General features: G+C 52.2%; 1 protein-coding gene across 10 annotated transcripts; it reads right to left on the bottom strand.

Moving 5' to 3' along the window:
* Window positions 1-7,736: 7,736 nt before the first annotated feature.
* Window positions 7,737-33,325, bottom strand: STX16 (syntaxin 16). 10 transcript variants are annotated; one of them, XM_047744469.1, is made up of 11 exons: window positions 32,511-33,319; window positions 24,657-24,668; window positions 18,572-18,700; window positions 18,164-18,279; window positions 17,932-18,039; window positions 17,392-17,532; window positions 16,360-16,525; window positions 15,193-15,284; window positions 14,497-14,640; window positions 13,170-13,250; window positions 7,737-10,781 (listed from the first exon to the last, which is right to left on the bottom strand). In XM_047744469.1, the coding sequence occupies exons 5-11, from the start codon at window positions 18,022-18,024 to the stop codon at window positions 10,677-10,679; spliced, it is 822 nt and encodes a 273-aa protein (XP_047600425.1). In that variant the 5' UTR covers window positions 18,025-18,039; window positions 18,164-18,279; window positions 18,572-18,700; window positions 24,657-24,668; window positions 32,511-33,319; the 3' UTR covers window positions 7,737-10,676. The 10 variants fall into 10 exon arrangements, with proteins under 10 accessions (XP_047600425.1, XP_047600422.1, XP_047600426.1 ...); XM_047744466.1 differs by lacking the exon at window positions 18,572-18,700; XM_047744470.1 differs by lacking the exon at window positions 18,572-18,700 and having other exon boundaries at window positions 32,460-32,579.
* Window positions 33,326-64,638: the final 31,313 nt, after the last annotated feature.

Below are 64,638 nucleotides of genomic sequence, written 5' to 3'. Positions count from 1 at the left end.
AAGAAAGAAAATTCAAAACAACTTACCAGATCTTTCCTGCAACCCAAGAAGTCACTTCTGGTTTTGATGAGGTGCGACTCATTCCGCATTCAACCGGGCGTTCAGACTTAGCGTTTGAGGAACGCGGCTTTAAAAACTGGGAGGAATCCGCACGACGTCCCCAGGACTTATTAGAAAGCTTCTGGTACAGTTCACGTTCTAGAACACACTTCCGAGCTCATGTCGTGTAAGATGGCCCTGGGTGTATGAAACGTGTATGTATCTATTAATTTCCTGCCGGGAGAAACATCTCCTCTACTGTCTGCGCACACTGATTGCCTCGAGATTCTCGGGCCCATGATTCTGATGTGAGAAACACTCATTCCCTTGGAGCCCTTGCGGCTGCTTCCTGGTATTTTCACTCGTTCCTTTATTCGGGATCTGTTTGTTGAATATCCATTTCTAAGAGCTCCAGGCCAGGTCAGGCTTTTGGGGATACAATGGCCGCGGGAGCAAAGACGGCAAAAAACCTCAGCAAGCCAGTCCCGGGGAGAAGACGGAGCTTGGATTGAGCTATCCGAGGACAAGTCCCGGGGTCCAGGGCAGTCTGATCCCTGACAAGGGAGTGGTCCACAGTTCTAAAGGGCATCATGCGTTTGGACCAGTCACACGCTCACGTGCATGAGAAGGACGCTGAGCCTCGGAGTTCGAACTTAACCTTATGGGCAACAAAGCCAGTGGAGGTGCCTCTTCACGACTAACGGGAGATCACGGTAGGGTTCGTTCCCAGTGGACCGTGATCTGCCGCTGCACCTGCCCAGAGGGGGCGGAGGCGGGGTCTGCTCCACGAGCTCTCCCTGCCCCCTTCCGTGGAGCAGCTGGCCTGGAGGTGAGCCCCCAGCGGACGGGAAGACGAGACACTTGCACAAGCTCCTGGGACGAGGCCTGTGCTGGGGAGGTCCGCGGCTTCCCTCGCCACATCGGGGGTACACCTCGGCTGTAATTTGTGAATTGCGTCTGGCCCGCCACCCAGAAGAGTCATGCTAAATGCTCCCTGGACAGTTGGAAAGGAACCCATTGCCATGAGAAGCACATTTCTCTAGAAACTTTTTTGAAAAATGCATTAACTTACGGAAACGCTGAAAAACCACTACAACGAACTCTTGTATACCCTTTACTGAGATCAGGTGTGTCTGTGTCTGTGTGTGTGTGTGTACATATATTTTTTCCTGCAGTTTAAACTTAGTTACATACACGCTAACCTTAAATACCTCAGCGTGTATCTATCTCTTAGGAACACGGACACCAGCCCACACAGAATCACATACCCCGATCATACCCGAAGAAAATTAACATCCAAACAATACGATTATCGAATACAAAGTCCACATTGCAATTTGTTTGACTGTCCCCAAAGTGTCCTTCATGGCCTTTTGAAAACCCAGAATCTAAATAAGGACCAGGCGTTCCGCTTGGCTGTCATGTCTCTTTGGTCTCCTTGAATCCAGAACAATCCCTGCCTTTGTCCTTCCTGACATTGATGGGTGGCGTAGAAAGTCCCACAGTCTGGATTCATTGGGATGGTTTCCTTGTGATTAGATTCGGGTTAAACACGTCGTGTTTGCCACCGTATCTCACCAGGAGCCACGGCACCCACATGGCTCCCGTGACTAGCCGAGGTGGGCTTTTTGGTTCAAGCGGGGTCGGCCTGATCTCAAACGGCAAAGGGCCGTCTCCCCCTCATAGTTAATGGCATTCAGCTCAGTTTCCTCTTCAAAACCCATGCAGACTCAGGCCTTTCCTTCTCCTGACCTCTCCCTTGAAGCTTTTGTAGCTGCTGAGGACGGCTGCCAGGTCCAGTACTGCTTGCAAGAGGCTTTCTAGCTGATCAACCCTTCCAGACCTCCCTGCCTCCTCTCACCCCCTGGAAGGACTCACATCATCTGTGGGGTCCAGGGCAAGAAGGAAGGCGCAGAGCTTCGTTTCCAAGAGAGAATTTCACGACGGTGGGCATGGAGGATGAACCCAAAGACAGGTGGGTGTCACAGTGGGCGGTGGCTGCGGGCTCCCCAGTTCTATCCCTGCGTTTGGCTCTTTCGTGGTCACTGGCCCCACTCGGGCCAGCCAGGGCCCTACCAGGCCGGCACCCGTGTCCTTCTCACATGTTCCTATCGGCCTCTGAGGACTGCGATCCTCCCTGGAACAGTAAGATGGTCCCCGGGCTCACTCTGCCCCTTCCTGGCCCCGTAGCGAGAGTCAGGCGGGCCTTACAGGAGCCCTGGTCTCCTTGCGGTCGGGCGGGGATGGGGCATGGCTGCTTAGAATTCCATCTGGAAATCCAGTTCTGCCTGTGCAGTGCGTGCTCTGCACTCCTGGACGGTCACTGTCTCTGATCCTTCCCGAGGAGTATCGTGTGTGTGCGCGGATCCTCGGAGTCGACGCCCGTGTTGCCGGGCGCTTCCTCACGGGTCCTACCCCATGTGGGTTCTTCCTTCTCCCACAGTGAGAACCCGAGTTCCCCATCACCGTCCTGTGGATCCTCGCCTGGTCTTTCCTGACAGCCTCCACTCGTGACCCCAAACCCACCCCCTCGCGGTCCAGAGTCCGCTCGTTCTTCTTGTTCGAAGAATGATCCCACAGGGACACTCAACACTTACTTCGCCTTTGTAAGGTCTGATACCTACCTAGAGTCCCATGTTTCTGTTTGTCCTGAACTGAGCGGCTTGCTGGTTTTTTTTCTTTTCTTTCTTTCTTTCTTTTTTCTTTTTTTTAACATTTTCTTTTTTAGAAGACATACATTTCTGTGGCTCAAAAGTTGAAACCACAGGAAGGAATGCTCAAAGGGGTCCCCTGTCCCTTCTACTCCTTTTCCATTCATTCTCCTGGAGGTCACCATTTTTCTCAGGTTTGGGTTTATCTTTCCTGTTTCTTTTTGAAAAACCGCGTTTTATGCGCACTCGATACAAAAGACGGTGCACTGCATGTAATCTTTCGCACTTTGCTTGAAAAGCACATTCTGTGATTTCATCTAGAGCGCTTTTTACCTTCTGATATCAGCGCAATGAGAGAACAGTGTTAATAAAAATGTGCTGGAGAAACCACTTATTAACAACAAAAAGCGTTCCTTCCCACATCAGTTTTTGGACTTTTCCATAAAATGAGGGGTTGAGCTAGTTGCTCTGGGCAGTCCCCTGCCGTTCTAGCAGCCTAAATTATCTTCCCAGGAAGCCCACCTTGTCGGACAGGAATAACCCTCCTTGTCTTGGGGACCAAATTCTTGTTGACTTCTGAGCACCAGCAAAATCATTTCTGTAGCTGCAGAAGTTTTCAAGGGCAATGTGGAAAATCTAGAGCCTCGGCATGGGGGTGGCTGCGGGAAGGGAGGGAGGGAGAGAGGTAATTAACCGACCCAAGGTGGTTCTGTGTTCCTTGAGGCGACTCTGTATGGAAATGAAGGTGTACAGAAAGGCAGAAGGAGGGGGGAAACGTTGAGGAGGATCAAGAAATCTTTTCTTTAGGAAAACCTTCCCTTACAGGATCCTCCTGAATAGTCTGTCTCTCCAGAGCATCAAAAATGAGTCCATCTTCAAAAACCCAAGTCACATTCTTTCCTCCAGAAACACCTTCTTTTTAAAGCCACACGTCTGTCGGCATTATCTAAACGCGGATCTTTTAAAAAGTAAAAAAGAATCACAAATCTGTTGCAGAGGGTTTTGGGAGCTGAGCTGCATGAGGTTAAGTGGGGGGGGGGGACGATACATTAAGCAGGAATTGTTGGTTTTTCTTAAGGACCCTGAGAGGGAAATTCAACACACACACACACATACACACACACACACACACACACACACACACAGAAATATACATACATATTTTTTTCTCACTAAATCTGGAAGGTTCCATCTTTCAGGCTGATTCAGAGTTACAGACAGAAAGTACTGAATTGGAGTGACCTTACTTACATTACAATGCAGGTTAAAATGCTAGATTTGAAATAAGATCACTTATCCCCACTCAGCGATTTACAAAACTGAAGTGACATTATAACCTAAACAGAATAAAAAGCATTCCAATTGGGGTCCCGGGTCTCCTAACATCTTCACCAATTCAAACGCTTAAACATCACCTATGAGAACCATAAAAAGACATTTTGGAGTCTTTTTCTTAACACGTTGGGAACACAGAGTCAATACGCACCTATAAAGGGCTATTTTTAAAACGTGATTTGCTTACCACGGTATAAACTCCGTAGCACGTGAGACCGAAGAGTTCCAGGCATACGCCAAGGGCACACACACCAGGAGCCCCTCTTTTTTTCCTCTTTAAACGAGGTTACTTTCTGTCCCGAGGCTCGGGGGGCTGGAGGAAGGGGAGGGCGGGAGGTGAGCTGGGGACCAGGGCTCTCCAGGGTGGGCTGTGGGAACCTGAGGGGAAGGAGTGCCAGGGCCCGTGGCCAGGCGGTGGGCTGCCCCGGGCAGGGGTCCCCGGCAGGGGTCCCGGATGGCTGGCGAGTGGGCACCACCCCTGGGGGCTTTTGCCTCGCGTTTTTGTGCAACACACACGACATCCGCCTCCGCGAGGCACAATGCAAGTGCCCGAGTTCTGTGTAAATTTAATTATTAGCATGAACTGAAGGTACTGTCATTGTTTAACTCAGCCGACCTTTTAAATGGATAACCAACCTTGAGGCTTAATTGGATTTAAAAAAAAAATCAATTTCTAGCCATTGCATAGTGTGGAAATGAAGTACCACATTCTCAGGCAATTGTACCATCAGTTTTGCTCCAGCCTATTTTTTATTATTTACAACTTTAAAATGACATTCTCCATGTCAGGGAGCGCGCCAGGTACACACACACACACACACGCACACACACATGCCTTCTGTCAACAGCCACCCTGCACACGTCCGCGTGCCACGTCATGTCACCCAAGAGTCGCTGCTTTCTGTCCGGTGGTGGGATTAGTCAGCAGCAATCTCTTCACACCAATTACACGAAAAACTGAACAAGGGATAATGGCATACCACTGTTTGCGAATCTCTCCCAGCCTCGGTCTGGTCTCATCTTCGTAATAAGGAGAAAAGTCCTTGAGGAGCCTTTAGCACATCCCATCTTGACCATTAAATCTCTCTGGAAGAAGGTCATTTAATTTTATGGAAAGAAATGAACAACTAAAGTGGCGTAAGTGGCAACAGTACTGGTCTGGAAAGGAGAAGCTCGAAGGTTCTAGCTCCAGCCCTGGGTGGTACTGGTCCTGTGACCTCGCGAGTAAGCCCTGGGACGGGTCTCGGGTTTCCCGTCTGGGGCAGCGGCGGTGGGGAGTAGGGGCAGGGGCTGCGGGAGCGGCGATGGAAACGGAGGGCTGTTGTGGGGTCCCGAGTCAGAACACCAAGTCAAAAAAACATGCTTCCCTCAGCACTTCCTCCAAGAGACACCAAATGATGCAAACCAGAGCCCTCTTTGCCTCCATTACATCTATGAAACGAGAGAAATAGCGATTACTAACGGCAGAATCAGGATGATTAGCTAAAAGCAATTTTAGAATAATAGTTGACAAACAGAAAACACTAAACCCAGTGGTCTACTTTGACTAAGTCTAATTTAAATGTACATTGTACTGAACGGAGTCTCATTTCCATGATCCGTTTTAGCCAGATCACAGAGCTGAACAGGAGGCCCACACAATTATCCTGAGCATTCAGGACAGTCCAGAGAGCTAATTGGGACAATTGGACAAATGATTATTTTCTTTTGCCTCAACTGACCAGATAATTGTGCCCAAGTTTCTGCCATAACGACTCTGTGGAATGTCCGTTGGAGGGAGGTGGGGGGGAAGGAGGTCTGGCCAGAGACGGGTAGAATGACGTGGAGGGTGGTGTGAGGTTGGGGCAAGGAGCACAGGGGACCCAGCTGATGTCCCCTAATTCCGAGTCCTAAGTCTGGAACGCTTTTAGGTGAGCCCTAGTCTCTGCGTGTGCCCGCCCGGAGTCCATGTGAGTTCACCCCCACACCTGCCACTGCCCTCCATTTCAAAACAAATGAAATGGAAACATCAGGCAACAGGTCAGAGGTGGCATCTGGGTGGTCAAGGGAATCTGGAGAGAGGAAATCCGGAGATGCTAAGGGCTAACACACACATGCGCACGCGTGCACAGATATACAATTTGAACCCCATGTCTGTACGTGCGCACGCTGCTGTTTCACTTACAGCCAAGATCAAACGAAGACGTTTGCCTCCCCAAATCCTAGGAGACAATGGGAACTCACAATAACTGATCGGTCCGGTGGTCCCCCTGCAGCCCTGTCCTGTCCCCGGTGCTCCCAACTACCAGACATCCCTCCTGTGAAGACATTACCCAGACCTCTCCATCTGGCGCCCACAGGTTTTGACTAGAATAAGGGAGCCTGATGGCCAAAATTAAGCCAGCATGTTAGAATAACACGCCATCCCACCGAGTTTACCCACAAATTATACCAGGCAAGTGAGTTGTTTTGTGGCAGCGAGGAGAGACCAGGAAGAACCTCAGGTCGCTCCCTCCTTGGGTGACGATCAGAGCTCTTCGAGGAGGTGCACTGATTTCAGCAGGACACGTCTCTACCAGCCTGCCCTCCTCCGTCAGTGCGGGCCTTCGGGAGGAACCACCCCATGGCCCACGCTCCTGCGCCTCTGGGCCGGTCGCACGTGAGGGCCAGGACCGAGCCTTCGTCGCGCCCTGCTATCTGCACACACCTGCAGCACCATTTCCAGAGGGAGCCACCAAACATTCATCTGGAAACCTGCCCCCTGAGGTGACCGCTCAGGAGGCCCCCCCCCCCCCCCCCCCACAGAGCCCACAGTCCGCTCACACACATCGCCACTTACACGGCTGTCCCATCCAGGGTGGAGGGCTCCTTCAAGGTTATCACTGGTCAGAATGTTCTTGAAGCCTGAGGCAAGTGTCTATCCTTTGAGGGGCAGGTTCGATACTTGGACAGAGCCAGTGGGCTTTGAACAAGTTGGGGAGATAGAATTTCTAGCCAAAAAAGCAAGGAGCGAGCACGACAGGAGAAGGCCACCCGCTCTGTGTGGTTCACCAACAGGAAGGTCAGTGACCTCCCTGGGCAGCAGGCACCTCGCAGGACAGAATGCCTGGCTTGCCACAGTGACTCCCGGGAAAGCCCGCTCCCGCGGAGCAGACGCTGGGGTTTAAGGACACGAAGACAGACGCCATCACGCCTGGATGACGTGAAAGGTGATGCTTAGGTGACAAAGACCCACCCCAGCCTTTGAGGAGGAGCCCGGACGCCGGCACATTCCGGGTGAAAGTATGGGCCTAGCTCCGGGTTTAGTTGGCAAAGACCATCCCTGAAGTGTTCGGTGTAACAGAACAGGAAACATCTAAAGTCACTTAGAAATTCGTCTCCCGGAGCCTGGCTGTAGTAGGATTTCTCAGCAAGGCACACGGACTACATTTTACTTGAAGATCTCCCAAGTGTTTCTGGGTATGTGTATGAAGCATACATTTTCATAAGAAAAGTAGTTGTCTGCCTTTTCGGCAGTTTCCCTTTTGTATGCTGGACAGCAGACAGATCGGTCCCTCCGCGCGCATCCATCCAGCAGATGGATGGACTTTCAGACACAGGCAAGGCTTCAGACACCAAACAAAGAGTCATTGGCCCAAACGATCCCAGAATGGACCAGGCCCTCCCGGAACACAGACGCATTGGAAGAAATGCAAGCCCCGTCGTTAAAATTAATACGAGGACTGCAGCATGTTCTTTAATCCGCACGACTGCTTTATTGTACAAAAAGTTTCCAGGAACAGTAAATTAGTTTTAAAAAAGGACAAAAAAAAGTCATTTTGGATAGAAGCGCTTCACTAATTGCTTTATTTAAGCACACAAGAAGAAAAGTCTTATCTGACCAATTAGGTTGGAAGGGTTTTATTACCTTTAAGAAGCCATTAGCTAGGATAAAACACTGAAAGCACTTGTGTCAAAACAAATAAATAATGCTCTCTCAATTAGCAGAGAAAGCGGTAAATCCGTTAAATTAGAGACATACACTGCTTCACGTCCATGGCGAAGACAGCACCCCCCACCCCCAAATTAATACAAGAAGAGACAGTAGATTTCAGTTACAATCTCGGGAAAGATCAGCTTTGGAGACCCCACGGTCAACACGGACTTCTCTCCTCTCCGGTGCCATCCAAGGAACCACCCCAGGACTTGCTGGAGGGGGCAGGTGTCCGGGGCTGAGCCCAGGGGTGCCCAGAAGGAGCTTTCCCTGCCGGCCCTCTTCTCTGCTCGCACCGCAGGCTCGCGACCAGAGCCCGACGGAGGGATGCCTCGACCTTCTCGCACGCGAGGGCCTGTCTGCAGGAGCCCGTCTCCTTCAGAGGGTTAGAATGACCCTGAGGGACCGGGACTCCATTACCAGTTTTCTCTTACTTGCCCCAAGGCAGCTGATCTTTCCCTAACAAAGGCTCAAAAGAAAAATACAGTGTTTGGAGGAGCTGGGCCTGCTGGCGCCAGGTTCTGGGGCGGCCTCCCGCCGTGGGGCAAGGCAATGGCAGCAGACAGTGGGGCTTTTGCTGGCCCCGCGCCGGCTTCAGACCACTCGAGATCCTTGACACCACGTGTGTTAGCTCTATTATTTAACCCAAATGGGGTGAGGGGGTAGGGAGCAAAAACCATCCCCGATCACCCCTATTAACTGAAAATAAACATAAATAAATGGCGATCCCTTCTTTCTTGTGCGATCCTTTCTTAAAGGGTCACTTTCGTTCAAGGGTAAGACTGAGCACGTTAAAAGCTCCACCAGTCATCCAGGAGTGCCACTGGAGGCCGTCGGGCAGGGAAGAGCCCTGCCCGGCGCAGCCCTGCTCCTCGGGGAAGCTGGTCTCCGGGACACCCAGACTCTGCCACCGGATTCGACTCGGCTGTGAGTAAGGAGTGCCTAGAGCTCCTCACGAGGTCTGGAGAAGCCCCACGTGTCGGGGGTGACCCAGGAGGTGGGGGTTCATATTTCCCGACCTTTTTCCCAATAAATAACTGTTTGTCAGGGAATACCACGTGATTTCCTGAAATGCCAGGGGCACCTCTAGATCATTCTACAGTCATGGCAGTAATATGAAAACCAGTGGCCTCCTGGAGTCACAGACGACTTGGGAAGGGAAGGCTGGGACGTGGGTTTGGGTATTAAGACCACGATCTGTTTGGATGACTTGAACCTCTGGACTTGAGTTTAAGTTTCCAGAAACCTACTTGAAAGTCAATCCTAAAGAGATATTTTATGTGACTGATCCAAATAAAGCACGGCACATTTAACGAAGTCATGCTCCTCTCAAACTTTTTAGGAGAGGTTAAAAAAAAACAATGGAAAAGCCATCGGAAATTATACAAAGACCATTAAAAAGATACTGGTGTCTCAAGACCCAATAAAACATGAACAACTTCAGCTTTCAAAGTCGCCATCACTTTCCACATTATTCTACAGTTCTAGAAATATATTCGAGCACCATATTAATAATAGGTAAGTAAACGGCAAAGTCTTGCTTTGGCGATCTGATTCATGCTCACGCAAAGAAGGGATTTCCTAATCCAGATTTTCACAATCTGCAGGAACATGCCTACTTTCTCGGGCACGTTAGCAGCAGTGAAGGAGCTGATAAATCATACCACTGGTGGAGTATCTGACTTTGAAACGGAGTGATGTTTGGTTAATAATTTGAGATCCACTAATCCTAAATGGGGCGGCCCATTCAGAACGGCCTGTGTGTAAATTCACAGTTCATTAAATGGTGTCTGGTTTGAACAGGCCATTATGTGGTTAGTATAGAAGTAATGGATTGAGCAAGGACCGCTGGGGATGAGCACAGGGACACACCGGCTGATTCTGGTGACTTCCATGACACTGCCCATCTTCCATTTGCATGTTTTCTGGTGAGGTCGGTTTGAATTACCAACTTCTAAGTTTAGGTGGTTTTGTTTAGTAACCCCTTTTGGTTTACAGTAGAAGATGCAGGGCACGGATTCTGGATGAGGAACAGCCCATTTACAGTTAACTCAAACTTATGAGGCCGTTGTAACCGGCCCATCTAAATGTGTTAATTACCATCAATGATGGTTTCTTCTTTTTCACACTTTGTTACTCTGATCATTAACAGTGATGGAAAAGCTAAATTAAGTTAATGGGGAATGGATTATAAATTCTTAAAGGACTTCTCAGTTTGTTTTCAACTGGAAAACATACAAAGAAAGATGAAGAGGCATTTTTGCCTCTACTCACAAATTTTTGGTACCAAATTTCTTAAAAACCAGATGGTTTTTAAAAAATGTTTCCAAAAATTATTTTAACATGTTGCTCCGACATGACAGCTAAAAAAATAACATATGCACATACAGTATCGACCAGCTTGTGGAGTGCCTGTAAACATTCAACTCATTTTCTCTTTCTAAAAAAAATATATATTATGACTGATAACACTGCTCAATCTCTATCCTGCAGCAGTAGCAAAGGTCCTTAAATTCTTGACAACGAAGGAAAACCAGAAGCCCATTCCCTCTGCTTGAGCACGACTGTGACGAGGAGTCCAGGCCGGCGCTCGCGGCCCCCACGCGGTCCACAGCCCGCGCCTCTGCTGTGTCCGCGGGGTGGCCATGCCCTTCGCGCCTGGGAGGCCATGCGGGTGGCACACGCAGCCCCACGGATGCCTAGCGAGACTTCACGCCGATGAGGACAACAATGAGGACAATGATGATGACAAATAATATTAAAATCACAAGCATCTTCCGATTCTTCCTTTGATACTGCTCTGCCTATAGAGAGAGGGGAAAAAGGCTGTCATTTTCCCAAAAATCCAAAATCAAGTCTTCCAGTCCTGGGCCTGCGGCTCTGTCTGCATCACTGGCCTCTCTGCCACAGGCTACGTCACGTCACGACAAGCCCTGCCGCCAGTTCTAGCACGTTCCTCAATGCGGGCGGACAGCCTGCAGAAGGCCGTAGCTACCGAGCTACCCTGGGTGCACGGGAGCCAGCCCGGGCCCACAAAGGACACAGGCTGGCGGCAGGAGCCCCAGATTCCACCCCAGGGCTGGGTGGACCTGCTTCTCCTCCCCCTTCCACTGACCCCAAGGAGCCACTCTTTTGAGGAGAGCCTCCTGTTTCTGGACACAGTTTTTGGGTCATCCTTCGTGATGACCTCCAACAATGGGCTGAGCTCACCCCAGCCAGTGTGTATGAACTGACGGCCCCCAAGAGGGGCGTTTTCTGCCTCCCCTGATGCTGGAAACAGGAACACCCCTCTGCAGCAACAGGAGTGCGGAAGTACACCCCACGGGACTCAGAGCACGAAGAGCCTCCCTGGGATAGTCGCTCGCCCGAAGTGCTTCCGCCAGCACCACGGAAGGGAGCTTCCGGAGTTCAGCACCTGCTGCACTCCTCCCCTGCACACAGCAGCCTGGAGGCCCTGGGCAGGGCTGGGCGGCGGGGGCGGGGAGGGGGACGCCCTCACTCACACCACGCCTGCTGTGCTCCACACAAAAACGCCCCACCTGGGTTCCTGGGGACTGACCCGGGAGAGGAGTGTGGCCGAGGAGGGAGCTGCGAGGTTACCCTCCCCAGGTGATGCTCCTTCACAGGGAAGGACACGAAGGAGACAGCCCGATGGAAACGTCTAAGAATATCCAATCTCTTCTGCTTTACCTCCGCAGTCCCCATCAACCTTCTGACTGGTGGTTTTGTTTCCTAAGGGAGCCTGCACACCCACGGGGAACCACTCAACAACCAGGAGGAAACATCGGGGCGAGCAGATTAACCCATCAGCAGAGTCCGGCCCGTGCGGAACCACCCCCAGGCTCCATCCTCCTCCGATGAGGGGACTGCCAGGGGACCGGCCAGCCACGCCACTGACAGCCGTGTGACCGGAGGGGGAAGCTGAAGCACGTCTGCTGCTCTAATACGGAACCTAGAACACCAGGGAAGCCGATATGAAATGATATACTTTAAAGCTTCTCAAAGTGATTTATAAAGTAGAACCCAAAACAAAATTTCTAGTTCCCACTGGATTTGTACACTCCTGCAGAGAAAGCTCTGCCCTTTATCTGTGCCTTCTTACAAAACATGTCTCACTAGCTTTTATTTAAGAAACTTCAAAACCAATGTATAATTCAACAGCGTATCAGAAAGTGGGTATTTCAGGGCAGAAAACTCAAGCTAGTTATCAGTCTTTCATCCGCAGGTTCGGCAGCTCAAGAAGCCCTCTGCTCGCCCGGGCAGGCCCTTCCCTTCCATCGTGCGCTGGCGTCACCTGCGCCCCGCCGCGGCCGCCAGCACATGGAAGGGAGGTGCAGGGTTCCCTTTCCGTAAAGCTGGTGTCATCGTCAGACGGGGCCCACCCCTGCCATGGAGAGCAACTGGCTTCCGAACGGCGGCAGAGCCGTCCATGTGCGGGCTGGAAAAATGCTCATTACATGGCTGGAACCATCACACGGTCTCGACGGCTACAAGGAAATGGACGGGACTTACTGTATTTGCGAAGTACGAGCATCTGTTCCTTTTAAAGAAAAGGCGCTCCCAATTACACAGGGGAGCTGCTCGGTGCCTCTGGACGTTTCTCATCACTGATGACAAGATTCCTAAGACGCTTCCCGGTTATTTTTCAATAAACATCATGAAGGACATCCCAGAAATAGCTACCTTATTAGCAAAGACTAAGAGAGCTACTCTCACTTCAACAAACTATGCTTTTCTCAAGGTGGCACACAGACATACTGCGGTAATTAAAAGGGAAAATGAGATTTTTATCTGCTCCAGAACAATCCTCTGCCAGCAATGCATCAGAAATGCGTCACAGCAAGAGAGACCTGAGTCGGCAGCAACAAGTGGACAGAATGTTCGACCTAGCAAACGCCCATATTCCCTTGATTTCCTAAAACAAGAAGAGCCGAAGAACGAAATAATTTCTGAAAGGAAGAAATGCCCCATTCCTTTATAATCTCCTGTCACTTCTCAGCAATTTTCGAATCCAGGTGCAAGGCGCCCGTGGAGTGGCTCCCTGCAGCAGGGTGACCAGGTCCCCCGCGGTCGGCGCCGCCTACACAGACACAGGGCGCTCCCGCACGCCCCGCCGCTGCGAGCCCCTCCCGTGTCCCGGGTACTCGAGAATGGCTCCCCGAACTCTCAGCTGTGGAAACGCACGGCATTACCTTGTGAAGCTGTTTCAGGCCATCTTCGGTCTTGACACAGGACTGCTCAACGTTGTAGTCAATTCTGTCAAGGACTGTACCCTGAGTGAGAGATGACAGTTACAGACGACCGACAACGGCCACTGGGAACCTGCAGCCGCAGCCGCCATGACCGAAGCACTACCTGTTTTACTCAACCGCTGCTGGAAAGGGGCACACGGAAAGCTCTGGAACCCATCATCAAGCAGTGTGAGGCACTCAGCGGCAGAGTGCTGTGTTAGTTACATGAAGTCTAACTCGTCAGAAAGAAATACTGACAAACTGAGGTTTCTTTTTCGGATTTAGCCGCTCTAACATATGCCACACTCAGACTTTCTGGGGCTTTAAGAGATCCACGGCTGGGTGGAAACAGGCTCTGCGAGGTGAGGGCCTGACTTCTGTGCCCATGGGCTGCTTAAATGCTTGGATTCCAGTGAGCAGAGCGCGCTGGTTAAGCCAGGCCCAGTCACGATTAGGCCTGCAAACGGACCAGCACGCCTGTCAACGTCAACACGGGTGCCCACAGGTCAGAACAGAGACGGTGAGCTCCGACCCACCATGTAAAATTACACGTTTGCCTCAAGGAGAATTTTGTTTTTAATTGTTTAATCTGTCGGTTCAAACGGAAAGAAGGGAACACCAGGCTATGTGGAGAACAGAGCTCTTAATGGAACCCGCTGCATCAGACGAGGTGGCAAGCGCAGTTCCTCGGGAACCGCGGGAGTAATTACTGTAACTAGATCTTCCATGGCCTCAACACTCCACTGTGCAGCTGGCTGCAGGGGGATCAGGACCCAAATCCCTGCTGGCGAGATAATAAAATACCCTAATCAGATTGTAACACTGAACAAACAATTTAATTCTACTTGAAAGCTAGTGGTTCCAGTTGCCCTTACACAGTAACCTGCCAAAATTAGAAGGGAAACCTTATCTACCTCCAGAATCACTGCTGAGTGGGGGCAGAACCCACCAGACGCCCCGGTCGGGTGGTCTCGTCAGCATCCTTGAAGTACGGGCAGAGAACACGAGACTGTCTACCCATGTTTATCTTTTACTTAAAAAAATACACATTATCAGTAGTTTTATAGGAAATGGACATTAGTATATGGCTATCATTTGCACATACACAGACCCACGGAAGCGTGTAAGCACACGCGCGCGCGCACACACGCACACACACACAAACACACATACATGGGGGGAGGAGGGTCAAATTTTGTTTCCCGACACGAATGCAGATTCAAGAGTCTCCAGAAGGACCAGATGTCACGGCAGGAAGACTCGGCGATGAGGAAGGTAAAGCACATACCTGCTCTACGATCATCGCTCCTAAGTCCCGGAATATCTCATTCAGGTCTGAGATGGACTGCACGATCTGGCGGATCTCCCGCTCCCGCTCCTCCACCATCAGCGTGTTCTGCTCCACCAGCACCAACTGGTCGTCCGTAAAACCCTAGCGAGACAAGAAGTACCGGATTTGTAGCTTTAGATTCTCCTCTTCCCCCACCAGATGGTACACTGTGCGGCTGCAGATACCATCTAAAGACTGAAAATATTTCTATAGAGCACATCAACACAACACATAAGCACTTATTTTTCCCTGACAGGAAAGGTCCAAACTCCTCAACAAGCAGGACAGTCTGAAGCACGAGGGGCTGAAGCAGGGGACGCGAAGAGAACCCATCTGCAGCTACGCAGGGCCGAGCAGCAAAACCACCGGGGGTGACCCTGCACTTCTCTGGGTTCTTCCCAACGTGCGGTGCGCAGACTGCTTTCCCGAAGGCTCTGGAAGGCAGATGGCAAGGCCTCCTTGCAGCCTACAGAAAGGAAGGAACAGCATGGCCCCCATGACTGTTCTTCCACCTGCCGCAAAAACGACCTGACGGACGTACAGGTCAAGCAGCGCTGCCCCATCGGCACTGCACGGAAGCTACAGGTCTAGGAGGAGAAGGAACAGAGCGGAGCGCAAATGCGCAGCAGCCCGTCGTGCAGCCCCGTCACGTACCCGGTCGTAAAGAGTATTATCGCCTCCATCATCCATTAGTGGTACTGACGTATCAAAAAAATGCTGGGATCTTTCCTCTCGATTCTTCATGCCTATCACAGATAGGAATTCACTTTACTCGAATACGTAAACCATCCTGGTTACTGTTCCACCATTAAAAAGGGGAAATCTAGAGTAAAACTCAACAGTCAAAATGGAGATATTCTTAGCTTTAAAAGGAGCCTATCTCCAACAGAGGCGGGGGGAGAGTAAAGGATTATAAACAGGTAACGATATGCAAGCACTGAGGGTTATTCAAGATAAAAATCACACTGTACACATGTACAATTCACTTGATGCGAAGTGAGTGACAATGCGACACTTAGAGCCACCTGAGAGTCTCTAAGTGAGGCAGAAATATTTCATCTAACTGCTGTTACAAAACATTTTTTTTTAAACATCAGTATTTCTCTCTAGAAGCATCTCTAGTAACAATTCCAAATGGCCCTAAGCAAATTTCAGAAGTATTGAAATTAAAATACAAACATGCCAGTTGTCAGAGGTGGGGGGACTAAGGTTTTGGTTTCTGTTTTTTCAGTATGTGGGGATACTATTGATTACAATGGCAATCAAGTAGAACCGTTTATGAGGTAATTCGAATGCGGATGTGGCCAACCAGACTTCCCACTGTCTAGAAGAAAAGGTAGGCTGAGTGGGTCACTAGTGCCAAGCAGCCAGCAGCCAGGGGTTCAACTACTCGCAGAAAAGGTTTCCAGGCACTCCAACACTTCAGTTGTTGTGGAAATATAAAGCTTCCACGTCATTACAACGCATTTCTCCTCTTTGTTAGCAGCTTCCCCCGACCCGCATCTGGAGAGCTACAGGCTTCGCAAACGTGCTGGAAGGGTTCTCCCACAATTCTTGAAGCCGGACGCTTCGCTGCTTGTGGGCTGTCCCGACAGCCTGCGCTCAGCCTCAGTCCAGGCAGCACCTCCCGTGGGGGCGGCTGGGGGCGGGGGCTTCCGTGGGCTCCGGGAGGTGTGAAGTTCCCCCAGGGGTAATCATGGAGGGCAGAGGAGGAAAGGGAAAACGAGCAGCAGAAGAGAAGGATGAAAACCGAAGCGGTCGCGGTCCTAGCGCTGGCGTTCTCGCGACCCCCAAGCCCTCAGAGCAGCCGGTGACACTCACGTTTGAGGTAGCCCGACTGCGCGCGCCGGAAGCCGGAGGACAGCTCGTGCAGAGCCTGTACCAGCGAGGCCACCACGTTGCGAAGGAGCCGCTCCTCCTGCTCGGAGCAGGCCCTGCGCGCCCGGCTGGGCAGGGCCTGCACGGCTCGCTGGCACCTGTGGAAGAGCTGGGAGAACAAGCCCATGGCTCACAGCGGGCCGGGAAGGGGCGCCAGCGCCTCCGCACTCCCGTCCCAGGGACGGCAACCGCTCTGTTCACGCAGATGGACCTCGGGGAAGGGGACCAGATCAAAGTTGCCGGAGGCCTCCTCTACATCCTCAGAAAGACCCAACCAGACGGGAAAGGATGCGGGGCGCACCTTCTAACGCGTCGTCATGTGTCGCCCTGCTGTTGCCATCTTCTCACTTAACCCTCATGCCCACCCTGGGGCAGGCATTAATATTACTGTTCCCATTTCATAGGTGAGAACACCAGAGTCAGAGGGATGAGAACCATGGCGTTGTTACCCTGCCAAGAGCTGGGATTCAAACATTCCAACACCCAGGGCTCTCCCGGAGCACCTGGCCCCTCCACTGCTGATCACAACCAGGAGACGCAAACAAGTACAAAATGTAAAACACTAGAGCTCACACACTAGTCAGCTTACTTAAAAGTTACTCAAGTTGAGCATTTTACAAGGAATTCTTCTAGGGTACTAAGTTCCTCAAGGATACTAATATACTTGAGTCTTGGGCAACAGCTCCCGATCTTTTCCAATTACGAGGACATGAATAATTTGTAATCACTAGTACACAATTAAAGGTACACACTTCTAACTCAGTCCGTGGTGGTATCTACTGACCACTGAGAAAACCAGCCCCATTCCTCTACTACACATGCTGATTCTTGGGGGAACTCAGGGCCTCATGTCCCTTTGTGAACTTGGGGTTGGGAAGTGTGATCTGATTTAGAGTCTGCACCACGTAATGGCTTTTGAGAGGGTCATGAGAAGCTGGGAAGTGCCCGTCCCCCGGGGTCCATTTCCACCCTCACCTGAGTGATCTCTTGGGCGGTTATTTCGATGGCGCGTTCCTGCTCGCCGCTGTCATCCAGGGTGGGTCTGTTTAAATGCTGGTCGTGAAGGCTGGCTAACTCCTTCATCTTCTGTTTGATCCGGCCGACATCATACTGTATCTAAACAAACGAAATCACCAGGACCCCACTGATGCCCGCCAGGCGTCGTCGGCCTCCCAGACAATTCGCTGTACCCGAGTACGAGCGCAGGCTTCGGCCGACTTGTAGGCTCACTGACGCGTGAGCAACTTTTCATTCAAACACCCCTCCTCGTCACACAGCTCTTCAGTTTCTCTCTATAATCCAGGTAGTCACTCCTAACGCCAAGATCGCTCACACACACACACACACACACACCTCTTCTTGTGGTGTGTGAACTGAATGAACCTAAAGCAAAGTATTTCCAGGGATGTGCACTCAAGTGTAACCGGATCAGTCTTCATGGCAGAGAGCGTAACAGACGTCGGCATCGTAATGACTTACAGAAATAAGAAAGTATGAAACTAACATTCGACTTACTTCATCCACTCCGTCCACCCATTTCGGAGGTGACCGTTTTGTCACGCCAATTGCTGCTTCTGGATCTAAGCTAATGCCTGACACCAGAGCCATACGGTCATCAGCAAGCTACGGGGAAATAAAGGGACATGAAAAAACATCATTCAGATTCCACTCTGATAGGCAAACTCTTACACCCTCTTAAATGTCGCTCCCTAAGAAGACAAAAAAATGGAGGAGTAAGTGCACTTGCCTGATCATAAGCTTGCTCTGAAACTGCTAGGATTTGGGACTGTTTTCCTATCTTTTCATGCACCAGTTCTTAATTTTCTTGGACATACTTGTGAACATGAGTTTGACTTGATCTGGCTATAGAAATGTAATAAAAAAAATCAACAAAAGATCCTTAACAGAAAGACCTCTTAGTACTAGTACTGTAACGCACGACGGCATGAACCTCAAAAACTAATGCAGTCAGATGCAAGTTAAAAAAACACTAGGTTACAGGTGGACTCAAAACGTTCAACAGGAGCGAGGTTCACTCTCACACATTTAGCTTATTTTGGAAATGGGGCTGACCCAGTTATCTTGGTCACAAGATCATTAACTGTGTGTTAAAACCTGTGAAAGAGCTCCCTAAAATGATTAGCGAATTACCCACCATCTGGCAAAAGCCGTCCTGAAAAATCTGACTGCAATCCTGACTGCCGCTTCCTTTCTTCAGCTCAACGTCCACAGGCAACGTTTTCACTTATTTTGAAATGATACTGAGCGTTCCCGTTGATCTTTCCTGCATAAGACACTGCCTTAGAAAGCCTGGAAGATGCGGAGGGTGACCGTGGGTCTGCTTGGTTAAGCTGCTCTCTTGCCTAGAGGCAGTGAACAGGTTCAAAGAATCCTGAGGTGCCTCCAGAGCTCAGAATTTAGAACTGCCAGTTTCCAAAGATCCAAATGATGATCAAAAAATAATGGAAAACAATATATAAGTCTTGTACAGGTAATACTTTGTAAATTTTCTAAATCATACTGCAGAACTGGGTGAAGAATTTATATTGCTTTTCTTCCCCCTTCCTTGCATTTATCTAAATTTATTTTTTCATTCATTTAGCAAATACTTGTTTGCTTTTCTAATAAAGGAACAAGGCAAAATTTTAAAATCCACAGATAAAGGGGAAAAACAGAACGTAAGGAAAAACCTACATTAAAAAAATTCTTCAAGTAATAAGCCCTAAATCCTGAACAGTTTATAGCAAAATTCTTACAAGCAAACTGGGGTCTTGAATCTGCCCTGCCCCACTCCACCCCCTCGCCCAGTTCTGCCCCTAGGGGCTTAGGGCCTTCTGTGCATTCACAGATCACACCGTGTGCAATGACCACAACGAAGGGACCAGAATCCTCGTAACTGCTCCCGGAGCATCTGTGAGTCGTGATTAAGTCACCAGCATTCCGCCGCCGCGTGGACCCTACAGGACCACGGTGTCATCTGCAGTTGTAAACAAACCGTGTGTCATCCAACCTGCGCGATCCCGGGCTGAGTCCACGAAGCGGTAACCCTCAGGCACAGCTCGCTTTTCAGAGCTCCCTAATAGGGATCTTATGTTCTTTGTATTGTTTTAGTCCTCAGAGAAACTAGGTGAGCTAGGAACTATTATTCCAATCTGTAAATGAGGAAACTGAAACTCAGAAAAGTTAAGGAGCTTGCCCAAGGTCACAAAGCTATCCCGGGACAGACGACCACCGGGCGGGCGGACTCCAGAAGCCCCATCTACTGCACGAGCAGCCCGGCCCTTTGGCAGGCCCGGGAAACAGAACTGCAATTTGCTAAGAAAACAAATCAGGACAAGAAGCCTCCAGATTGAAACACCACCAGGAAACACAGTCCTCAGCCCCAGTCCCCGCTCCAGCGGTGCCTGGGACTACAGGGCAGGCTCCCAGGGAACGCACAGGCGAAAGTGGTCTCCCTCCCTGACCCTCTGTGGACGCGGCGATGAGGGTCCAACTCATCCTAGACAGAGCAGGACAGACAGCAAGCAGCGGGGCTGTCTGTTCCTCCAACTCCTGCTCCAAAGTCCCCAGGAGGTGTGCAACCTCGTGCAGGGCAGAGGGACCAAGGCAGGGGAGGCGGCCACGCACACAGCGGTGCTGGACACAGAGCCGTGGGCCCGCGGGAGCAGAACGGGAACCTCCACCTCCAACTCTTAAAACTCAGCAAGGCTGAGCCGCTGCGGCGCCTCCTCACGGGCGACACTGCTCTCGCGACCCTGGCTTATTACCCGTCCCGCTATGTTTTTTTACTGTATCGTTTTCAATGGCGTAATAATTTGTTTTATTTATGGCTTTTAAACTCAGGATCTCACTTTGTACTGTTTTTACAAATATACTGAACTAAAAAGATGCAGAGATGGTATTTATCTAAATTTATCTGGATAGTAATTAGTATCACTTTAGCTGAAACTAATGAGAAACTGTCAGATGAGAAAAGTCAGTTGAAGTGGACTCACCTCTTTTCAGCAGTACTTAATTTTACACAAGAGCTGTGTTCCCCTCAAAAATGCATGTAAGTCAAAACTGGGGCAAACACATTTCTCTTTAAATGTTCTAAGGAAGCCTGCTAATGAAGAGACCCCCGCCCATAGGGGACAGATGCCAGCTGGCCAGGCTGGCCCTAGCATCCCCTACACTGCATCAGGGTTTTGCCAATTTGAAAAATGGGAAAACCTGTCCCCTCCCTAACATAGTCTATAGCCATGCTTATCGTGAAAAAGAAATTCAGCAGCACTTGGATGAAATGTGTCATTTATTTTATCAGTACAAACTTTAAATTTAAAAAACCACATTGTTTTGAGAAGAGTAAACACAACTGAAGATAAATGTCAATTATTTGAAACAGGAACAAAGATGAACATTAAATAAACATATTTTAAGTGCAAAACAATCACCCTTTCAGTTTCAGAAACCTCACTTCACATTTGAGAACATGTTTTCTTATTTTTTTAAGACCCAGGACATATCAGTTTTCAAGCTGCCATTCTAGCCAACACAGGCTTTAAAAATGGCCAGATTTTTAATTCTCTTTACTCATCCTGGCTGAATTTCAACTTAGTCCCCTCTCTGAATATAGGACACCGGTCTTTAAAGCTTTTCTTAAATGAACTTGTGCTTCTCAAGTAAAATATCTTCCCCTATTTTTTAAATAAAAAAAAAAAATTAGTAAAAATTGTACTCATAAGAATATCAGAATTCCTGTCTCTGATTTGTGGCTCTGTCCTCCAAGAACTGTGGGGGTGTGTGACCCTAACCCAGGGTTGCCAACACAGGAAAATTCCAACAGAAGCTCAAAACAGCACACCCAAAAGGCTTCTTACTAGTCTCACTCAAGTCATCTTTTGCCCTTGATCCACTTTGGACGTTGACATTCGCCCCTAAAAGAGCACCAGACGGTACGGACAAGCTCTTGATCTATGGAAGGAACGCACACACACACAGACTCTTATAAATCTGGCTGCTCCGAATATAGAGCCTCTCTACTCTTAGAAAACCCTGAGTTAGTGTACTGTAAGATTAAGGACAAGGCAAAGCCTCTGTCGAGATTAGCATGGTCAGACCCACTCCCCCTCCCACCCCCCGGACCCTACTTCTAAAAATAAAATAAATAAACTACGTTCAGTCATAATGCATTGGCAACAAGAAACAATATCGACAATTCTGGATCGCTTGTGGCAGTGAACAGTTAAAAAGGCCAGAAGGGACGCTGAAAATTACAGCCTGGCCACCCTCGCTTCCACGTGAGAGAATTAGGAGCCCATATGATGAAGTCAGGCCACAGGCATAACTCGATCGAGGGATGTCAGCACTACCGTCTGTTTTTTAAAATCTGTGAAAGTTTTAAAATAGTGATTACTTTTTCTGGTTATGAAACAAAAAATGTTCAAAACAGACACCTTTTTAAATATACAAAAAAATACAGAAATAAAAAATCAGAGAATCACACCATCCAGACAGATATAAATGCTGCTAGTTTCACTGATTTTCCTTTCTTCTCAGTTATCATACACATCCTTAAAAAAAAAAATCAGTAGGGAGCAATGATGGCCTGAGTTGTCAGTGCTGCCCTTCCACTAAATTGATCTCTGTATCCCAACAAGTCTTTGGAGGGGACTGCCCCCTGTTGTACAAATATGGACAATGAGCCCCTGCCTCCTCCCTACCACCGGCTGGCTCCCCCATGACGGACATTCTCAGCAGGTGACCAGTGGGCCCAGTCTGGGGCCCCCATGTCCCCACTGTATCACTCCCCGCTGCCCAGGCTACGTGGTTGGAGAGCTTGACATTTACTTCTTGTAATTTTTTATTACGTCCTATTATGAATTTTAAAAACCCAACAGCTTGGGAGATGACTTTGTTATACAAGAGGGAGTAGATTAGAGCAGGGAGCAAAGGAGAGGGCCAGATACTTCTCTGGGTTAAGAGAGTAGGGACACCGCACTTGGTCCTTCTGGAGAAGAAAGAAGAGTGGTCCCCCAGGCTGCAGACTTTCAAGCTGATTTAAGTAGAATGACAGTCTAGTGCGGACACACTATGGAGTGCCACCGAACAGGATGGCTCTACTCTGGGAGACCCAAGGGGTGCAGTCAGCAAAGTCTGCCCAGACCTCAACTACAAAGGGGTGTGCTTCCACCTACCTCACGCCCAGGACCAGGGGGTCACTCTCACCACTCCCAGAAGGCACTAATTTGCAGCACCCCTGCAGCTCCGGTGAGGCGGGGTTCTGGACACCCTTCCCAAACATCCCCAGACCCTACCTCAGCACCTGGGAATTTAGCAGTAACAAGTACACAATTATAACTAGCTGAGTCACCAGTAAGGAGATGGAAAGAAGTAAATAAAATGCAATTCTGGAAGCTACACTCCATAAAAGATGGAATGGGTCTGGACAAAGGACACGAAGGGCCAAGTGAAGCGCTCGAGAACATGAGAAGGCCCCGTGCACAGGGCTGGGGACTGGGCTTTGAGTACAGAGAATTCCGACAGCACGTGAGCTGTGTGTGGCGAAGGGGCTTTCCATGCAGGGTCTCTGGTGACAATGTGGAGAGCCCCTTTAAACGCCCAGAAGCTAAGAAGAAAAGCAGAGGGCCTGCTAACTCCAACAGTGGAAGGAGGAAAGACTGGAAATTGGCTCAGAGGGCCAATCCTGAGTACCCTGACTTTAGATGCGATCCCCATGTGGACAGTGGTCAACGCTTCTTCAACCCAAGTTGTCCTGTTGCTATCTGTCCCCCATCGCACACTTCCCTTTGGGGGCCATAAGGCCCGTATCTCCGAACTGTTCAACAAGGGGGAACCTCTGTTCTACAAGGCCTCCCCCGTAAGCCCCAGACCTTCACGCCGGTCGAGGCTGGTCCGCAAAGCCATGGCGCGTGGCTGAATGAGCTACCGCCTAAGGGTAGCTGCTTTTAAATCCTATTGTTTCTCAATGACAAAAGTAATACATGCACAAGTCTGAAAAACAGATATCCAACCTACGAAAAAGGTAAGCAATGAAAGGAAGTTTCTCCTCCATCCCAGACTTTTCCTGGATGGTGTCCACTGCAAACTGCTGTCTCTTCAGAAACCTTCTAAGTACGCACAAGCACCAATGTGAGTCCTTCTTCTCTAAATCAGAAACCGAGTGAGCGGGAATCACATCGTGCGTGCTATCTGGCTCCGGGCTCCTTTGCACCCAGCCACAGGTCTGGGAGCTTAGGGGTCTGCGGCCCGCGGGGAAGGGCTGCGCTCGGTCGGAGGGACGGAGCATCAGGACACGATCCACCTCAGTTATCTCACCAGTTCTCGACGCGGGATATGGAAGTTGTCCCCTGTCTGTTGCTATTATCAACGAGTTAAAAAGGATTTTAAAGCTTACAGGTAGATCTTTATCTTCTAGTTAGGAGCCCCAATGGTTTTAAAGAAAGTCACCCTAATCCCAGCTCACTGGTCAGACTTCGAAAAAAAAAAAAAAAAAAAACCGAAAACAAAAAACACCCCCTCCATTACTCTTTTTAAAAGGTCTACCCTCAGGAAGAATATTTTTACCCCTTTGCTGCTGAAACGAGTGATGGAGACACAAAATGGACAGCCACAGTTCAATCTCCTTGCCCCTCGACCCTTCCATTAGCGCTTCTAGAATAAAGTGCTAGGAACATGCACCCTCTTCATCTTCTGGGTGAACTGTCAGTAAGTCAGGAAAAGGCCAAAAGTGTGCTGCTGGGAAGGGGGCAGAAAGCAGACCCCGCACTCCCCAGCTCAGTGAGCACGCACGGAGGCTCACCAGCCTCACCCCAAACACAGCGCTGCGAAGCCTCCTGGGCGGGTCCCCGGGGCCTGAGCCCTCCTTCCTTCGGGCTCTCCCCAGACATCCCGTCCTTCCGTACTCCATGTGAGTTACACACATAATCCTAAAAACAATCTGGGGTTTTGGAAGTGCAAGAAAAGGCTCCATCTTTACTGCTGCCAAAGCCGAGACACTTTCCTAAGAGCAGTAAATAATAGTTCCTTAAGCCCGTCCCTAAACCACCAATTTACCTGGTGTGAAAGCATATTAAATAAATCCTGAGGATTAAATTGTTAAGCACAACAATTATAGGTAATCAAAGTAAATGCTAAAATATATATAAGCTCTGTTAGCATTCTGTATATGACCAAAGACTTCAAGAAAAATCAGACATAATTTTATTAACTAACATACAAAAATATTCAAAACACAATACCTCATCCAGCTCCTGAAGAGACATGTCGTTCCCATCAGTCCCATCCAGTTAGGGATAGCAAAGAGAAAAAGAAGGATGGGGACAGACAGATAAGGTATGGTCAGTTGAGAAAACACTGATCTTAAGCAACTCTAAAGCAAACTAAAAATAAAGATCCACTAACCCAGGCATTTAAAAAATCTTCCCCTTTTGATTGTTCCTTAAAAAAAAAAAAAAAAAGCTACATCAATATATATTTTTCTTTATTTACTGTGATTGTTGTTTTGGTGAATGAAATAGGAAACAAATAATAAACAGCTGTAAAAATTAAAATACAATAAACAAATAAAATACACTCGCTTTACTTTCACTAAAATATAATGCCAATCTGTTTTGTAAATATAAACTATCACACACAATATTCTAAATTTCCCTTAGGAAGATTAAAAAAAAAAAAAAAGAAAGCAAAGCTAAAATGCAGTTTCACTGTGTCAAATACATGTACATTCAGCATGTAAATCAGCCCTGCAAATGCAGCAAAATTAGAAAATGAACACCCCACAAAAATCATCTATGGCTGTATTCAGATAATATTTGAGTGACCACACATGTAAGGTCTCTACAAATTCAATCCCGCAGACACGGCTTTATCCATGGTAATGAGCAAGCCGGGAACCATTCTTCCCCGGAGAGAGACACAGGTGGTAAAAGAAAGAAAGACTCTCCCCATTTGCCGTATATTATTACTAGCCCAGAAAGCACATAGTTATTTATAAAGCTATTAGTAAAGCAAGTAAACAAACAAAACAAAAAGATAAGGAGAGTTTTTTTTTTCCTAAGGGGGGTAGGAAGGAAGCAGCACCGGCAGCCAGAGGATTAAGTTTCAATTTAAAACTAAAGGTCCTTTTTCAGATCGACATGGAACTTTATCTTCTGAACAGATATTTACTAATGATGCATAATCTACACAACGAGGTCTTTTTTTCTTTCGTGTAGTATTGATCAGTGAAATAATTACTGGTAAATTTCAATAATCAACTGTGTTTTTTTTTAATGCTTAGCAGTAAATTTAGAAAATTAAAAACATAACTTCCTTATTTAAAAATTAATAGTGCAAATGAAACTGGTCTATCAGGGCCAAAATATTATTAAACAATGACAGTAATAAAAAGTGTAATCAAGCAATATTCCTCCATGTAAAAATTCAATTAGCTGACATTATAGAAAGCTGAAAGTCCTCTTCATTCCTCCCACAATTTGTTTTGAGAGCAAAGTGAACTCTATTTATATACACACCTGCCGTGACAGTAGTACCGGAATATTTTAACAGAGAAGATAGTGTCAAATGGAAATCTGATTTAATTACCTTTTACTTTAAAAAGAAAAAAAGAAAATGTTTCTATTTTTTAAAAACTTTAACATTTTCATCAAGAAAGAACTGAAATGTTTGTATTAATAAAACAAGGCACAGGGCAAACCCCTAACTTCGGGGTCTCCGTCTGTCCATCTGCCTGTTCTGCGGCAGCTCCTTGGCATCTGATCTTTGGACAAAGTGTCACTGCAAACCACGGTTAAGATCTCTGCCGCTCGGGAGCCTGTCCTCGATTATTAACCAAGCACACACATCCTGATCTTTTGGTTTCTACAATTATTAGTTGCTAAGAGGTGAAATCAGAATCACCGGCTAAGTAAGACACTCTCTATCGCAAGTAAGAAAACTAAGCTTCAAAATCTATAAATCCATTTCCCCAATCTCAGAGCTTAATGGCTGAGATGAGGACAGACCCAGGTGTTTGGGCCGCCATCCACCCCAGCTTCCAGCACCTCTAATTTTATTAACAATTCAGGTTATTACTAGCCATAGGCAGCTACTACCATACCACATCTGGAATTAAATTCAGAAGGTCATCTTTTCAAAGAGCCCCCCCCCACCCCCGCCAATCCCATTTTGCTATTCAAAAAGAGAAGGCCTTCAAAACTCCCCCAGCCACCAAATTACCAGAAAATTCTGTCAGGAATTAAATTAAAACATTTAGAATTACCATCAGGAAAAACCAAAATATAGCCAAATGAAAACACGTTACTGCACATCATCACCTTCTCAATCTTTACAATGTCTGAATGTAGGTTTCTGACCTGCTCATGGCATATAATCAAGCAAACACTGAAACTCCAAGCAGCACGTGGAATTTATAGTCTAAAGAACTTTCTACATAAAACTGAAAAGTAAGTGGAAACCCATCTGTGTTTACTCAGGAAGTCTGGGAAAGTTGAGCAAACGGAGTTGGAAGCACAGGTCTATGCTATAGTGCTGTTTACTTTATTTCCGTGACTGCACAAATAAAAGTTTGCTTCACTTTTATCCAACAAAGTACCCTTATTCTCAAATAAGCCTCACTGCTCAAAGGGAATCTTTAGAGACAGGAAAGCAAATGAATCTAAAGAGAAATATACAATGATTTCATACTTGCATTCTAAAGACAGAGAATTAATTTTCCAACAGACTCAGTGGGGACTAGAACCTTCAATATGCTGGTAAAAATGGACTCTGTGTGGTTGCTAACTGACATACAGAAGATGCTAGCCTAGTGCAAGAAAAAGAAAAAAAAAAAAAAGATTTAAACAATGGGTTCTTCCATTTCCCAGGACCTGCGCCACGAGTCCTGGAAAGGCAGCCAGCACTGCTGTGGCCCAGTGGGTTAGCACGGGCCTCTGGAGCCAGGGTCCCCCGAGGCCCCATCCCAGCACCCTGACTCGCCAGGCGGGTGGCACTGGGCGAGCTCCCCGACTCCTGCAAACCTCAGTTCCCTCATCTGTCTCATGAGAAAAACAACAGCACCTGTGTGACAGAGCTCTGTGAGGATGAAATGAGGCCATACACGGAAAGTGCCCACATGCACAGAGCCCCAGTGCCAGGCACACAGTTAGCTCTCAGTAAGCCTTGGCAAATATTACCGTCAAGACTGACGAAGGATTTCAGATTTCCTACAACCTTAGTTAATCCTGAGTATCATTTTTTTCCCCTAAAGCATACCGTGTTTCATTAAAAATAATGTGCTGGTTCCAAACTAATCTAAGACCAATTAACCCCAGCTTCCATTTACAGACTGGGCGTCATTTTCAAGCAGAGGACAGGTCAGGCAGTGAATGCTAACCTGTCGCTCCAATCCCTCACTCAGATCCGTCCCAGATCAAAGCAATCACCCGCGTCCTACAGCACCTCATTAGATGGGACAACAACTCAACAACTACGTTTCATTCATTTAAGACTTTACATGTTTTTTGGAATGATTATTTTATTTTGTAAATTCATTTCAGCTACTTAAAGCCAAGCTGCCTGTAACTGCTTGAATGAGGTGATGCCTTAAAACCTGCACTTGGCCAAAACAATGTCAAGAGTTATTTCTGCAAAGCACTGGAGCTGCTTCCCGGGATTTCTGCGTGACACCGGGCTGAGGGGCTCGGGGACGCTGTGGACTACTTCTCCTTTTTGAATGAAAGCTAGGGCTGTGTGCTGGGCCAGGAGAAACTGTATTGAAACCCTAGAACTCACCTAACTTAAGCCCCTCAACTTATAAATAAGGCAAAGACGTCGGAAGGGTTTAAAAAGCTTGCCTACAGACACATTCTGGGTCAGCCGCCGAGTGCGACGACGTACCCCTAAATTCCCAGACTTCAAGTCCTGCGCCTTCCTTTATTTCACACGTGCCCTGCGGCTCAGCGGTGATGGGGAGCCCACACTGAGGCCCAAACACAATGAATGAGAAATGCCAACCACTGCATTTTGCTCCACATCTAAAAACCAAACCCCAGTCGGTTTCTAACAATTAGTTTTGCCAGGATCAGTACAAGCAAAAACACAGTGAAGTGGAATTTTGTTCAGTTCTGGGTGGTAAACTTGAAAAAGCATACAGAAACACTAGGTTTCATTCACAGGCAAGAAACTTAACCAGGCTGTCTGAGCAGGGAGTGCTGAGCTAGTCGGAGAAAGCTCTCGGCAACGCGAAGGCTGCAGGGCGATCGTGCAGAAGGAAGAGGCTTCCCGTGTCAGAGACCCCGAGGGCCAGAACCCAAGCTAGGACCACAGGACACAAGGTACAGAGTTGGGGTTCATATGGGCAAAGACTTTTTTTGGTAGCACAAGAGGTGGAATGACTGGCTGCTGGAATTTCCTACAGCCATCACAGAATGTGGTCAAGGAAGAGAGGCACAGGGGTTATCACAGAGGGGATGTGGGGTCAAGGACCTTTAGGTCAGCAGAGACCTAGGGGACTTTGTTTTGTCGCTGTACATCCTCCTTAAATTCCTGCTTAGCTGTGACGTATTTGCCTGAACGCTGCAAAAACCTCTTTTAGTATGCATGCATGTGGGTATGCACAATAAGCCCCCCCCACCACCCAACTTCTGGGGGTTTTTCCCCCCTCCAAGTAGGATGCAAAAAAAAAAAAAAAAAGCATGTTTAAGTTTCTTGAATGATACGGCTTTAGGTGTACTTTGAGGTGTGAGATATACACACATGCATACATCTTGACAATTTCCATAGCTTTTTCCTTAAATAAGGATGTGAATGTTCAGATTTAAAACTTGAAAAAAAAAAAAAAAACCCCAAAACCCCCAAACTATCAGTTCAACGTGATTTACTGATTTCTTTTGGGTTGTGTGTGAGGTAACAAACACACACTAAAATCAACTTCTATAGCTTTTTCTTCTAACTAGGAACTAGAAAATTCAGGTTATGATTTTTTAAATTAAGTTAAACTCTAAAATTTAGTTGCTTCCTTTTTAATTACTCAAGTTTTACATATGTGCAAATTGTCTCCTTTTAATTATTTTTCTCACGTTTTTAGTGACCTGTATATATCTTTTAAGTATTTATTTATAATTTTTCAAACATACAGAAAAGTATGTAAAATGGTATAATGTCACCCCATAGTCCTCAACAGGCTTAACGATCAGTAATACTTTCCCTTATTTGTTTTATCTGGAGGGGTTTAAGTATATAAAAAAGTGGCATTTTAACATTTTACTACTAAACATTTCAGTAGGTATCTCTGATAAAATTAACAAACTTAATTATAATTAATTAACTCATCATTACTAATATCACCTAAAACCCAGTCTATTTTCAAATTTAACAACTATGATTTTCTTTGATTTGCTACTCGGTTATGAAATTTCCAATTCAGAAACGAGGTGCTAGCCTTTCTATGAGCTAGATATGCAGAGAAAACAATGCCTAAGTTATTTGATAAAGTTTTAAAAAATTGTGTTAGACATGGCTTTCTTCCCAAATGTTTATAGCACTTTTCCAACTTCCAGAAAAGTCGAAAGAATTATACCCTGTACTTAGTCATGTTAACACTTGCCATGTTTAATTTTGTGTGTGTGTGTGTGCAGAACCGTTTCTGTTGAATCAATTGTAAGCAAACTGAAGATATAATACTTTGCCCCTGAACGCTTCAGAAAAATCTGACATGCCATGTGTTTTTTTAATGTGCACAAAAATATGAATGTGTATTTTCTTTTTAAATTCTAACTTAAGCCATTTTTGTTTAATTGCAAATTCTGTTTTTTAGATCCTCTGAACTAACTACAAGGATATTTTACATGATCTGATTGCTTACAATCTGAGAAAAATTCCAAATAGACTAATCGAGGTATAGAGTATTTTAAATGGTAAAATATACAGAACATATCTTTGAATGTTCTGAGATGTGTGTATTTAGTCTGATCCTGAAATCTATTTTCAAGAAATTGTCTGAGTTTGCTATACATATCTGCACCTTTTGTTGACATATCTATTTTTCCGAATTGTATACTCCAGCCATCCATATTTAATTATCTGCCTTAGCTTATATATATATATGTATATATACATATATATATATATTTTTTAATTGCCCAACGTAGAAAACCATTTTTAAAAAATCTGTTTGACTTAAAGATGCACTTTTAAAAAGCTTCCCGGCTTAGACACCAGGTTTTTAAACTGTCTGATTTAATAATTAATAAGAATAAAAGTCTCATGTTACCCAATGGTTCAGGGCGTTGTGAACCTTATATACGATTAAAAATTTAAAAGCAAACAACGTTTTTCAATAAATTAAAACTGATACCTTAGAAACGTTAATGCGAGTTTTAGTTCTGTGGGGTTTTTCTCCCCCATCAGTAGCCTAAAATCAAGCCATGTAAGGAATATGCAATTTTGACATCTTATTTGATAAAACTGAAATTCCACTGAGGAGTTTTACTCATTTGGTTTCTGCGCTCTAATTCTTGCCTTATTTCAGAACCTTCTTTCCAAAATCTGCACTGGAATTAGCCCGCGTCCATTTACACTTATTTCCGGATAATAAGATTTCTTTAGTTAGCATGCAGGATAAAAAAAAACATTCAAATTCTTAAGCAAATAAAAATCTAAACACACCCCATCCCTGCTTTCTATGCTTTTAGACCCGACTACACTATTTTATTCCTCAAACTGTTCAAACGGCTTGAAACAGTTTTTCTATAGGAGCAATATGGCCAAAGACATTTTCTACTTGTGATTTACAAAAAGGAAAAACTGTCTTTGTGGACGGTCTTTCCATCACCAGGACACATGGCATGATTTTCAGAAGCATTCGGGAAAGTCATAAAGGAAAAAAATTAAGAAGCAATATGGTCCCTAAGGGGAGAAATAACTGTGAGATCCCCAAAGCTGCGAGTCTCAAGTATAATGCCTGAGAGTCTGGTTTGGGGGTCACTTTATTTCCCTCCCCCTGCCTGTCTGCAGCAAGGAGCCCCCCATCAACCAGTTTTGTCACTTCACTTTTCAATTTCGGGTACTCCAGGGCTCATCGCTGTCCGGTATGGAGCACCCAGACCCCTCGCCTTATTGATCAGAGCAAGAAAGAGCAAGAAACCGAGGCTCAGAAAGGGAAAGCAGACCTCTTCGAAAACAAACAAAACCACCTCAGTCATCCTCCCGGCCTCCCTGGTAGACTCCACCGCGGGGCTAAAGAAAGGTTCAGGTAATTAAATCAAAAAACATGGGCTATTCTGAAGGTTAGTTTTCACATACACACCATGGTTTTTTGTTGTTGTTTTTTTTTAAAGTTCGAATGGAGGGAAAAGCTTAATTTCCTGTGTGGGAAATGGAAAACGAAGATCCTAGCACCTCAGTCTCACACACACACGAGCCCCCGGGAACAACAGCGAGGCGATCATTCACGGGGAACGCGGCCCCATCCAGGGCGGCGAGGCCAGGAGAAGAAAACGGGTGGGGAAAAAACAACAAAAAACAAAACAAAACACACACACACACGCACACACACAATCCCACTGCTTCCTCGTTTTGGGGGGGGGAGGGTGCCGTGCATTTGCAAGGATGGGGGTTCTGCGAGCCCGCAACCCGGCCATCAGGACCAAAGTGAGGCCCCGTACGGGGGTGGGAGGCGGGGGGGAGGAGGGGGCTGAAACAAAACGAGACAAAAAGGCTTCAGAAAGGCCCCAATTTTCCCCCAATCTTCGTGTTAAAACATATGTAAATTGGAGGCGGCCAGCCGCGCGGTGACGGCCGCGGCGGGGGTGGGGTGGGGGAGGGGTGCGGAAGTGAGCAGGAGCGGGCCAGGCCGAGCTGCAGCGGGGGCCTCCAGCCGCTGGCTCCCCAGCCGGGCTGAGAGGCGTGCCCGGCCCGCGCCGGGGGGCCTGGCGCTTCCGACCACTCTCAGTCTCATGACTCTTATCTTGTTTTTTTAAACAGAGAGACAGACAGAGACAGACAGACAGGCAGAGCCGCCGTGCACACGGCGCGCGTGTCGGAGAGGCCGCCGGGAGACTCACCGCAGCAATGCTACGTGAATGCAGAGGGCTGGAGGTGGTGTGACTACTCACTTGCTCGGCTAACAGCTGCCGGTTTTGGATGGAATTATTCCGCAACAACAAGAAAGCGTCGGTTAAACGCCTGGTGGCCATGGCTCACCCTCTGGGACCCCCCTCTCGGGCCCCCCGCCCACTGAGCGTCCTGGTTTATTCACTTTCTTTCTCTTGGCCTGGCCCAGGCCGCCCGCCCTGCACGGAAACCCCTCTGGACAAGGCCTCGAGCCCAACAGGCGCAGCTTTGCGCCTCGCTAAAGCGCGGAGACCCCTCCCCAAATAACCACCTAGGCTTTCCAATGGTCTGACTCCCCCTACTCAGGCCTGCCTTCGATCTCTAAGCACTTGAATCCCCCCAATCCTTGCCTGGCTGGCCAACGTCCCAGAGACCCCACCCCAATCCAACCTTGGATCTACAAGCGTCTAACTCGCCAATCCGGCTCTGGACTGGGAGGCCCTGAAGCCCCCTACCCCCCTTTAGTCTCTGAGACCCCCAAGGGTCTGTGCCCCCTGCCCCTAACTTGGCTGCAGGCGTCGAGGCCCGGCCCTGAGGCCTGCCTCTGACTCAGTTTCCCCACCAGAGGCTTGGCCCAGGCCTCCTTTGGACAACCCCGGGACAGGCCTGGGCCCTGAACTCCAGGGCGCCTGGCCCTCCCTTCCTGGGCCTGGTGGGAGCCGGCTAAGGCCCGGGCCCGACCTCCTGACCCCTTCCCTTTCTGGGCGGCCTGGTCCTCCACTGCCACAGCGGCCTGCTGGCCTCCAGGAGGGCAAGAGGGCCTGCCTCCCCAGCCTCCTCACTCCTCTTCTCCGGCTCCCTCCATCCCCGGATCTGACTGCAGCTCAGCCCCGGGCCGTTTCCGTGCTATGGTCCCGGGTTCTGGCGTCCCCCCGGCCCTCTTCCTGTCCGTCCCTCGCGAGTGCCCCCCTGCGACGTTCACAAGGCTTGCTCGCAACGTTCCGGGCGCGGGAGCTCCCTGCCCCCCTGCCCCAGGGCGCGGGAGCGCTCCGCCCTCTTCCCGGGGTGCTCCCGAGGCGCCCGCTTTCCCCTTCCCAAACTGGGCCCCGGGCCGGGGGAAGCGCACGAGCGGGTCGGCCTGAGCCTCAGAAGCGTGGCCCCCGGCCGCACACGGTCGCCAGGGGCCTTGGCGCGCACATTAGAGTGGAGCCGAGCGGCAGGCAAATTCGCGCCCGGGCAGAGGCGAAGTTTGAGGCGCGCGCGGAGCCGGGGCGGGAGCGGAAAAGTTGGCGGCGACTGCCTCTGGAGGCCGAGCACGCTCCACTGCAGGCGGCGGCTCGCGCTCGCCTTTTTTTTTTTTTTTTTTTTTTTTTTTCCCCAATTCTGAGAAAAGATGTATCCGAAAACAACCAGGAGAGGGGAAAAAAAAAAGCCAGAGCCAGAGCCGGAGCTCCAGGCCGCCCGGGCCGCGCCGCCGCTGGCAGTCGGGGGTCGCGGGGGGCGCCGGCCCTCCCCGGCGGCCGCCTTCTGTAGGGGGCACTGCAGGGTCGTAGAATTTCAAGTGGAAAAGTTCCCCGAAACTTGGACAGCCCCCCACCCTGTCCCTGCCCAACTTTTTCCTTCGCAGCGAGCCCGGAGCCGCGTGCTGGGCCTGCCGCGGCGCTCCCTCCACAACGAGCCCCGCAGCGCCCCGACGTCCCATGGGCCGGCCGGGCCGCCCTGGGGTCCGCTTCCCTGAGGACCCGGGCTCGGAGGCGGCGGGCAGGGGCTCCGCGGGGCTCGGGCCTCCCGGGCCCCAGCGCGGCGAGCCGGGGTCAGCCGGGCGGCCGAGGCCCAAGCCCCGCCGACCGTCTGACCCGGGGCCGCCCCACGGACACCCCGAGGCCGAGGCCCGAGCCGGGCGCGGCGTGGACCCAAGCGGGCCGGGGTCGCGGAGCCGGGCGGCCGCGCCTCGCCGGGGCCCGAGGGATCTGGCTCCGAGGCCGGGCGAGCCGGGATCCCCACCGCGGGAGTGCCCGGCGGGGCTCGGCCGTGGGGTCCCCGCGGCGGGAGGTCGCCCGAGCCTGGGAATGAGCCCTCGCGCCTCCGTGGGCTCCTGCGGTCACCCAACTTTGCACATGCGCGTGTCTGCCGGGTTCCCGCGTGCCGAGCGCGGCGCTCGCGGTGAGAACCGGCGGCCGCGACCCGCTCCCCGGGCGGCGGCGCCGAGCCAGCCGCGGCCCACACCGCCCGCCCGCCCTTCGGGGAGCCCTCGGGGTCCCGGGCCGGGGCGAGCCGCGCGTCTCTTTGCTTTTCTCCTGGAGAATGTGCTTATGGGCGCTCGTGACACTAAAACGAACGTTAAAAACCCCGCTGGGGAACACAGAAATGCACCGAGCGAAGGACAGGAGCGCGCCGGGGAGCCGGGCCGGCGAGCTCGCGGCGGGAAAGGGGCTGCGCTTGCGGCGCCCGGCGGCGGGGGGTGCGGACCCGGGGCTCCCGTGCGGCAACACCCAGCCTCGCGGCCCGCCCCTCCCGATGCGGCGGCCTCGGCCGGAGCCAGGCGGCTGCCCCGGGGGCGCCGACTCTGGCTTGTCTCGTGCGCGGGAATTCGGGGAGCCGGGGTGTGCGCCCCCGAGCTTCGCGCCGCACCCCGGGAACACTGGCGCGTCCGCCGAACGCGGGAGCGTGCTGTCCCTGCACGCGGTGATGTGACCCCAGGCCGGGCGCACGGCCAGGCCCCCACTGCCCCCTCGGAGAGCACGTATTGTGAATCACAGCCGAGCCGGCCTTTCGGCTGGAACATCAGATTAGACCCGTGGTCCGCACTCCGTTCCGGACTTGTTTACTTCAGCTCGGTCTCTCCCGGGCTGGAACGCGAGCCTCCTCGCAGGGGCCCAGTTTTATTCATCTGTGTTCCCACTGCCTTCTCACCTGGCTTGGAAGAGGCATGTTTTTAAAATATGCTTATGAATGATTGAGAGACCCGCGCTTTAGTCCCCACGCTCTGCGACCTCTCTCGAGTGACTTTGAGCCTTTAGAGCCCTTATCTGTTAAGAAAGGGGAAAAAGGGGGGGGGGGGCGGTAATAATCCTTGTAATTTGTGCCCTGTCTGCCTCTCTGGGGCTGTCGTGAAGATCAAATGGGACGGGTGACAACGTTTGTAAACCATCAGATGCGAGCAAATAGCACATAGGATGCTTATTCATTTTGTCCCCTTCGCTGGGAAAGCTTTTAACGAAGTAATTCCTGGGCTTGTTTTTCAGCCGATGGTGGTCGCCCTTCGTGGTCAGTCTTAAATATTTATCGAGGGACAATCTCGTTCTTACATTTAGGAAATCAATCAGGCTTCCATTTCTTTGAGAGAAATGAACAGTGCTTGCACACATAAATAATGGAAGAAAAATCCTCATATTCCCAAAACAGCCACCCAAGCAACCCAAGGGCCCAAGAGCAGGGAAATCTCGAAGCATCCATGAGATCGGCATAGCAACTCAAAGGCAGTGTTGCACAGCTCTAAGCCAGCCGCATCCAGGCATGGGACTGTGTGCGTGAAATAGTGTTAAGTGAGAAGCAGAGAGGCACGCTGGAAAAGATGGTGTCCGTGTATGCCCTGACCCATACTGGAAGGGGGAGGAGGATGTAAATCATTATATTTGAATGTTCCTTGGCTGTTTTATTTTCCTGTCAAGTGGCTTAAGCCTGATTTTTTTTTTTTTTTTAAGCATTCCCTCATGGCCAAGTATGTGTTTCCTTGGAATTGAAATCTAGGTTGATGGTTTTATATTTTAAAAGCTTTCATTGTGACTCATTCTTGGCCTGGGATAGGATTCTGTAATACTCCCCAAGCTCAAAGAGCCTGGGTGTCCTGTTTCTTGGGCCTCGTTTGTACCCACTTTCTAACATTTTGCCAGGGGATCCAAGAAGTCACTTTTGGAGACAAGTATTTCATTGTCTTCCTGTAGTCTTAATCAGTACGGAAGGGAACCATAAACATGGAATTTCCCGGTTGAAGCCAGACGACGGCAGGGACAGAAGGTTTTCAAGTGCTGACAAGTTAGTGGTTAGACGATATTGGTCAGCAGTGCGAGACTCACACCCTCTGGAGAAGAAGCCGAGATGAGACAGGGCTGGGGAAGGCCTGATTCGGGCCCAGCATGTAGTAAGTTCTACCCAGATGGGCAACATGGTTTGTTACGGGAGCTGTCTTGCGGACACACAAAGGCTCTGTTCTCTCTGGAAGGGAGCAGCTCCAAAGAGTAGGGCATCATGGCGGGTACTGCGTACTCCCCCAGCACATTTTCAAGATTCCTGTTCTGCGGTCTGGGAATCCAGATGTGCCCACAACCGTGCACTCTCGTGGAAGAGGGGTTCAGCAGTCTCAAATACACACCTTTTAACATTGACCTTTTTAGTTCCTCTTAAAAGACAGATGGTCATTCTTTTATCAAGACGAACAGCAAAAACCTCATAAATATCTCATTTGCACAGATCTGACACAACAGGCAGATTCTGGCCAGATTTAGGAAACAAGAGCTTTCACGTTCTGTATCCTGGAATAGCTCTCGAGACCTTGAGTGTCTCCAGCCTCAGGCTAGCTCTGACCTCAGCCACCACGCCCCTCCCCAGCGGATCGACTCTGGGCAGAGGCAGCAGACTCCATTATATCAGGTTGTAACACCAACAGTTCAGTTCAATGGGCATTTCTCCGAACTTAGCAGTGGCCGCATCTTGCTTTTCCTGGGCGCTGCTGAAAGGGAGGAAACAGGGCAAAACCCTTGCCTTCAAGGAATTTGCAATCTCCACCGACCCCGCCCGCACAGCGGTGCTTCTAACCCTCTCTCCACCGCTGGCCTCTCTTCCCCTCCATCCACCCTCCACACTGCAGACATGTTGACCTTTCCAAGGCGCAAACCTCATCATGTCACTGCCTGATTGAGGCCCTGAAACAGCTCCCTCCGGCCCACGCCGCGACGCTTGGCAGAAAACAGGTGCTCTCTAAGCTGGGCCCTCGCTAATAGTAACTAATGATGGTCTTTTCATGGTTGGCAGAAAAAAAATTAAGTTAATTGATGGAATAGTCTCCGTTTTAAGTGTTTCTCTCCTCACTTTTCTTAAGCCTTTGGTCCCTTCGACCACTTGGCTATATTGGATTACACTATAAGACTATATCTGATTTGTCCCAGAACCATGAATTTCATTAGTTTTTCTTTTTTTGCACAGAGCAACATTTCCTGGTGTTTTGCGTGTGGCTGTTCTGTTTTCTCAACACGGTGGAGGGTCCACGGAGACAGGGACTCGGCATTCAAGGCCCTTCCCCACAGGGCCACCTAAGTGGTGAGCTTTTAAGTGCCTGGATTTCGAGTCTTGCCCATCGGCTTGGTTAAGCTTCTTCGAGACTTAGTGCCCCTGTCATATGGTGTAATAAATGTTGTGGCACAGACAAATACATGGATTTCTAGAAAGGTGAGATTAAATATAGGAAGTGCCTGAGAGTACCAGATGGTCAGTGTCCTAAGTGGGTGACTCTGTCTTCCCCCCATCGCTTGCTGTCCCCACTCACCTAGCCTCTTTGTGTAACTGGCTCCTTCTTGTGACTCAGGCCTCAGACCACCCCAGATGAAGTAGCATCCACCCTCCAACCTTGCCCATGCCATTGGGAAAGGACTGTCCTCTCCCAGGGCCCGAGGCCCACCACCCCATGGGCCCATGCTCAGTCAGCTTCAAGACTCCATCAATATCTAACCTCAGGGCTTTTGGTCTTTGAGGCCAAGAAAGAGACCTCTTTGGTAATAGCTCATGCCAGCAAAGCAAATCTTCTGCACTCTTTTTTTTTTTTTCCCTTCCAGGATGATGTTGACACACGTGTACTAAAATAAATCAACCTTTCCATCTTAACCATCTCCCTTGGCAGGAACAATAAGTTGATGTGCCAAGCCAGGGCTGACCTGTGTGACTCAACCCTCGAAAGATATGAAGGAAATCATTGTGTTTTCATGGTAACAGGTTGTAAGACCCAGCGAGCTCGTCCACCTTGTTTCTTCCCATGGCTGTAGCCGCTGACCCGTTTGTGGGTTTCTGTGTGTTGTGTGAGCCCAGAGCTGGAATCTGGTTCTCGCCCGATGCCACCTTTGTAACCGGCCTTCTCTTAGCCAGGTGGCTTTGTATGTATGCATCAGGAGTCCCTTGAGCGAAAGCGACAGAACCCAAATCAGACTGGCTTAAGCTTAAAACCAAATGTGTTAGCCCAGGTGTCATTAAAAAAAAAAAAGAAAGAAAGAAAATCAACCTAAAAAACAAAACAACAACTCAGCAAAGCTAGATCTGGAGGGTACACGAGATCAACAACAGTCTCTCCCTCTCTCAGCCTTTCCTTCCTCTGCGTTGGTTCATGCTCAGGCTAGCTCTCCCCGGGAGGTAGCAAATTGATATCTGGAAGCTCTGCCCTAGTGTTTCACAGCAGAGCAACCCCAGAGGAAGGACCCTTCTCTTCCCTAATGAGCCCAAAAGAAGTTCTAGAATTAACTCGCATTGACCCGCCCTGAGTCACCTCCTTATCTCTAGACCCTGAAGCCTAAACTGAGGCTAGAAAGTAGCGATCATCTCATCAGTCAGGCCCGGGTCATGAGACCACCTCTGGACTCGTGAAGATGAGGGTGGCAGGCTCAGGGCCGCCCAGACAGAATGCATGACAGGTTTGCCTTTTTGGAAATCAGGGGGTTGGACCCAAGGAAAGGGATGCTGGGTTCTCCGATGCAACAGATTTCTGCCTCAGGCCAGTTTTCAATCCAGACTCTGGGCCCTTTGCACACGGCCATCTGCCCTTCCTGGAACTGATTCCCCGGGCTTTGGAAGCTTTGGTCGGGACTGGTTGTCCTTCACAGCCTCTCTGTCGCCCAGCCCGCAAGTGCTGATTTGGCCCCAGTCTTTCGTCATTGCTTTTCCTGTCTTACCCTTCACCCTCCTGCGGTTTCAGGTCCTACCTGCCCTTGGGCTCTCTCCACGAACGCCACTGTCTGCTCTCCCCTCTCACTCTGAGCATTCTTCCCAGCTGCACAAAGGTGCCTGGGTGTCCCACAGGGAACCTCCGCTTCCCTTTGAGGGACACCGCTCCTCCTCTATTCCAGACCTACAGCAGCGGCAACACCTGGCATCCATGCCCCAGAAACACAGCCTTTGGCATCGTCTGCCATCCCAGCTCCTCCTTGCCTGAGCCACCATACTGTTCCTGACTAGAGTAGGGGGACGTCCGCAGCCCTTCCTCCTCCCCCCGCCCCCGGGCTGCTCCGCTGGTCTTGTCTCTTTCGCCTGGAAAATCACAACAACAGCCAGTCTACCTGGTCTGCCTGCCTCCAATGCTGGTCCTGCTGTAGGATAAACCACCGCTTTACTGAAAGTATCGATCTGTTTGTGTTCCTCTCCTGACCAGAACCTTGCTTTGTCATCCCGCTGCCTATAGGAGAAAAGGAACTCCTTGACTTCGCCTCTAAAAGCCTGAAGTGGCCCTGTGGTCTCTCAAGCCACACCTGCCGCACATCCTATGCCTTCTGGAACATTCTCTGCCCACTCCATGCTTGTGCTTTCCATCCCCTCTGACACGTGCTCTCCTCTGCCTTGAATAGTTTGCTCCACTCCCACCCTCTTCTCCTTGAAAATTCTCACTCACCTTTCAAGATCATCATGATGATATCATTGCTGAGGCCTTCCCATCCCCCCAGGGAACGTCAGTCACTTTTGCTTTGTGGAGCACAAAGCACCGTGTTCATTCCTGGCCTGCAGGATACGCCACCACCTTGGCTTGGGTCTTCACCTCTGTGGGCCCCAGGAGCCAGGGACTTCGGTGAGGGGCAGGCACTGGCCTATCCTTCTCTGAGTCTGGTGCCTGCCAGTGAGAGCTCTCGTTCATCCTGCACGACCTAATGAATGTCATGTGAGCACCTCTCGTGGGGCCAGGGGAGTGAGGGGGACCCACCAGGATCGGAGGGGGCCGGGAGGCATTGCAGGCATCGTGGTGGGAAGATGGATGGATCCTGCTTTACACGCACAACCCTGGGGTCAGGACTCGCGGCTGGTGAGGCCAGGCCAGGCAGAGTACAGGTAGATGTCAGGGCCTGCTCCCTGTAATCGGAAGCCATCCATAAGCCCAAAGGCCTCCGGGGTATTGGGGCTAATGAGAAGGTTGTGATGAAGAGGACAGAGGGGAAAAAAATCTGGCTGAACTTTGAGTCTCCAACTGACACATCCCCTCCTCCCTGTGAAAGGCCCGCTCGTCCGCAGCTAGCGGTCTAAATCAATTTGAGTCTTAAGGTTGGATTGTCGGTGATAAACACATGTCCCTGGTACCCTCTTTCTCTTTTTTTTCCTTCCAAAGTTCAGTAGCAAACCTAGTTAAATGTTTTCTTTGGCTCTATTAGATGTGACTTCACTATTCTCCCCTGATGGGATCCGCAGCCTGCTTCATGTCTTCTGATGGAAATAAAGGCTGATTGAGTCGGACTCGTGTCAAATTATCTCTGGAAATATGACTGGACGTGGGGTCTGGGTGAAGCTCATTCGATTCTCTCTGGGTGCTCCATTTCTCAGGAGGAGCCAGGGAAAGCAGGATGCGTGTTCCGAGCACCTTCCGAAGGAGAGAGGTTTTCGGGCCCATGGGGACTAGAGAGTGATACACCTTGACGTAACCGGGGGTCACTTGTGCGGAAGGCCCAATGCAAGTAGGGCGGGGAAGGGTAGGCTAGGTCTAGAGAGAAGCCAAGCATCCACGGACTCCCCTGCGTGGGTGGTATTTCCTGCTATAGCGGTTATCATGATCGCGACGTCCCGCGCTTCCTTGTTGACCCAAGGACCCCTCCCAGCAATCGGTATTAAGACCTGAGGCAATCAATGGAGGGACCAATTGCTTTACCGATACCAAAGAACCAAAGAACCATAATGAGGCCAGCAGTCCGGGACATGCTAGAGCTGGGTGAGACACTGCTCTCAAAGAACTCGAGCCTAGCTGGGGACACAAAGCCAACAGACGGGAGACAATTAGCGAGCAATGGAGCTTGAAAAAATATGCTAAACTGACTATAAAGGCAGCCATGGCTCAGCGAAGGGAGAGACTGATCATCTCCGCGGAAGCCTCCTTCATGGAGGGAGGTAGAGGCAGGCCCATGCCTCAAAAGAAGGATGGGGAAAAGCTTCAGGAGCGGAAGGGCGTGGCAGAGGTGAGGGCTCGGTGTGCAGACATAGCGCTAGGGGACAGGCAGGCAAGGGACGAGGAGGGAGTCCCTGAGCTGGGGGAACACGGGCGGTGAGAGGGGAGCATGCAAACCCAGATTACACCCAGATCTGGGGGCCCCCCGGGAGTCAGGGTTTTCCTTCTGATGTTTATTCAGCTCATAAGCCTTTACGGTGCGCCTATCTTTATGGCGTACCACACGTTTATGCCGGCCACTGTGAAAGGTGCTGGGGATTCAAGGATGAGCAAGACACAAAAGGCGAGTCAGACACGGGAATATCTTCTAGCAGGTGCTACCGTGGAGAAATGCACCAGGGGCAGGCAAAGAGGTGCAGCCCGCCTAACTCAGCAAAAAGTTAAGCAGGCGTCATGGAGGGAGTCTCCTAGGGCGCTAGGAACTGGTGGGCGGTGGAAAAGACAGAGGCATAATCTGAGCGGGAACAAAGATGTTCGCTACAATGTTGTTTACTGGAGCAAAGAAGTGGACAATCTAAATATGCAACAAAAAGTGGCCAGTTAGATACATCATGACCCTCCGCAGGAATCCCACGGAACATTTAGAAAGAATAAAGCAGTTCAGTATGTGTGGATTGGGAAAGGTCTGCAAGATAGAGTGTTAAGAAAAAAAAATTGCAAGACCCAGAAAATGATATATTGTTTGCCCTTCTTCACGTGAGAAACATACACACACACACACACACATATATATATAGTTCATTGGCAAATGACTAGATTATCTCTGGAAAGAGACACAAGAAACATGGAATGTTGGTTGTTCCCAGACAGAGGAAGCGGGAAGAGGACAGAGGGGAAAGCTGTCCCTCGGACTTGGCGTGAAATGACTCCATTAGGAGACAGTGCCTGAAGCCTGACTCTTCCAATGTGCTGGAGACCACCCAGCTGGGCGGGTGAGGATAGCATTCTGGGCAGAGGGGACAGCCCAGATGAGCCCTGGGGAAGGTTTGGAGGAAGGTTCTCTTGCAACAGGCAGAGGGACAGTCAGCAAAGCCTGGCCCACGGAGAGAATGAGGTGCTGGGCTGAGCTGACACTTGGGTCAGAAACCACTCACTAACACTGTCCGGCTGTGGTCGCAGACCTCGCGTGATGGTTTTCAGAGGTGTGGACTTGCAGTCTCATTCTGGCTGTGATGCTGTAGCAGAATACACAGACCGGGGGGCTTATAAATGACAAAAGTCTCTTTCTCATCATCCTGGAAGCTGGCATTCCAAGAGCAAGGCACAGGCACACTCACGTTCTGGGGGCTGGAGCTCAGAAGCCCGGTGCCATCTCTTTCCTAAGGAGGGGCACTGATCTGAGGACTGCACCCTCATGACCTGGTCTCCACCCAAAGTTCCCACCTCTCACACCATCACCTTGGGGGGCTTGGATTTCAACAAGTGAATTTGGGGGGCAACGCAACATTCAGACCACCCGTGTGACCAGGCTGAGTTGCACTTCCTAGAATTTCCCTCCTCGTGTGTTGACAGCGAGGACGAGGACGGGCTACAAGGAGATTTCTGCAAGATTCAGAAGGCGCTTTCCCCAGCGTGAGGTACAACGATCAACATACCAATGTGAGGCTTTTCCTTCCCACCCTTCACTTTCTAGGAGGAAGCAGACAATAGCCGAAGAGAAGTAATGCAAGCCCAGAGATTGAGAAGTGCCAGGGGAAAACTAAGAGGCAGGATGGGGGTCGCTCTAGACAGGGGATGTTTTGGGGGAGGGGGAGCTTCTCGGAACAAGTGACGTAGCAAAGGAGGGGGAACATGCGGGGTGAGACCAGAGCCAAAGGTCTTGTGGGCCTTGGAAGCCAAAGCCAGGAGTTTGGGTTTTATTCTAAGAACATCCTGGAGTCAAGGCATCTTTCGAAGTTGGCTGCGTGAAAGCCCCCAGGTAGCTTTTCCTCTCCGGGTGTATGTGTGTATGTCTGGGCGGGGGGAGAACTTCATGTCTCGGTCTTTGCCTGAGGTTGACCCACAGTCCTCTCCATCCTGCATCGGTGTGAGGAGGGCCCGACTCCCTGCGGGGCTCACCAGAATTCTGTCTTTCCAAGGAAATCAGACTTCCTCTCACTAAGGAGTTCTTTTCGGGGCCCCTGATAAAAGCATCATGTGGACGCTGAATTACTCGTGTGGTTTCACGCTTCATTTCCCTAGGATGTCATTAGCAACATCAGGCACTTCTGTCTTCATTCGACAGAATTTCCTACACTGTTCTGCCTGGAACAGGGGGGAAAAACAAAAGGGAAGGCATGGTGTTGGGAAGTTGGCTTGGGAGCAGCAGAGGGGCCCTTTCAGGGCAGCAGGGAAGTCCAGCAGAGGGAGAGCACCTCACAACAGGACAGATGGCTGTCATCATCCCAAAGGGTCACTGGTCAGCCCCACGTCCTCTGGCTCCTGTTCCCAGCCTCCCGGCTGTAGCGTTTCTAATTGATTTAGAAATAACGAATATATTGGTTGGATGCCCAGAGACCACGCAGGCCAGAGAAGCAAGGCTATTTGTCTGAGGTCACATAGTTGCCCAGTGCCAGCATTGGCCTTGAACCCAGTTTGACTCCCTCCAAGAAGAATGAGTGCCTTCCCAGAGTCCTCTGTGAAGAACGCTATCTCCTGTGTGTGGTTCTCTGGGACGACAGGTGCCATTTCTCACTCAGACCGGGATCCGGTTTGGAAGCAAGACCTGGGGGGCAGGTGTACAGGTCAGAGGGAGCAGAAGCAGGGAACCATTTCCACGCTGGTAAAAGGACTCAGACCCTCTTGTCAAGTGACACACACTTAGAACACACCAAGTTTTTCTTGGAACCATCTGGTACCTCGACTATCTTCACCCAGCGTTAGGTGGATGGGTCAGGATGTGGTGGACCGCTTCCTGGGAGTGCTGGCTGCACTGACTGGTCTCCTGTCATTTAAAGACCCAAACCTCCACCTTCAGGAAGCCTTCCTGGATTAATGGAAGAAGGAATAGCTTCTCAGATGCGGACTAGTGTTTCCGGACTCACTGGCCTTCCCGGCAAAGGTCTCAGAGCTGAGTCTCATTGGCCTGACCTAGATCACACAGTTCAATGAGTTGCTCCCACCTGGGGAGTGAGGCTCCCTCTGGCCTAGCCTCATTCACCTACTCCTGAGACAGCCAGAGGTGGCCCAGCTCTCCCGACCACACAGACCGAGGTGGGCGGGGGATGATTTCCCGAGGAAAATCGGTCTGCTTCCAGAGGAAGGAAAAGCAGACGCTGGGCAGGTACGGGGCAGTAGCCCCCAAGGACTGAAAACAAGCATTTCCTTATCTCCCTCTCAGAGCCAGAGAGCCGTGGGACTACGTATACCCAACTCGCTTCTATCCTACGCTCAAGCAGAGTGGGGGCTTTGTCAATATTTGTGGAGTGAATGAAGGAATAAATGAATGGCAGACGAGGGAAGGAACTCCTGAGAGCAAAGGCAGGGCTCATAGGTGGGAAGAAAGCAGGCCCCCAGCGGACCCGAGGCAGGGAACGGCCCCGGCCCCACACGCAGCGGGCCCGGCCCAAGAGACCATCGGGAAGCCCTGGGCGGTGTGGACAGGGCCCCAGCAGCCGGATGGCCTCCCTGCCCAAGGTGCTTGGGCCTGCGGTTCGGCAGGAGGCCGCGGGAGCTGGCGAGCCAGTGGCAGGTCTGTGGGCTTAGGGTGCAGCGTGGTGTGAAATGAGGGGCTCTCTCCTCAAATGGATCCGCCTTGGCCAGTGGCCCTGGTCCTGGAGCAAGCTTCACGGCAACAGATGGATCCGGAGCGATAGGAGAGAGTCCCCGGGCGTGATAATTTCCTTGCTCCTTGAAAGCTGAGCAGTTGCCAGCCCAGAATGGAGAATCACTGATAGGTATTTTTCTTGAGTTGGGGGATGGGTGGCTGGAGGCCTGCACCGCATCCCGGTTGGGGGGATGTCGGGGCTGCATGGCCTCCCCAGAGCCGGGCCTGGCCGGTGCGGGGCTCTCTGGGCCCCTGACAGCAACGCTGGGCAGATGGAACAGCAACTGGGCCCGTCATTCTTCAGTTTCCAGGAAAGGAAGCCATGCGCATCTGAAGACGAAACAAGGCCGCTTGGGGTTGTTTTTCATGTGAATCCCATGCCTGAGTTTCCCATGTGGAGGGAGAGGCTTTTTCACAGCTCCTTGATCTTTTAAAATGAGCGGGACGTGGAAGCAGGAACCATCTGCTGGGCCCCACGGGGCCTGCGGGAGGAGGAACGTCCCGGCCTCTCGGCTCCTGCCGGTTGTTGAAAAACTGCCTAACCATGTCCCTTGCCGTGTATGCGTGTGCGCGTGCATGTTTGCACGTGCAGGTGTGCACACGTGTGTGCATGTGTACGGGCACGTGTGTATATGCGTGAGTGTGCGTGTGCGCACACACGTGTGTATGTGTGTACGTGTGTGCACATGTGCGCGCGCGCGCGCGCGTGTGTGTGTGTGTGTGTGTGTGTGTGTGTGTTGGGGGCACTGCTGTAGCTACAGTTAAGCTCAGCATCCGGAATGCATCACCGCCCACAACTGGGAAACCAGGGCTCCTGCCACCTCACTTTACACACAAAGAAGCAGGTGCATGTGCTGACCTGAGGTCACGGAGGGGCAGAGCCAGGATGGGACTCAGGTCCAACTGGCTCCAGAGCCCACGCCCAGTCCCTCAGTCATAGTGTTAACTGGGCAGGGGGCGGGGGGGGATGGGGTCACGGCACCCATGATGATTTGAGTTAAGCCACCTCAGCTGAGAGCACCTCCTAAGGAAGCCATCCGAGGACTAACCTCGCAGAGTCCCCAGCAGTGACAGGGGGACTGGGTCGTCAACAGGTGCTGACAGAGCGGTCACCACATGCCAGCACAGAGCTGGCTGCCCGGGATGCCATGGCCGTCCTGGCACAGAGACCCGGCCTCAGGGCAAACAGGAAGCTCCCAGGAAGGGTGATCAGGGAAGGCCTCCAGGAGGAGGTAACATGGGAGCAGAGAGACTATCTTGGAAGAGCACCGCAGGGAGAGGGACCAGCAGGAGGGTAGGAGCTTGGCTGACGCTTTCACAGAATCGGAGGGGGGGGGGGCGGGGGGTGCATGGGACAAGAAGGGACACACCAGGGACCAGAGGATGCAGAGCCTAAGAGGCTGTGGGAGGGGCCTTGGATTTGGCTGAATCTAATCAGGCCGCTGGGGACTCTGGGGTCTTTCCATGTGGGCCCTCGTGAGGTGGGAGTCTCAGTGCCCTAAGGGCGGAGGTCCCCAGGCCCCTTCAGCAGCTGGAGGCTCTCTTTCAGGCCTTCCAAGCTGCTCTGTGGAGAAGGTTCTGAGCGGGGCCGGGGAGGTCTCAGTCCCCCATCCCTGTGTCGCCTGCCCTTGCTACCACCGGGAACAGAAAGATTCCAGGGCCCTTCTCCCGAAATTCTTGTGGACCCACTACATGACCCCCATACAGGGCTGGCTGGCGCGTTCAGCTCCGCGCTGGGAAGAGTCACCACCCCGAATATCTCCTTCTTTCCGAAGCCTTCTTTCTGGGCGTCTCAACCACCTCGGCTCTCCAGCTGGCTTGACTCCCTTTCCTCCGGTGGAGAAACATTTTTGGCACTCTGTCTCATCGCTCTTTGGAAAGGTGTCCCGGGCCTCCCATCTGAAACCAGAGTCGGAAAGAAAACTGGGAGGTGGGGGTGACCCTCTGGTGAGTCTTCCTGCCAACGTGACACCTCTGTTTGCTCCTGTCTCGACTGGGTGTGGCCTCCTTGACCCACGCACAGTCCTGGGAGACAGAGGAGAGGGGTCACGGCAGTTGCAGGCATCCCGCCAAAGAGAGGGGGCAGAGGACCCTCCCCACCAGTTCCCCAACTTGGTGCCGTGGGGCCGGGTAGCCCACTTGTGGGTGTTCAGCAGCAGCCCTGTTCTGCACCCATAAGATGCCAGTGCCAACCCCCCCGGGACCAGGGGGCAGCCAAAAATGTCTCCAGACCCTGGCAGATGTCCCCTGGGGGGCAGACACTGACCACCTCCCCCCCCACCCACACCCCCGGTCCAGACCCACTGCTCTCCACAGCGGGGGCTCTGGACGGAGGCCCCGAGGCTGGCAACTGTCTAGACTTGAGCTCCTCACACAGGCTCTTGGTGACTCTGGGGCTGGAGCACATATGCTAACCCCGTGAGGGACCCGGGGGGAGACTGCGGCCCAAGGCTGGCGTGAGGCAGCCGATCACCTCCACCTGAGTGCGCCATCCACTGGGACACCTCTCCCTTGGTGTCTGGAACGGGGGTCCCCTCCTCTGAATGCAGAGATGGCCACCAAAGCCTCTGTGTCCTAGAGGAGCGTCACGAGTACGGGTGCGTGCCAGAGCTGCGGGGACAGAGAGAAGCCCGTGCGTTGGAAGCACCCAGCCCTGCCTGGGGCCTGGTGGGTCTTTGACCTGGCTCCCCAAACTGGTGGGTACGGCCTGACCTTTACTTTTGATGCACTTGCATTTTTCATTTTTACCCCTGGTTCTTGGCTCCGGACAAAGTGGAAAACCGTATACAGTGGCCATACTGTTGATGTCTTGCTCAGAGAGGAGGAAAGATTTCACAGTTACTGAGCGAAAACACAGGTTGACAGGTAGGCTAATAAATCACGCCCACATTTCTGCATCTGCTGGTGCGGGTCTATATGGTATTTTTCCTTTCTCAAGAAGAGAATTTGAGCTCTGGACTCTCTGACAAGGCCCCATTAAATAGGGCCTTTCTCCTGCCCGCTGATGGCTGCTTTTATAAGAGTATTTATCAAACAGAACCCGAGTCCCCTTTTCCCCTCCACTGGGAGGGTGGGGAGCCCTGCACGCCAGCGCCTCCGGGGGAGGTGAGTGGGGTTTTTTGCATGAAGTTCATGAAATTAGAGATGGCAAAGGTGCCTTCCTGGGCAGGGCCATGGGACCCCAGCATCTAGGACAGGAGCGGGCGTCCGTAGGCATTCGGCCGACATTGGAAGAATGACTCCTTGTGCCCACGTTGGCCAGATGGTTGACCTTTGCCTCCGGCACCTTGCCCATCTCCTCTCTGGCAGCCAGATCCTTCTCCCGCCTCACTCTCTCGCCTCTTCCCTTCACCAAGCCTGTAGTCACTAGGCTATAAAATGACTGTGGAATAACTATCGATCAAATAACAAATATTTTTAACATCTATCATGTATATGCCACTGGGTTAAGACCTAGAAAATGTATGGGGCTTCGGGGAGGGGAATGAGGTTCTCAGTTATGAATGATGGCAAAATCATGGCATGCCTGCGCCCACTCTCCCCTCCCACGCTCGGGGCAGACATCGCTAATCACTCACCGGGCGTGTAGCTCCAGGATTCTGTTTGACATCATGCTGCTCTAGTCTGCGTATCTTGGGAGGATTAAAAACCCACCCCTCATGATACAAAGAACCGTAAGAGGCAAAACCACAGGGGATGAAGCCTAGATGAGGCCGTGGCAAGAGGCCTAGGCTTTCTGTGGCATGGCCTCTCACCTCCACCAAGGCCACCCTGGAAGACTTCCCGGAGGAGGTGACATGCCAGTGCATTAGCTGTCTCAGCTCTCCTAGGGCATTTGTCTTTGATGAAATGGCAGGCCTGCATCCCTGCTCCCCACTGGGACCCACTGCTATCCTGCCACCTTGGCCTTGACATGTTCCTCTGCAAGGGCCATCGTGTTTGTTGCTCCTTCTGCCTGAAATGCTCTCGCCCTAGCTCATCCCATGGCTGGCTCCTTCCCGTCCTCCAGATCCCGGTTCGAATGGCTCCTCTCAGAGAAGTCCTCAGGCTGTCCTCTACCAGCAGGTGTGATCACAGCCTCTCTCTCAGCCCCCTGCTGCTTCCACTAGCTGGGAGCTGCCCCCCCCACCTCCCACCACTGCGGCCCACACACGGAGGGGCAGGCACATTGTAGGTCCGCAATAAATATGCGTCTGAAGACTGAAGAAGAAATAAAGCCCAGAAGGTTCTGCAGAAGGCTCTGGGGACAACCGGGCCTTTGCAAAGCCTCTCCACAGAGCGGCTAATTCCATGACAGTCCCCGGAGCCCTGGTCCCTCTCCCTCTTCTGAAGCTGCCAGAGCTCCCATGCAGCCACCCGTGTCCCCTGTAGTGAGTCTCCAGTCCTCTGTGACGGCGGCGTCTGCATGTGTCCTCCCACCTGGATGGAGGGAGGGGCTCAGCCCATCCCAGGTGAGCTTTGGAAGCAAGCACTGGTATGGCCAAGCAACAGATGGCAGCCGGCCGCAGAGGGGAGATCCGGCCCCCTGAGTGAGGGGTCACGCGCCAGCACCTGCTGTCCCATGGCTGTCCAAGGGCATGTCATGACAGCCTGCCGGGGTAGGTACCACTATCCTCTCCAGTTTACAGGCGGGGAAACAGACTCAGCAAGCTCAGCCATTGTTGTGTAGAGGGGGAAAAGGAGCTCAGAGAGGTGAAGTCATTTGTTCTAGGCCACATAGCAGCTAAGCAAGAGAGCCAGGACTCAAACCCAGACAGCCCGACCCTCTCAGGGCCTGGCACGCTCCATCTGGTCCCTCTAGCAGAGGGGCTTGGAGGGGGAGGCAGGTGAGAGCTGGCCTCAAGCAAGGTGACTGTCTCACCCAGGGGCACAGAACTGAGGGCTCTCCCTTGGTCAGGAGGGCCACCCAGGAAGGTCGGCTGCTGGCCACCACCATTCTCTGGCCTCCAGTCCCCAGTAGGAAGCAAGGGTGGACAGGCTAGGAGCCCAGCCCACATGGAGACAAGCTTCTGGGACCCTCGCCTGCCCTTGGGTGTTCTCTTAGCCCACCTATTTGTCCCAGCTTCCCAGAGCCTGTAACAGTCCACTCCACAGCCCCGTCCACCCTCCTAGCGGGGCCCAGGGCCAGACTCCGGGGCCTCTGATTTCTGTAACTTTCTCCCAGTGAGGCCCAAATTCAAACTCTTCTGGGTTATGTGGGGCGGCCGTTGTAAGAGACTGCCAGAAACGGGTGCTTCAGACAATGGGGATTTGCTCTCTCCCAGGGCTGGAGGTCAGGCACCTGAAATCAAGGTGCAGACGGGACCAGATGCCTCCGTGGGTCCCTTCTGGACTCTGGTGGCTCCTGCTCCTCCTTGGCTTGTGGTCCCGTCTTCACAAGGGCCTCGTTCCTCTGCGGTTCCATGTCTTCTCCTCTTTGCATGGGGACAACAGTCACTGCATTTATGAACCACCTGAAACCAGGATAATATCATCCCAAGACCCTTAAATAAGTATATGTGCTAGGACACCATTCCCAAATAAGGTCACTGAGGTTCTGGGTGGATGTGGAATCGGGAGGCAGGGGAGGCACCACTCAGTCCACCCCAAGGGTCAGTGGCCAGCTGTGGGCAGAGATCCCCGGGTATCCAGGGCTGCCCGCAGACACAGATGCCCCCGAAGAGAAGGCAACATTAGCAGCTGGGGCTCCCTGCACTCATCATCCCTGTGGGTGTCACACCTCCCAGAGGGGTGCTGTCTCTCGGTGGGGGAAGGGGGCTTGCGCATACCCCATCCTCCGTCCTCCATCTCCGGTAGCTCCAGAATAGGCCTGCATGGCCACCTTCGGGGGCCAGATGGAGGCAAGGTCACCTTGGATTTCGTCATCATCATCACCAATTTGAACTTTGTTTTCATTGTGTGTGTGTAACTTGTTTTGTTTTGTTTTGTTTTGTTTTGTTTTAAAGGCTCACCGGGGCTAGGAAAGAGTCTTTAGGTCCTGGTAATGTTCGCCACCGGCTGACAGAGGATCCATTGTCCGCAGGGCCAGGGGCCCTCTGGGGAGATATAGGTCTCTCTCCTGCTGGAGCCTGGGGCTGGTCTCAGCTGTCCCTGAATCCGGATTTGCTGGGAAGTGGGCTGCAGAATGGACCCCAGGAGAGTCATAAACCCCAGGCAGGAATGAAGCATGGTTTAGAATGTGAGGATTTGAGTGGAATAATATACAGCCTGGGAGATAAGCCTCTTCTCAGTCTGGGCCTGGATTCCTGTGACAAAGCCCACAGATAGGATTACTGCAAAGAACTGAACCAGGAAAGCCGCATAATGACCTGCTTGCCAGCCTGCCTTCCAGCCTTAGAGACAGTCAGCCAGGGTCTCGGCCCTCATGGAGCCCCTCACCCGCAGGGGACACCAGCAGGCAAATGGAAAGTCCCCTACAGGTGCTGGGGGTGAGGGGTGTGGAGGGAATGGGGAAGGGGGCAGGGAGCCCTGGGGGTAGGGAGGGGAGGAGGTTGGACAGAAGGCTTTGCAATACGCCTGCTTCTCTTCATCTCTTCTACCTTGCCCCCTACACTGAGCTCCCGGGATCCCCCCTGCACCCCTAAGCATTCTCTACCCAAGAACCAGAGGAAGCGTTTAAAAACTGGGTAAGGGTGCACCAGTATCAGACGGTCTAGTAATAACTGCTTTACGGAAAATGACAAGGATGGCATATCTTTTCAAATATATCTATACATTTCACATATAATATACGCTATATAAAGATTTATATTCTATAGCTATAACCCTCGGGATCTATCTGGATCTCCCTCTCACCTTGGCTAGGGGGAATCGTCGCAGGCACAGGGAATGAAGGTCTTCCCCCAACCTGGCTGTGAGCAGGTTGTCCCCCCGCCAGTGCCCAGCATGCAGGGCCTCTCTGAGCTACCCTAGACCAGCGAACCCCCACTATGGCACCTCCTCCCTGTTGGCGGTTCCTGACCTCTTAGCGGGGAGTGGGAGTTGACACGCATCTCTGCCTACGGGCCCTGTTTTCTCCGAAAGTCGCCCACAGCTCTTGAGTCCGAACCAACCAACTGTGCTGAGGTTTGAAGGGTCCTCGACACGGCGCAGGCCTTAGTGGAAAGACAAGTTCTTGCCAGGGTATAAACGCAACCCTCAGCAGGAAAGAGCCCCTGGATTCCAGAACACTCCAAGCAAGTCCTCTCCGCGGCCCCCACCGGCCCCCGGTTCAGGTGGCTTCTGATGCGCCTGGCAGAGCCCGGTCCCAGGAAGGTGCTTGATACGTAACTGAGAGGACCAAACGGCCAAAACAGGGATAATAAGGCTCATATCTCTGTGGTCTCTTCTTCACAGGGAGATACAGCCTAAGCCAGATGGCAGCAAGACCTGGCACCTTTAGGACTAGGGACAGGGGAGAGAGATGGAGGCACACCTGCCAGGCCCTCGGGAAGCTCACGTCTAGTTAGGAAGACAAGATATTGAAAACCTCACCACTGATAAGGGCTAAGCGGTTGGTCAGTACGACAGCAGAACAGACAGTCAAGGCGTCACATGATTAATCACCCGGAGAACCGTAGGGATGATCGATGTTTTAGGAACTCGGGGGAGGGAGTCATTTGTTTTTTTAAGCTGGGCAGAGCAGACACCATGGGGGGTGATTGTGCCCTTTCAGAGGGGGCTGGTGGGGCTGTGGTCTCAGGGGGCCCTGGTCTGGGGGACTCACGCTGGTGGGAATTTGGGGGGAGAGTCTTATTTTTAAGGAGTGGGTCTGACAATCAGTCGCCCCCCTGCTACAGCCTAGCCGCACTGGGAGCTTCAGAAAAGCAGCAAGTTCAAGGAAAGGGGGAGCCCGTGAAAGCTTGATTCCCCTTCCAGCTGTCCAAGCTTCTCCAGGACGAGCCACCCATCTGAAGTCTCCCCTCTGGAGAAGGCATCAGAATTCGGTGATTGCATTGTGGGAAACGAGGGTGAAGACATCGGCTTTGAGACCCCAAAGCAGCTGGGGCCTCTCTCCTCTGGCAAACGGATCCCACCTAATGTAACAAAAACACATCGTTTTCATGGTTGTGATAAAACTGACGAGTGTTTGGATTTTGCCTGAAATTTCAAGAGGCGAGAGCCGAGAAGTTTCTCTGAAGCTCTCAGAGCTCTGGACTGTGTTCGGTTTGGGTATCTATTAAGAAAACAGCCATTTCATCACGGCTAGTACTGTAAATTGGTTCGTGGATGCCCAAGGCTCTATATCATTAAATCGTGTCGCTATCTATAAACGGCATTCAGCCTGGTTCTCTGGGAGCAAGGTTATCTGCCTGTTGAGAAACTCCCACCCAGAATGGGGAGGTGCTGCTGCTGCGTGCAGACTTGGGTGACACAGGCAGCAGGAACAATCCAGAAAGGCCTGCCGCCCTCCCAGGGCTGACGGTGCAGCTGCCCCTCGACACCCCCCCCCCGCCCCCGGCCTGCTGGGCCCCCGCTCTGGGCAGTGACAAAGCAGATGGCTGACCGTGAATCACAGACTGTCCTCCGGGGCTGGCTGGCCACGTCACAGCTGGGGAGGGGGCTTCTGCGGCAGGGAGGGGCCCTGAGACAAATGTGCCAGGCACTGAACGAGCCTCCACGCCTGCCTCCCTCTCTCCCTCCCCTCCTCTTTTTGTCTCAACCCTCGAACCCAGCTGACTTGGCTCCCCCAGGGAACAGCTAGTATCTGCACAGGCACATCCCCGCCATGGCGTGAAGCCGTCGGCGCGCCCCTCCCCCAGCCAGTCTCACGAGGCGGCTGCGATGGAAATGTGGCCCTGCGGAGGCTGCAGGGCCAGGGCCGGGGTCAAGGCCCCACGCTGCCGCTTGGGCCTGGCCTCTCAGCCTCCGTGCCTCACTTCCTTGCCTGGAACATGGGATCGCAGTGGGGAGGACCTCAAACGATGCGTCCCAGTGGAGAGCCGGTCCAGAGGCGGGTGGTGCTGGCAGCATGAGGCCTCGCCAGGGACGTCCTGTCCACGAGAAAGCAAGTCCCTTCGGCCTTTTCCTCCAAACCCTCCACAGGCTCAGGCTACCACTTGTCTTCTCAGAACGCTGGCAATGGTGGGGAGAGGGGACGTGGTCTGTTTGCCCAGAAGCCAGAAGCATGAAGAAGGGGGAGATGGGAAGGGCCAATGCGTCTGTGGGGCTTTCCTAGTCTAGCCAAGGCCTCGCCGCAGCCCCCAAGGCAGGGGAAAGTTTGGCCAAGCCTGCAGGGGTTGGGGGTATGATTTTCCAGGCTGGACAGGGCAACAAAGCCCCAGAGGTAGCAACAGCTCCGTGTTTACGGGACAGCCAGGAGCGGTGGCCGGAGGCAGGGGGAGGGAGAGGAAGGAGGGAGCCTGTTGTTCTCTTAAATTAAAAATAAGTTCCAGATGCTGATGGTCCCCCAAGGAAGGTGGCCTCGGCACCAAAGGCCCTGGCGGTCTCTTGAAGACAGGCTTTCCGAGGGACAGGTCTGAATGGAGAGCATGTCGCCAAATAGGTCATCAGCCGTGTGAGCCACTGGAGGAAAACAACGTTCTGGGAGCCCCCGGCGCACGATGCTGTCAGGACAGTAAGCTAGAAGGAAGTACGCGCGGGGGAGCCTTCCAGAGACCACGGACCGGATGCTCCCAGTGACAAGGCTGATGAGAGTGAAGTTCTCGGAACCAGGGAACAACAGCTGCTGCTCTGTGGCTCTGAGGTCCTTCATCGCACCGGGCAGCGGCGACGAGACGGAGTCTCTACAGTGCACTGCAGGCACTTTCGGGGGCTGCCGTCCGTCCTCCCATCCTGCCAGGGAAAGTCCACGCCCGTGGCCTGGTTCTGCGGCCGCTCACCTGGCAGGTGGAAAACATGGCGGAGGGCATGGCTCTGGAACCCAGAGGGACACGGGCGCCGCCGCCATGCTCGGTGGCACTGCCCCCCTGCACGTGTCTTCTTCTTCTGCGTGGGAGCCATGGCGGAGGATGTTTCCATCTGTAGCGCTCGTCTTAAGGACTGAACACTACGACATGTCCCGTGTGCCAGGCACCCAGTAGATGTCTCCTGGTGTTCCCTTGCAAGGGAGGCACCACGTCCCCCTTATAGTGGTCGGGAAACAGGATCCGAGAGAGCAAGGAGCTTGCCCAAGGCCACACAGCCAGGAAGCTGTGCAAGGAAGGGAGCGCTCAGGTCTAAATGTCTTTGCCCGCCTGACTTTTTTGTCTCCTCCGATCGCCTTTCTCTTCCCCCACAGAGGGAACCTCACCTCTTTCCTGTCCTGGCCCACTCCAATGCCGCTTCCCCCCAGCGCCGCCTGGGTTCCCCACCTGGCTCCGGGCTTCCTTCTTGGGCCTTTGCACTGGCCATGCCACCCTCTGCCTCGCACCTAGGCCGCCTGGAACTGAGTCTGACTCCCCCCCTAGGAAAGTGAGCCCCTGGAAGGTAGCTGGCCCCCAACCCGCGTGCAGTAAGTGGGACCAGGCACCACATCAGTCCCGTGACCTTGGGTGGGCACCACCGTGCCAACATCCGTGTGTATCCCACAGAACCTTCTAGAAAACCAGTTTCAGCCGATGCAACAGGTCTTCTGAAGGAATGTAATTCCCAACCTGGGGGCAATCAAGGCAGGGGACCCGCAGAGTCCACTCTTGTCATGTCCATAGAGTTCCTGGGTTCGACGCAGAGAGAGGAAGGAAAGGAACAGAGGTGGGAGAGGGAGGAGAAGAAGTAACAGAGAGAAGGAAGGGGGGGCGCAGAGGAAGCAAAGACACAGAAGGGGGAGGAACCAGAACAAGATGATGGGCGGGAAAAGTTTGAGACCATCCAGAGAGACGACCAGCCTTCAGGGCTTTGAGCTCCGCCATCTTGCAGGTTCACCAAGCAACCTGGATCTAATCCCAAACTTGGGCCATCCTCGAGCTGGGCATTCAGCAGGCCAGGGCCCGGCCTTAGAGGGGAAAATCGCCGAGGCCTCAGCCAGGTGCAGCGCCCGGCCCAGCGAAGGGCGCGGGGCGGGAAGGCCCACGGCCACGCTGTGGCTCTAGCCCACAGCCCCTCGAGGACAGGGACGGACGTTTATTCGCAGCTTAGCGTCCTGATCAGAACTATCCAACACCCAAACCTTTTAAAGCTTTTGCCGCTAATAGCATGATTTCTTTCTCTGTCATCAGTGGTAACAAACGGATCTATAAAAGGTTTTAAAAATGCTACAAATAGCTCCCCCAGTCCCCTGAAGTCAAGCTCACTGGGAAAACAGCTGATTGTCTTTCTCCCTACCGGTCTGGGTGTTGGGACACGGGTGGCAGACGGCTCACCTCTGTCGGCTCCGAGCCCGGTGCGCACCTCCGGGAGGGGGGATGGGCAGAGAGCCGGGTGCGGGCCTCCACCCCCCACTCTCCCTCTGCCCCCTGCCTCCTCCTCCCCATTGGGGAGACGAGGGTAGAGGCAGGCCAGGCTTGACACGTCAGACTCCTACAGGGGCAGGGTCCGGCCCTGGCCAGAGGGGTTCGCGTTCATAAACGCAGATGGACAGTGTTTCCGGTGGTCCCGACAGCTAGGAAGGAACACGGGGCCGTGCCTCTCACCCTCTGCCTGTCCTTTGTTATATGTCTGTCTGTCTGCCGTCTGCCCCCCACCCCCCGAAACACTGGCCCTGGGCTCCCGTGTGCTCGGCTCTCCCACTGCCCCCTCTGGGCACGACACCCCCACGGGCCTTCCGAGGGGGCCCGGCTGGCCCGCGTGTCCCCATCCCCCCTGCCAGGGAGCACATCCGCGTTGTCTTGGAGCCTGTCACTCTCTCCCTCAAGAAGTGCCACTTCCAACACAGCAGGGAGCACAGGCGTGGGTGTGGGCGGCTGGCGGGGGCTGGGGCGGAGGAGGGAGGCCAGCAGGGATTCGGTGCCCGCTCGGCCCCCACGTCTGCGCTCAGACGGTGAATGACTCACCCGGCAAGCGGTGTGACTCAGCTGGGCCCCACACTGATGAGACCGGCATTCAAAATGCACCTTGATAATGGGCGAGCCAGCAGATAGCCCCGAACGGGGCCACACACACACACACACACATACACACACGCTCACACCCACCTGTGCACACTCAGAACAAACGGATCCACCCCCACACACCCCCACACACTCACACACTACACACACGTACATGCACATGTACACACAGCCTCCCCCTTTCCTTCTTTGCTTCCCACAGTTCTCCCTCTCCCCCCCAACCTCCTTCCTGTTAAGAATCCAGGCTTTGGAACCAGGGACATCATCCCCCAGCCCAGCACAGCCCAGCTGTCCGTGGCCATGGACACGTTACTCCAGGGCCCGCTCCCTCATGCCCTCATCTACCAGACATGCTATTAATGCCTCCTCCTTAATTAAGCTCCATGCGAAGTACTTGGAGTGCGGCCGGACATGGTGCCAGTGCTCCGTGCTGGTCTGGGGCTCCCCAGCTAGGATCATTCACGGAGCCCTGCATCCAGCAAGCATCTACTGGGCGCCCAGTCTAGGCCCACAATCCTCCCCAGGCCCTAGATCCCGGAGCAGAGGCAGCTGGTAAACAAGTAAATTATATGCAAGGCAGCGAGGCAATTACAGGGCTTCCTGGCTAAGTGGGGTGGGGGTGGGGCACCGCAGGCTTAGGCTCTCAGGAAGAAAGCCCAGCAGAGATCTGGAGGCAGGACTGAAGGCAGGGGAACAACCCTCACACCAGTGCTCCTTGGTCTGGTTACTCCTGCAAACAGTGGGAGAAGGGTCCGTAGGGACTCAAAAGCAGGGTAGTGGCCTGTGGCCAGAGGATCCTTAAGATGACAGGCTGCGTGGGAAGAACACACACTCTCTGTGCCCCTAATTTTTGTTAATTTTTGTTACTTTCCGGGGGGGAGGTGCAGGATGTCTTCTATCAACAATTCTCCTTTGGTTGACAAGAGAAGAAACCCAGTTCAGTGTAGCTCAAGGAAAAACATGGGACTTCACTGATTCATAGAAGTGAGTATCTAGATAGGGTGGATTTCAGGCATGGCAAGATCCAGGGACATTAAAGCTTCCATCAGCATCTTGCTCCATTCTGAGCTCTGGTTTCCTCTACATGGGTGTCATTCCTAGAAGGTTCTAGGCCTGCACCACCTGTATGGTGGCTCTTGGTGGGTCCTGTTTTATAGCTTCTCAGATTGGCCAACCCAAGGAAAGACTTCCTTCATTACAGCTCCCCTCAGAGCCCCATGACTCCATCTCTTGGACTCACTGTGTTAAGTGCCCATCTCTAAGTGAGTCATAGTGGCCAGAGGAATCAATCCTCTGACCGAGCAGCCTTGGGTCATGGGTTCCACACAGACCTCACGGGTTGGAAATTGGGGAAGGGTAGTGCCCCACTACCACCGGAAAGCCAAGGCACCACAACCAGAGGAAGGGACCATTGGAAGCAACAGTGTCCTTCTTCTCCAGCCGCAGGGCAACACAGCCTGCTCTCTAACGGGCCACAGAAAGCAAAGAGAGGGCAGCTGAGAGCAACAGAGTAGTAAGAGAAGGGGACCAGGGAGAGGGGGCAGGCTGCATCCCCAGTGAGAGACTGGATTTCAAGGTGGATGAGGGTGGGGGGCTGTAGTGTGTTGATGGCATTCTGTGGGGTGGGGTATGAGATCCCGTAAGAAGGACTGGCTTCTAAGGGCTGCCAGACAACCATCAGCTGGAAGGCTTTAACCAATGGAGATGTATTCTGGAGGTTGGAAGTCCAAAGTCGAGGTGTTGTTGGCAGGGCTGTTCTCCTCTGAGGTCCGTGGGGAAGGGTCTGTTCCAGGTTTCTCTCCCGGCTGCCAGTAATCCTGGGCTACCCTCTGTGTAAGGTGCATTGTGTCCTCCCTGCCACCATCATCCCAGAGCGGCCTTCCTGCGTCTGTGTGTCCCCTCCTTTCTATCTCTTCTGGGGACTCATGACATTAGATGCATGTGGGCCTCCCTCCCCCAGGAGCGTCTCATCTCCAGACCCTCGCCTTAGCCGCATCTGCAAAGATGCTTAGGCCAGATAAGGTCACATTCCAAGGATCTGGGTGGATAGATCTTTTGGGGGAACAGTGTAACCCACTCCAGGGGGCTTGAGTTTTCAGAGGGAATTTACACGACTTTATGTTACTAAGAGAGGAAGAGCGCCACGATGAAGTCACATGAGTGCATTCGTTTCTTTGCTGATCCGTCCAATGTCACAAGCATCAGCCAAGTGCACACGTGTTGAGGCTCCGTTGATGGCTGTGGCAGCGGACATGCTGACATCCTCCCCCCCCTTGCCGGGCTCACCCTCCAGCCGCGGGTGTGGGCGCTGCAACAGATCCCATTCCAGGCACCTTCACGCCACCTTGGCAAGGTCTGCAAAGTTCCCGGAGGAGGCAACGTGGCCAGGGTCAGCCTTGGAGCGAGGAAGAAAGCGTGTAGGAACAGACTGAACTCGCTTGACCACAGCGGGATGGGGGTGGTGATCCCTGAGAACAGGCCGTGCAAGCAGAATTGAAGGAGACCAGGAGTCCCTCGGCAGGTGGGCTCAAGTTCGCTGATGGGGACCCCGTACTCAGACGGTCATGGGGGCTCCTGGAGGAGGTGGAGTGATAGAAGTGAGTGGGGTGGGGAGGCTGGGGTCCAGGGCTGTGATTTTCACGGCAGCTCTAAGTGCTGGCCTTGTAGTTCCAGCCCACGGCGGGAGCCCCCAGAGTTTTAGGAAGTGTTTACCATGGCGCGCGCGGGCCAACAGAATGAAACTCGACACTGAGGTCAGACCCTCGTGGGGACCCAGTCTTCATTTTCTTGGGCTCCAACCTGGTGGGTCTCGTCAGCAGTCCAAGACCACCTTGTGAAACCAGAAGGCGTGACAAAGCCTTCCCGCAGGGTTCTGGGAAGCCCTGGGTGGCTGCCCCAGGCACTACCCATCTGGCCTCCCCAGGACCGGGGAGGGAGGGAGGAAGAGGACCCTGACGAGGAGGAGAGGCCCTCAGCGGGGAGGTGGCTTGTTTCCGTGAGGCAGCTTGTCGAAGCAGCCTCCCCGTTTATCGGGGTTGTTCCTGCTCGTGGGTGCTAAGAGGTTTTGGGGGGGTCATCTCTGGGACCACCCAGGAGTGGGCCAGGTTTAGATGCCAGGTTTACCGAATAGAACCACACACACACACACACACACACACACACATGCTCTCACACTCACACATAAGCTCACACACATTCACTACACAATTCCTACTCCCAGAGGAAAGACGGTGAGAAAGGAGAGGGAGGGAGATGGGAAGGAAGAGAAAAGGAGGGGAAAGAAGGAGGAAGGGAGACGAGTCGCCAAACCCTTGAGATGGCAAAGACCCTACCCCTGTGAGTGGGGTCCCTGCAGATCTTGGATTCCCACATGCTGATCAGGGTCCCCTGACCCGTCTCCTTACCCTCCAGTCCTGAGGCGAGGTGCCTCCTGGCGCGCGTGTATCCATGCCCAAGCAAACAGAGCAACCACATGGCCCAGGGACACTCCTGTCTTTCTCCCTGAGGCTCAGAGGACACAGACACCCACCTACCACTCCCACCTCCATAGCAAAACCAAAGGAGAGCAGGCTTCCCAGCAAGCCCCACTGTGGCAGGGCCCGTCATGCCGGTCATAACCACACATTGAGTCCCTCCCCATGTGAGATACGGGACACAGAGGGGCCTGCACCTCATCTGCAACCCCAGAAATAGGACAGGAATGAATGAACCACCTTACGAGGTAGTCCGTGTTTACAGAGGAGGATGCTGCCGTGTGCGAGATACTTGTCCAGGGTCCCATCTGTCCTCCGCGCGGGAGCCAGGCACAGACCCAGTTCCGTTAAATCTGCAACCAGTAGTGTGAATTCCCTGTTGCTGCTGTAACAAACTCCCACCCCCTTAGTGGCTGAAAACAACACGCATCTAAAATCTCACAGTCCTGGAGGTCAGGAGTCCAGCATGGCTCTTGCTGGGAAAGGCAGCCAGGCCGGCTTCCTCCTGGACCTCCCGGGCCACAGTCCACGTCCCAGCCTCTTGCAGATTCTGGCAGCTTCCCACATTCCTTGGTCTGTGGCCCCCTTTCCCTGCCTTCAAAGCTGCAAACCTGACTCTCTGTCTGCCTCTGCTGTCACGTTTCTGTTTGACTCCAGTCTGGAAATGTTCTCTGATTTTGAGGATCTGTGTGATTAGATGGGACCCCATGTTTTAATCCAGAGGACTCTCCCCATATCAAGGCCCATAATTTAATCACATCTGCAAACGCCTTTCTACAGCTTCCAGGGGTTAAGACGTGGGCCTCTTCGGGGGGCCAGGCGTTTGCTCGGGTCTCTATACCAGTGCCTGGAGCTGCTCCCCAATCAGCCAGCACCTCCAGGAAGCTCCTGACAGAGCCCAGCTCTATCTGTAGGCTGCTCTGCCTAAAATCCAGGTGCAATCATCATGAACAGGGCACGCTGTGCCACTGGAACCCTCCCAACAGGGCCCTGGGGGTGCGAGGCAAGGTGTAGGCCATGAGGCTGGCGAAGAGGAGAGCAAGCGTGCTGTGTGGGAGGCAGAGGGCCTAGGGGAGTGCAGGGAGGTCAGCGTGGTCCAGAGAATGGGACGCAGGGCCTGGGGTTGGTTAAGAGGAGGGAAGATGGGGCTGGCAAGGTCAGTAGAGGCCGGACCACAAGGAGCCTGTGTTTTATTCCAGAAGCCCTGCTAAGGTGGTGGTTGGAAAGGGCAAGACTAGAAATGAGGAGTGTTTCTCCCAGGAGGCTTCAGGGTGGTTGAGAGGTGATGGCAGCTTCCAGCAGGTGGTGGTGGTGGAGCGGGGGTAGAAGGATGCTTTCAAGAGCATTCCGAGCAGGGAGAACTGACGAGTCTTGGTGATGCATTGAGGGAGAAGAGGGTCTAGGAGAGGGAGGTCAAGGACTCAGGCTGGGGCTGCCCAACAGAGCCTGATTTCGGGGTAGATTGACCGTTTCTCCCGTTTATGTCAATGAGGTGTAACTCTGCTTGATTTGGTCCTTCGGACAAGACAAACCAGGCCCTCGGGTCCAAAAACTAGGCCTGGGGAATGTGCTCCCCCTTCCTTGGGTCACCTCCTCTTACAGCTGTCCAGGCTGCCCACCATGGGATGACTGTTATGGAGATACACCCATAATGATAGTCTTAAAACTCACTTGAATTAGTGTTTGGCTGGGTGAAAAAGCTCTCTGGTCTTGGCTCTGAATGTCACTCTGTGACCCAGTCATGCCCAGAATGGAAATCTACTCCATTTCCAGGAAGGAGTGAGAGAGGATGGGGAAAGGGGGAAATAGGTATTTTCTTCTCCAAACTAACCCTAAGTCAGTCTGAACCCTGAACTAACATTGACCTTGATCCCAACCCCACTGGAAACCTAACTCCTACTCCAACCACAATTCAACCCAACTCGGCTTGCAATCTCAACTTTAATCCCAGCCCTAAACCCAACCCAATCCAACTCAACCTCAACCCCAACTCTAGGCCCAGTCCAATCCAATCCAACCCAACCCAACGCAACTCTTATCTCTAAACCCAGTCTTAAACCCAACACAACTTTAACTCTAGCTCAACCAAACCCAACCCAATTCTAATCCAAATTACTCCCCGCCCTAAAGCTAACTGCACTCCAACCCTGACCACAACAGAAAGCCAACATAATTTGAACTCCAAGAGCCTTTCCATTGGTGCCTTCTCAGAAAGCAGCTCCTTATGCATTGAGGAGAAGCACGTGAGAGCTTTTGGTCCTACCGTCCCAGGAGGTGAAATGGAAAAAGAGGTAGTGAGCCCCAGGTGCCCCAGGAGCCCCAGGACTGAGGTTCTGACCGCTGGGACCGACACTGCAGCCGCAGCCAGGACTTCGTAGACAGGGCTGAGTGTGGGAGTCCGCCCTGGGCGGGGCCCCAGAGCACCTGTGTTTCGCCTGGATTGCCCCTGGGACCCAGCTCTGTGCTTACTGCCTGGCAAACGCTCCCTGGCCAGCATGCTCTGAATGGCACATCGCCAGGCCGGCTGAGGTCACGGGATGACCTTGGGCCTGCTTTCATGTTTTGGACAAGCTTAAGGAAGCTGGGAAGGGAGGCTCAGGGAGGGGCAGAGGAGGAGCTCCAGGAGAGAGAGAGCTAACGGTGAGAGGAGACGTGAGATCCCTTCCCAAAGGGAAGAAAATTGGGCTGTCACCAAGACGCTATTAGCCTGCTTCCTCCAATCTGCTGGATCCTCTGAGCGGGGAGCTGGCGGGGAGGGGAAAGCATCCAAAAAGCGGACACCCAAACCAGCATCCTTCCCCAGTGGGTGAGGCAGACGGGGCTTCCAGACGCAGGCGGCAGCTGCCCGCCCTCACTGCCTCCTGGCCCTCGGCGTTTATCTATTCTTGGGGGCCAAGCACACGCTGGTACCTGCCGGCCCAACCATCCCTCCCTGCCAGGCCAGGAGCCCTGAGCACCCACTTGGGGGCAAGATCTCTCTCCAGGTTGGGAGGCGATGGACCTGGGCTCCAGGGTCTGACACATTCGCATCTGCTTGCAGGCAGTGGCCCGGACGGACTTGGCTGTCCTTGACCCGAGGGGAAGGTACGGGAGGCCGCCCATCATCCACGGTCACCCACCAGGGTTAGGGAGCACGGCTCTGGCTGCACACGGCTCAGCTTCCATGTGGAGCCGGGGCTGGGAGGGGCCCGCTCCGCCTGCTGCTGCCGGAGGGACGGAGGCCAGGCCCGAGCGGAGGATCTGCCTCCACCACCAAGTCAGGAGTGCGTGGGGCTGCAGGCGAGCTAGATTTCTCCTGTCCTCACCCCATCCCGGCCAGCAGCATGGTGTGAACAGGGTTGGAACTGAGGCAGCTTTGGAGGGTCCCACAGGCCAGGAGGGGCCCAAGCCTGCGTCTCTGCCCTCAGGGAAGCATTGGCATCTCTGAGCTTCATTTGCCCGTCTGACAAGCATCGGCTCGGGACGCAGCCTCGGCTTGAGAAGCAGCCGTCCTGCCCCCATCGCCCCCCTGGCTCAGCGCACCCCCAGCAGGAGACGCGGGGGGATGAGCTCATGATCGCACTTGCTCAGCCCCTGCTCCCTCCGTCAGACGAGTCAGCACACACACAATCCAAACACACCCAGCACTCACCACACTACCTATTAAGCACTCAAGAGATTACTGATGATCACTACTATTGCTGTTTCCGTCCTTGTTGTTCCTCGCCCTTTGGGGCTTGGAGAGATCTGCGGTCCAGGCCACCGTGCCTGAAAGAGGTGGGCGTCCGCTATTATCCCTCATCACGTTCTTTTCTTCTCCTTCATGGCACGTCACACATTTGTAATTAT

Source organism: Lutra lutra, chromosome 9 (assembly GCF_902655055.1).
Source record: "Lutra lutra chromosome 9, mLutLut1.2, whole genome shotgun sequence".
Taxonomy (NCBI): Eukaryota; Metazoa; Chordata; class Mammalia; order Carnivora; family Mustelidae; genus Lutra; species Lutra lutra.
The sequence above is the reverse complement of the archived record's forward strand: the minus strand, read 5'-3'. Positions and strand labels throughout refer to the sequence as shown.

Coding starts and splice junctions, on each gene's coding strand:
- STX16 (XM_047744462.1), bottom strand. CDS start 32,591: ATGGCCACCAGGCGTTTAACCGACGCTTTCTTGTTGTTGCGGAATAAT. Junction 14,641..15,192: donor ATAATACTCTTTACGACCGG/GTACGTGACGGG, acceptor TTGTCTCGCTAG/GGTTTTACGGACGACCAGTT. Junction 13,251..14,496: donor GAGCGATGATCGTAGAGCAG/GTATGTGCTTTA, acceptor TCTCTCACTCAG/GGTACAGTCCTTGACAGAAT.